The sequence below is a fragment of the Elephantulus edwardii genome, unplaced genomic scaffold, assembly GCF_000299155.1.
Source record: "Elephantulus edwardii isolate Elephantulus edwardi_28Jun2011 unplaced genomic scaffold, EleEdw1.0 scaffold00015, whole genome shotgun sequence".
Taxonomy (NCBI): Eukaryota; Metazoa; Chordata; class Mammalia; order Macroscelidea; family Macroscelididae; genus Elephantulus; species Elephantulus edwardii.
In genome coordinates this window covers 10,858,841-10,915,706 of record NW_006399765.1, presented here as the reverse complement: position 1 = coordinate 10,915,706, position 56,866 = coordinate 10,858,841, and the positions used below count along the sequence as shown (strand labels likewise).

The window sequence follows — 56,866 nt, the reverse complement described above, 5'->3', positions numbered from 1 at the left end:
TGACCTTCCTTATCTTCCGTGATGGTTTTTACATTGATATTTATTTTATCAGAGATTAATATGGCTACTCCTGCTTTTTTCTGGTTGCCATTTTAATATCAAACTGCAGAAATTGCTAGAAATCCTCAATTTCTTTATCTTTGCAGTTGATGTGTAAATTTGAATAGTCATGTTAACAGGTCTTGCTTACATGTATATCAATGTTATTATACTGTCACTATCAGCATTGTCAGTGTTCTTTTTGATGATAAATGGAACAATTCAATTTTCCAATCCTAGCAATCAACAACAGCAAAGAATACGATATGATCTTCTGATTCAGAATGGCCAGTATTCATCTATTTCAACTCACTAATGCCTAGAATATGGATTTTTATGCATTTCATTTCAGTTTTTTACAACATCCAGTTCTCCTACCTTCATACTTTGTACCTTCCACGTTACAGTTATTAATGGATGTTTGCAGCTCTGTCTTAGTGTGTAAGCTCCACTGAAACCTTTGGGTGACCCTTCTGAAATAGAGGTGGCATAGCTTCTGACATCATGGAAACGTGCAACTCACCATACTGCAGATGGCATATAGACAGATATATAGTTATAGAGATAGAGATATATAGTAGTTGTTGTTGTTAGGTGCCGTCGAGTCATAGACAACTCATAGCGACCCTATGAACAAAAGGCCTGAGCACTGTTCATACCTAGAGTTTCCAGAGGCAAGCCATTTTGGAAGTGGATGCTGCTCCTGCTTCCAGGCTTGTTTTAGTTGGGAAGCTCCAGCCAACACTGTCCACCATGGGTACCCATTACCACATTTGGTACATCAGTGTCACAGTGTTCAGCATCACAGCAACCACAAGTTACCTCTGTACAGCAATGCACAGACCAGTGCTATACCACCTAGAAGAATGTTTGACGGGAAAACAGTGTGAACCCGGCCTGAGGGCTGCAGATTAAAATCACCCACTTGGTAGCATAACTTTCTTTCCACTAGGCCAACGTAGCTCGCTCACTGTTGTTGTTATTGTTGTTAGGTAGGTATGTATATGTTGTTGTTGTTGTTATGTGCCGTCGAGTCGCCTGCGACTCATAGCGACCCTATGTACAACAGCCTAAACTCCGCTCTGTCCTATTGCCAGTTGCACCGTCTCTGACACTCCCATCCCAATTATCCCAGTCACTGAATCAATCCACCTCATAGAGGGCCTTCCTCTCCTGCACTGTCCCTCCACCCTCCCAAGCATGATGTCCCTCTCCAAGGACCAGTCTCTCACAACATGTCCAAAGTATGTTAGACAGAGCCTCAGAATCCTTGCCTCCAAGGAACCACCCAGTTTAACCCTTTCCAGGACAAATCTGTTTGTTTTCCTAGCAGTCCATGGTATTCTCAATACTCTTCTCCAGCACCACAGCTCAAAGGCATCAATTCTCCTTCTATCCTCCTTGGTCATTGTTCATCTCTCTGATGCATAACAAGTGATTGGGAAGACCAAAGCCTGTATCAGATGCACCTTAGTCTCCAGAGAGACACCATTGCTCTTCAGTACTTTGGAGAGGTCCCTAACAGCAGACTTTCCCGTGGCAATGCGCCTTTTAATTTCCTGGCTGCTGGTGCCAAGACTGTTGACTATGGAGCCAAGCAAACTAAAGCTGTGTACAATCTCAATCTCTTCACCATCCATCCTGATGCTGCCAATTGGTCCGGTGGTGAGAATCTTTGTCTTCTTGACATTGAGCCTCAATCCATATTGTAGGCTGCAGTCCTTGACACTCTGCAGCAGGCGCTTCAGGTCCTCCTCAGTTTCAGCAAGCAGGGTTGTGTCATCTGCATAACGCAGGTTGTTGATAAATCGTCCACCCATCTTGACCCCACATTTCTCCTCATAGAGCCCAGCCTCCCGAATAATCTGTTCTGCATATAGGTTGAAAAGGTGTGGAGATAGGATGCATCCCTGGCGTATGCCCTTCCCAATTTTGAGCCATGCAGTGTTCCCTTGCTCTGTTCTGACGACTGCCTCCTGGTCCAAGTATAAGTTTCGCATTAGAACAATCAAGTGTTCTGGGATTCCCATTCTTCTCAGAGTCAGCCATAGTTTGTTATGATCTACACAGTCAAATGCCTTTGCATAGTCAACGAAACACATATAGACATTCCTCTGGTATTCCCTGTTTTCAGCCAAGATCCATCTAACATCAGCTACAATATCTTGGGCCTCGGGCCCTCGGGCCAAGAAAAGCCTATCTACACACCAGTTCAACAGGATACATCACCTTTAGTCGGGAAACATTACGACTAAACTTCAGAGACATTGATCCCAACATAAGGAACTACCATCAGCTGATGTGTTTGGAATCACAGAAGCCATGGAACTTCATATATAAGTTATTAGATGGAGGGCTGGTCAAAGGGAGATAGATGTGAAGGGAGTGGGTAGAAGTGGCTGGGTATCCTGGTGGATGATGGAGGAGGGAAATAAGTGGGTAAAGACGCGTGTGAGAAAGGCAGAAGGTATGTATATATATATATAAAAAATATATTTTTTTTTGTGTGTGTGTGTGTATATATATATATTAGTTATTGTTGGTTTGTGCCATCAAGTCAGAACTAACTCATAGCTGACCCTCCTGTGAAGCTCAGAGGCAGTAAATCACACTGGAGGAGATTGCCCATCTCTCTCCCACCGAGAAGCTGGTGGATTTGAACTGCATGCCTTCGGGTTGTAGAGAGAGTTAATCTCAAGAATTATATTCTTTTGTATTTCTTTGAGTACTTATCATACACATTTCAACCTGCATTCTTGACACGGTACAGTCTAGGGCTAATACAAATTCTTTTACCACTTCCTGACAGTGCTAAGATCTTAGAACATATACTTCCTTTGACTGCTGCATTTTCTTTTTACATGAGCTTTAGTGGCCTAATGGTAAGAAACTATACTGCAATCCCAAAGGCATGTTATTCAAATCTACCAGCTGCTCCATGGGAGAAGATTGAGCAGTCTCCTTCCATGTGATTTACTTCCTCTGAAAACCCAAGCTATTGGTTGGTGCCTACTTGACAGCACATAACAACAACATATACTTAAAGGGAACTCTGGTGGTCTAGTAGGTAGGGAGTTGTGCTGCTAACCCAAAGAGAGGTGGTTTGAATACACCAGCTACTCTGAGATAGAAAGATGGATAGTCTCCTCCCATGTGGCTTACAACCTCTAAAAACTTACTGGAGGGCCAGCGAAGACAGAGTTGGTGTTTGGTACAGTTGCCATCTTTTTGTATTGACCTATCCAGTATCCTCCGTATCCTCCTGCAATTTCATATTTGTTGGGGTTTGTTATCTCCCTTTAGTTTTTCTGTTATTGTAGGCCTGACAGCAGTAGATCTCCTTGTTTTTTCATTTATCTAAAAACATCTTTGTTTTATCTTCATTTTTAAAATATATTTTCATGGATATATGATTTATGGTTCTTAGATTTCTTTCTTTATTTAAAGCACTTTAAAGATGTCATTCCATTGTCTTCTGGATCTCATCGTTGTTCCTGAGATATTGGCTATAAATATTATTATTCTGCTACTGTTAAGATTTTTCTTTTTATCTTTGGTTTTCAGGAGTTTGGCGATGAAGAATCTTGTATTTGTCATGCTTACAATTTATTGAGGTTCTTGTATCTTTAAGTTGATGTCTTTCATTTGTTTTTTGACAGTTCCCAGCTATTACCTGTTTGAATACTGCATTTGCCATATTCTTTCTTGACCTTATGGAACTTATTTATTTACATGTTTGTTTTTTCAGAATAGTCTCATATGTTGTCTGTATTTACCATTCTCTTTTTTTTCTTCTCTGTTTGCTTGAGTTTGAGTATTCTGTATTGATCTATCTCCCATATCATTAATCTCAACTGCTAAGTCCAGTTTGCTGTTCCAACCTCTCATTGAATTCTTAATTATACATATTCTATTTCTAAGTTGTAGGCTGGCCATTTAATTTTTTTAAAATAGATTGAAATCTAATTCAGTGGTAAATTTCTTCATCCTTTCATTCACTTTGAATTGTATAATTTACTTGGCTTTTTCTGGTTATCAGCAGGAGTCTTGGCCTACTTCATCCTGCTGCTTCTTTCTTGAAAGCAGAACCTGTGCAGATATTTTTGAATGGCTGCCATGTGCCAGATGCTTTTCTGGGTTCCTGTATAGGATTGACTTTGCCCTCAAAGAAGCCCTGGGGTAAATTAGATAAGACAGGCATGTACACAGATGGGTTTTTGTGGTTGTAGGTTCGGAGACAGACCTTTGTACTGCATATTAAATTTGCCCAGTGCTGTGCCATCCTCTCCTCTCAGTCTCCCTGTTTCTTAACCCTGTTGTTGCCCTAAATATTGTAATAAAGGTGTGAGCAGTGATAGGACAAAGGAGGCACGTGAGAAATGGCAGCACTAGTTTGGAAAGTGCAGGCTTTATAATTGAGGATGGTTACAAGTTAGAGTGCAAAGAGCCAAGTGGTGAGAGATGAGGTGGGAGACCGAGCGCCCTGATGGCAAAGACCTTAGCATTCCGTGGGGAAGATGCCTTTGTATTTTAGGCAGGCTGGGCAGAGCAGAATTGATGGAACCCGAAGAGGGAGGTGGATGAAGGCAGAGGTGCCAGGACTCCTGACATGGGTGAGGACAGATGGACAGTGGCACCGGAGTCACCAAGGACATGAAGCAGAAAGAGGAGATGAGTTCACGTTCAGACATGCTCTTGTTCCATCTCCTCAGCTTGGTTCCTGTTTTTGTCATCCCACCTGAGAGCATAGTTTGAGAGCATCTACCTGACAGGACCCTTCTGTGAAATACGAAAGAGGGCAAGCTCCAGGCCGTTGACTTTATCTCCGCTTACTTAGAGACATTCTGATTTTATCTGTTTCCCCTTAATTTTCTGCCTCTTTTTTTTTTTAAGTTGCCCATGACTAAAAAATTACTCATCACTATTCCTCTTTAATTAATCTTAGATTTCTGTTCTGAGTCATTTGCTGTTTGAGCAATACTTTCTGTGGTCCACACTTTGCAGGTGTATGAGTGCTATACATGTCTATGAATCCTGTATATTATGATGGGAATATAGGATTTGGGCACCACAGTGTTTTATTTGGAGTCAGTAGATGCTATTCCACTGGTTTCTGGCATCCGGTATTGCAACTGAGAAGTCTCAATACAGTTATTTGTTGTTTCTTCACAAAAGTATGATTTTCCTCTTTATTTTTTGAGTTCAAGAGTTTTGCCAGAATGTGGCTAGGTGTATATCCTTCAATCTTTTCAATCCCCCACTAAATCTTTCTGCAGCTCAGGCAGATATTTCATTGTTATTAGTTTGTTTTCCTTTTACCCTGTGATTCTTCTCATCCCAGAACTCCTAGTTCTCTATGTCCTGGTTCTCCCAGCTCTTTCCTCCAGCTTTCATGATTTCCATCTCTTCCTGTTCCTGCTCAAGAGTTTTTAGAGATTGCTACTTGATCTTACAGGTCACTAGTTGGATCACAGAAATCAATCTCTTTTTTTTTTTCTGTCTTATCACTTGAACTTCTTTAGTGTGGAAAGCCATGGTTTTTCATCATTAAAAAAAGATACTAAGAGGCATTGCACTTACTTAGTCCTGTTTTGCATTTGTTTTTCTTGGTCCTTTTTTTGAACGTTCAAATCTTCATCAGTCTCCTCGAGTAGTTCTGTTCCTCTAAGATTCATCTCACAGAGTGCTCTATATCTCTTGCCCCTGGCGGCTGTCCCATTAAGTGCTAATTTCCTTTGCTTCCTGATCCAACTACCTCAGGCAGGGTTGGCTCAGAGCCAGTGCAGTGCACTGGTTGATGCTCCTGGTAAGACTGATTCCTGACCAAACCCGACGAGGAAGCCTTCTGGCCTCCGCACCTGGTGTTTTCCTAAGCCCCACATCCATCTTGTCTCCAGATTCTTGAGGAGGCCACAGTGACCAGCAGTGTCCCTCTCAGGGATCATGTTTGCCAGTGGGATAGACTTCCTCTAGGTTGTGCCAGGAGCCTGCTCCTGACTTGGGGGAACCCAGCCCCAGCTCGCTCTGGATTGAGCAGGTTTTGCCCATACCCGCTGGGCATCACTAACAGCCACTGGGTTCAGGAGAGTTTGATGGATGGAGGGCGGGGAACAGAGCAGGGATACTTTCCATCTTCATCTTGTCAAAAATTCCCAGCATATAAAACCAGAAAGAGTTTTGACGGGTGGAAGGAGGAGGGGGGCAAGGAACCCAACTAGACTGTGATCTCTGAGCAAGCCTTTTATAGTCATCCACATTGATAGTCTCCAGCGTCAGCACCCTTGGGCCACGCTTTTAAGTCTTCTCAGCCTGCTCTTCTTCCCCAAATAGAATATTTGAGACTTTTATTTCTCTCCTCGAGCCTCATGTTCACATTATGTTTTGTTCACGTTCAGCCCATGACTTTGAACTTCTTGTAAAGAAGAGACCGTCTCAGATGTTAAGTTGCTTAGCTTCTTTGTTTGCCTGTAAATCTATCTCCTTCTGTTGCCTGCCTGCCATCTTTCCATCCTGCTTGACTCTCTCGTCCATAATTTCCATGGCCCGTGTGCTCCTGGTTTTCCTGTCTCCCTGGACCCTCCCTTACAGTTTGTTTTGCTTTCAGACTCGCCCAACGCTGATTCATCGCCCATCAGAGTATCTTTCTTTTTTTTTCCCCTTCAATTAATTTTAATGAACGTTTACAGAGACTTAGGGTTTCCATTCATTCATTGTTGCACTTTTCTCCCTGCCCATCCCTTTCCCCAGTACACTCTTCTCTTTGAAAAGTAAAACTCTTCATTGTTATGCAGTCCCTCCCCCCAAGTCCACTCCACTGTGCAGCCTTCACTCTGTACTCCTGTCATAATAATAATACCCAATCATATATCCCTTTTAAACAATTCTCTCTCTCTCATCTGTTTCAATGCAGTATACATCATTCATCCCCTCATTCTCTGTCTTCCCTCAACCCTGATGTCCATCCCATTTTACAACAGTGGCCCTATGCAGTATTTGTCCTTTTGTGACTGAGATATTTCACTCAGCGTAATGTCCTCCAGAGTCACCCATTTTGTGTAATATTTCATGAGTTCTTGTTTTTTAGTGCTGCATAGTATTCCATTGTGTGAATATACCAGAGCTTCTCTATCCATTCGTTTGTTGATAGGCCAGAGTACCTTTCTAATGCATAAAGTCAATCATATCATCTACTGCATAAAACCCTGCATTGACAAGAACAGGCAAAATTAACCTGTAGTTAATGGTAAAGGTTGTCTAACATTGCTAATGTTTTTCACGCCACTTTAGAAATGGCTTAAAAAACAAACTCAGAGCTTTCAAAACAGTTCCAATGTATAGTGGTGCTATATAGTAGGGATCTCTGGTGGGGTAACCCACAGACAAGGAATTATACTGTTAACCCAAAGGGGATGCCTCTCTGGCAGGTTGAATCCAACAGTGGTTCAAATTTTCCAGTGGCTTCAAGGGAGAAAGATGGGGCAGTCTCCTCCGTGCAATTGACAGCCTATAAAAACCCAGTGGATGGTTAGATATGAGCTGATTCTGACTTTATGGTGGTGAGGGGGAAAAAACAGATATAAGACAGAGTAGAACTTGTGCCAGAGTGAGTCCAAGACTGTCCAGAAGTCTCTGTGGAAGCAGACTCACTGTCACACTTGTTTTCTGCAGAGCGTATGGTGGATTTGAACCACTAACTTGAGGTTAGCAGCTTAATATTTTAATCCCTCTGTCCCCAGGACTCCCTGAATACAGCTAACGCAAGGAAACAAACACCAGCCTATTTTGTAGTGATATTAGTCAGAATATTGGTGATGTGTGGACAGCGGGCATAGGAATTGATTGTGAAAGAGCATGAGAGACTCTTGAAGGGTGCTAGAAATATTCATAATTTCACTCTATGCATTGTGCGAACAGAGCAAGGGAACACTGCATGGTTTAAATCAAGAAGGTTGTGCATCACGGCTATAACCTTTCCCCATTTCTGTTCAATCTATGTTCTGGACAAATCATTCGAGAAGCTAGACTCTATGGAGACAAGTATGGTATCAGGATCAGAGGCAGACTCAACTTTTGTATGGAGATGACACAGCCTTGTTTGCTGAAATTCAGGAAGACTTGAAGTGCTGCAGATCAAAGGTTATAGCCTTCAATAGGGATTGCATCTTGCTTTTCCCCTTGCCATCTTTGAGGACCTTGTGCTCACTCCCTTTTCAGGGCTTACCCAGCCCTTCTCGGGGCTTGCCCGGGTTTGGAAGGTGGCAGTAGCCATGACAGTGTTTGAGCCAATGAGAGCAAACATGGGCAAGTTTCACAAGGGCATCGACAGGTACAATCCTGAGAACCTGGCCACCCTGGAGCGCTACGTGGAGACGTCTAAGGAGAATTCTTATGACTTGGAAGCCAACCTCGCTGTCCTGAAGCTGTACCAATTCAACCCAGCTTTCTTTCAGACCATGGTCACTGCCCAGATCCTGCTGAAAGCCCTCACCAACCTGCCTCACACTGACTTCACTCTGTGCAAGTGTCTGATTGACCAAGCCCATCAAGAGGAATAGCCTACCTGACAGATACTCTACCTCGGAGACCTGCTGGAGACCTGCCACTTCCAGGCCTTTTGGTAAGCCTCGGATGAGAACATGGACCTCTGGGAAGACACTACAGGATTTGAAGATTCTGTCCAGAAATTTGTCTGCCACGTCGTCGGCATTACTTACCAACACATTGACCGCTGGCTGCTGAGATTCTTGGGGATCTGACAGCCAGCCAGCTCCAGGTGTGGATGAGCAAGTTTGGCTGGAGCGCCAGTGATTCGGGCCAGATCTTCATCTGTAACCGGAAAGAGAGCATGAAGCCCAAGAGCATTGTGGAGAAGATTGACTTTGACAGTACTTCCAGCACCATGACCTCTTCCCAGTGACCTTGCAGCAGTGTAATAAAGATTTGTTGACTTCTTAAAAAATAAATAAATATGGATTCCATCTTAACATCAAGGAAGAAAAGTCCTTCCTGGCAAGCCAATAAGCAAAAGCAACATTTATGATAAATGAAGAAAGGATTGAGATGGTCTAGGATTTATTGCATCTTGCATAGATCCACAGTCAATATCCTTGGTACCAGCAGTCAATAAATCAAAGGTGTGTTGTATTAGGAAAAATCTGTGAAGGACTTCTCCAAATTTCTAAGAAGCAGTGATGTCCATTTAAAGACTTAAGGTGCACCTTATTCAAGCCATCATCTTTTCATTTACTTGCTATGCATGTGAAAGTTAGATAGTAACTACTGATGACAGAAGAAAAATCTATGCCTTCTAAGCTGTGGTGTTGGAGAAGAGTACTGGGTATTCCCTTGACTGTTAAGAGAACAAACAAGGGTGTCTTGGAGAAAGTACGATCAGGATGCTTCTTAGAGGCGAAGGTGATGAAATTGCCTCTCGCATAGTTTGGCATGTTGTTAGTAGGGGCTAGTCTTTGGAAAGAACGTCGTGCTTGGGTGAGCAAAAGAGAGAAAGATCCTCACAAGATGTATCAACACAGTGACTGTAACAAAAGATTCCAGTATCAGATGATGATGAAGATGACCCAGGATAGAACAGGGTTCAAATTCATTGTTCATAGGTGCACTGTGAGTTTTGTGCTCAGCACCACCTAATCATAACCAGAGTATGTACATAAATACCCACTGAACTGTGCAGCCAGATGAGTGCGTTGTGTCTGTGTGTGCACCTTGGACTGCCAAAACAAACTTGGAAGAACTGCAGCCAAGGGCTCCTTAGAGGCACAGGTGGCGAGATTTTGTCTCACCTTGTTTGGGCATGTTACCAGGAGGGACCACTCAGGAGCGAGACATCAAGCTTGGAAAAGGCGAAGAAGCCTCTCAGCGAGACCGATTGACACAGTAACTGCGGCATTGAGCTTTAAGCTTAGTGGAGATTGTGAAGATGCGCATATCAGGCAAATCTGTCCATGAGCTTGTACCTGAGTTTGCCTTGAATTGGAGTCAACTCATTAACTACTGCCTCATACCTCACTTTATTTATTCTTTTTATTGTTATTTGAGTGAAAGTTTACAAAGCAAATTGGCTTTCCATTCTCTCATTTATACCTAATTTATTTTACAACATTTGTACCCAGAGTATAGTTGTAGTCTTCTCACATCTCCCCTGGGATTGTTGTTTCTTTTAATCCCCTTACTGCCCTGTTCTCTTTATCCTTTGGGAAATGCTGTCATTTTGACCTTTATAGTTGCCTGTTTTGAGGAGGGGGTGATTCTTGGTGCTACTGTTCACCTGAGCTTAGAAGGAGGAGTGGCTTCCACTTCTGTAATAGCTTGCCCCTGGAAACCCTATGAGCCTGGAGAGAGAATGAAAGGCACCCAAGCGTCGAGGACTCTCCTTAATAGGGTCGCTATGAGTTGCCTGCGACTCGACGGTACTTAACAACAACAACTGTTCACCTGTAGCCCTGTTTATTGATTGGCTCGAAGTTGAGCCTTGGGGGGTGAGTTTTGTCCAGGTTTGAGGGACGCCTAAGGGATATGGTCTCAAGGGCCCCACCAGTGGACTAGTGAGCCTGGTCTTTATGTTTTTGCATTTTGTTATACGTTTTTTTACCCTGCTCCATCAGGACTTTCTGCTGTGGTTCCTTTGGCATGGTAGCGGGCACCATCTAGTTCTTCTGGTGTCAAGGTCGTGCAAGTTGAGGTTCACATGGTTCATTAGTCCTTTGGGCTTATTCTATCTGTGTGTCTTTTTTTATTCCTCCCTCTTTGTCCCAGAGAAAGACCAATAGTTGCACCTTATATGATTCCTCCTAGGCTTGTAAGACCCCAGTCACTTCTCGCCAGACTAGGATATAAAACACTGCTTTGTGGACATGTTATTCCAGTTCACCTTTTGGGTTTTGGGATTGCAAACAAATACTTAGCAACTGTGACACAAAGGTTCCTTTAAGTACAGTGAGCATATGTTGTTGTTGTTGTTATGTGCCATCGAATTGCTTGCGACTCATAGTGACCCTAGGTACAGCAGACCCAAACCCTGCTCTATCCTGTGCCAGTCACACTGCCTCTGGCACACCCATCCCGATTACCCCAGTCACTGAATCAATCCATCTCATAGAGGGTCTTCCCCTCCTATGCCATCCCTCCACCCTCCCAAGTATGATGTCCCTCTTCAAGGACCTGTCCCTCCTTACAACATGTCCAAAGTATGTCAGACGAAGCCCCAGAATCCTTGCCTCCAAGGAGCAGGCTGATTTAACCCTTTGCAGGATGAATCTGTTTTCTTGGCAGTCCATGGTACATTCAATACTCTTCTCCAGCACCACAGCTCAAAGGCATCCATTCTCCTTCTATCCTCCTTGGTCATTGTCCAACTCTCTGATGCATAACAAATGATTGCAAAGACCATGGCCTGTATCAGACACACCTTAGTCTCCAGAGTGACACGATTGCTCTTCAGTACTTTGGAGAGGTCCCTAACAGCAGACTTTCTCATCGCAATAAGTCTTTTCATTTCCTGGCTGCTGGTGCCAAGAGTGTTCACTGTGGAGCCAAGCAGACTAAAGTTGTTAACAATCTTAATCTCTTCACCATTCATCCTGATGCTGCCAATTGGTCCAGTGGTGAGAATCTTTGTCTTCTTGATATCGAGCCTCAATCCATACCAAAGGCTGCAGTCCTTGACCTTCTGCAGCAAGCGTTTCAGGTCCTCCTCAGTTTCAGCAAGCAGGATTGTGTCATCTGCATAACGCAGGTTGTTGATTGATCTTCCACCAATCCTGAGGCCACACCTCTTCTCATAGAGCCCGGCCTCTCGGATAATCTGTTCTGCATACAGGTTGAAAAGGTATGGGGCACATCCCTGGCGTACAACCTCCCCAATTTTGAACCGTGCAATGTTTCCTTGCTCTATTCTGACGACTGCCTCTGGTCCAGGTATAGGTTTCGCATTAGCATGATCAAGTGTTCTGGGATTCCCATTCTTCTCAGAGTCACCCACAGTCTGTTATGATCCACACAGTCAAACACCTTTGCGTAATCAATGAAACACAGATAGACATTCTTCTGGTATTCTCTGCTTTCATCTAAGATCCATCTAACATCAGCTGCAATATCCGTAGTACCACAACCCCTTCTAAACCCAGCCAAAAGCTGTCATCAGGTTGATTCCGATTCATGGTGCATCGTGTGTATCAGAATATAAGCTGCAAAAAAAAAAAAAAAATATAAGCTGCGCTCCCCGGGATTTCCAGTGGCTGGTTTTTCAGAAGTGGATCCTGAGGCCTTTCTTCTGAGAAGCCTCTGGGCAGCTCAGACATGTAGCAGCCGAGCATGTTAACCGTTTGTCCCACCCAGCGATCCCTGCAAGCATTGTGGTTAGTAGATGCCAGAAAATCAGTTCCACGTCCTCTTGACTCACACACAGCAAAATGAAGCGCTGCTCAGTCCTGCATCACCCTCACAGTCATTACATTTGAGCCTGTTGTTGAAACCACTGTCAGTCCATCGTATGAAGATCTCCCTCTGTGCCCATCTCCTTTACCAAGTGTCTTTTCCAGAGAGTGAATTCTCCCAATGACGTGTCCTTCGTGCATGGGATTGTGAGCGCACTCCTAGCCTGATCCTTACCAGACTGCATTGTAGATGTTTTTTGTCACCCTCACTACATGTGGGAAACTCTTAAAGCTAGGAACCCACTCTCTTTTCCCTTACACTGCTCACCTAGTGCTTCATGCATTGCCTGGCACTTAAGCCCCAGTAAAAGTCTGTTGCATAAAGGAACATAAGTTCCTCTTTCAGTTTGCCTTGAATTTGACTTTGACTGCAGTTTCCTCCCTTTGGCCTGCAGGATGGTGCCTCGCTGAGAAGACAGCTGTGGCGCGATGGCAGTCTTTGATACTCCTCAGGAAGCCTTTGGCATCTTACGTCCGGTCTGCGTCCAGCTCACAAAGGCCCAGACGGTGGAGAATGTTGAACATCTGCAGGCACAATTACGGGCCGTGAGTGACTCTGCCCTTCAGGAACTTCAGCAGTACATCCTCTTCCCTCTGCGATTCACCCTCAAGACCCCAGGCCCCAGAAGAGAGCGCTTGACGCAGAGTGTGGTGGAGTGCCTCACATTCATCCTCTCATCGACATGTGTGAAGGAGCAGGACCTGCTGCAGGAGCTCTTCTCCGAGCTCTCATCCTGCCTCTATTCACCCAGCTCCCGCAGACCCGCGCCCGTGGCAGAGGAGTTGAAGTTGGCTGTGATCCGGGCTCTCAGTACCCTAATGCACTCAGCTTATGGGGACATCATTCTGACTTTTTACGAGCCCTCCGTCCTACCTCGTTTAGGATTTGCCGTGTCTTTGCTACTAGACCTAGCTGAACAAGAGAAGTCAAAGCAAATAAAGATTGCTGCCTTACAGTGTTTACAAGTTCTCCTCTTCCAGTGTGATTGTCAAGACCATCCGAGGTCCTTGGATGAGAATGAGCAGAAGCAGCTGGGGGATTTGTTTGCGTCCTTTCTGCCTGGAATCTCCACTGCACTGGCCAGGGTTATCACGGGAGACTTCAAACAAGGTCATAGCATTGTCGTATCTTCCCTAAGACTCTTCTGTAAAACCGTGGCCTTCATTATGGCTGATGAACAGCTCAAAAGAGTCTCAGAGGTCCAAGCAAAGCCTGCTGTTGAGAAGAGATTAGCAGAATTGATGATTCACAGGGAGCCAGATTGGGTTAAAAATACTGGGAACAAGTTAACTATCCTTATCAAAAAGATAGTTGAGTGTGTCTCGGTTCACCCCCACTGGAAGGTGAGGCTGGAACTGGTGGAACTTGTGGAGGCCCTTCTGTGCAAGTGTAGTCAGTCCTTGGTTGAGTCTGCTGGGCCTCTCCTGAAGGCCCTGGTGGGTCTGGTGAACGATGAGAGTGCAGAAGTGCAAGCCCAGTGCAATAAAGTTCTGAAACGTTTTGCTGATCAGAAGGTAGTGGTAGGCAACCGAGCCTTTGCTGACATCTTGTCAGACAACCTGCATTCCCTTGCAACGTCTCTCCCCCGCCTTATGAACTCCCAAGATGATGAAGGGAAATTGTCTACTCTCTCCTTGCTACTTGGCTATCTAAAACTCTTGGGCCCCAAAATAAACTTCATCCTCAACTCCGTGGCCCATCTTCAGCGCCTCTCCAAAGCACTTGTCCAAGTTCTCGAGCTGGATGTGGCTGGCATCAAAGTTGTCGAAGAGCGACATTGGAACTCTGACCAACTGTGCGCCTCTCCAAAGACCTCAGCCACACGGCCGTGGAATCACATCCAGAGGAGGTATTTCCGCTTCTTCACCGACGAAAGGCTTTTCCTGCTCTTACGGCAGATCTGTCGCCTTCTCGGTTTTTACGGGAACCTGTATTTACTTGTGGATCACTTTATGGAGCTGTACCGGGAGTCTGTGGCTTACCGAAAGCAGGCCGCCATGGTCCTGAATGAACTGATTATAGGCGCCGCTGGCCTGGAGGGGGAGGGTCTCCATGAAAAGCCAAATGTTCAGACGTGCCCAGAGGAACTGAGAGAGATCGTAACGTCGATAATTGAGGAATACACAAGCCAAGAAAACTGGTATCTGGTTACCTGTATGGAAGCTGCAGAAATGGGAGAGGAGCTAGCTTTGAAGCAGCCAGGCCTCCAAGCCATCACATCTGGTGCCCACACCTGCCAAGTTACATCTTTTCCAGCCTCATCAAAGCCAAGTCCTACCATTTGCTCCATGAACAGCAACATCTGGCAAATATGCATCCAGTTGGAAGGGCTTGGCCACTTTGCATATGCGCTAGGAAACCACTTCCGTTTGCTGTTGATGTCAGCCCTCTATCCCATACTAGAGAAGGCCGGAGACCAGACCCTGCTCATCAGTCAGGCCGCCACGAGTGCCATGATGGACATGGCTCACGCCTGCGGCTATGAGTCCCTACAGCACCTGATCAACCAGAACTCAGACTATTTGGTGAATGGGATCTCGTTAAATCTGCGCCATCTGGCTCAGCACCCTCATACCCCGAAAGTCTTGGAAGTCATGCTGCGGAACTCGGATTCCAGCCTGCTTCCTTTGGTGGCAGATGTGGTTCAAGATGTCCTGGCCACCCTGGACCAATTTTATGATAAGAGAGCGACTTCCTTTGTCAGTGTTCTGCATGCCCTGCTGGCAGCATTAGGTACATAGAGCGTCCTCTTTAATACCATTTTGGGGACAGAGCTAATATCCTCCTTTGCCTAACCTTATTGTTTTTGCTGTTTGTGGTTATGATATGGAGGGCATTATTTAGACCACAGTCTATCGAGTCCCATATATACCATTGGGTATCTCCTTTTTTTTTTTAAACTTAATAATTTCTACCGCTTACTGAAATCCTGCTCTGTGCTTGGAATATAAACCCTGCAGACCAATTATAAACATTATTCTTGTTTTACAGATAATGAAAAAAAATAAGGCTCGATAAGATCCTGTTCACCCAGGGTCACACAGTTAATAAGAGGAAAGTCAGGATTTATGACAGTTTGGTCTCACATCAAAATTATTTTCAATATACCAAACTGCTTACCCTAATGACACTTAGAGCTAACAGTATCTGTTCTAATGAAGAGAACAAGAATAACTTTCAGATCTCGGATTTTCTGGAAATACGCTATCTAGTATATTTCCCTGCAGTTATGTTTTCTATCTTGGCATTTAACACACGTACCACTGGCCGTACGTGACTGTTGTTGTTTACTGTCAAGTAAGAACTGACACACAGCTGACCCCTGAGTGGGTTTTAGGAGGCTGTAAATTTTACAGGAGGAAATTGCCTAGCTTCCTCCCTCAGAGCAGCTGGTGGAATCGAACCTCTGGCCTTTGGGTTGCCGGCACAGCTCCTGCTAGACCACCAGAGCTGTCTAGCCATATGTAACTGTACTTAATTAATGTTAATTGAAATAGCCACATATGATTAATAGCTGTTGAACAGAAATGGTCCTTTTAACCTTTCAAGTGTATGGCAATGGTTTGAGTTTTTCCTCCTCTCTTTGATCTTGTGCCTGTTAGAGGTGCTAGCCACCAGTGAAATAGCAAAAATTTAGACACAAAGAATCTCACAACTGAATGGTTAATCCCAGGTGACTGGGGTAGTATTGCCCCGCAGCTGATGCCATTTCCAGTGTTCATTCATAAGCATTCACATAAAACATTAAGCATTCTTTTGTTCATTCATTCAATAAAAAGTGCCTCCCCTATCTGGCACTGTGCTAGGTAATGAGGATACAGCGGTGAACAAGACAGATAAACTCTCATGGAGCTCTCCCGTTACTGAGAGAGAGATAATAACCCAGTAAACAAATCATTAAATGAGCTCATTTCAGAGTCTGATAAGCATTGCAAAGAAAATATATGACCTAATGGGAGAGAGAAACAGAGACAGTCTACTTGAAGTGGAGTGGTCAGGGCGGGCCTCTATGGGGAAGCAGTGCTGGAGCCAGACTTGAGGCTGAGAAGGGCCTGCCAATCCATACGCACGATCACATTCTATTTATGGCTTTTAAGAACATTCAGGCAATGAGACCAGCAGGTACAAAGACCTGCAGGGAAGAAAGGGCGTGAGGTCTCTGGAAAATAGAGTGGAGGCCAGCAGGCAGCGTGGTGCAAGGTGAAATTGGAAAGGTTGAAGGACAAGTCCTGCAGGGTGTATAGATCACGGGAAGGTGTTACCTTGCAAGCACTAGCAGAAGCCTGTGTTCTGAGCTGTTTCCTGGGAGGAGAGAGCAAGACAGGCCTGCTCCTTGCCCTCAGGAAGACCCTCCTAAAATTGGCTATTTGTATGTTTTAGACTGGCTTCTGCAGTCTGAATATATACACTACATTTGCACCCTCAGAGAACTGTACCAGTTTTAAATATAAAGCTTAAAAAGATATTAAGGCCCTACTCCGTCTACCCTCTCGAGATTGTATCAGTTTGGGCTTTGAAAATGGAATTGCTGGTATCTTGGTCAACATTGTAAACTCCTGTGTAGCACTTCTCCCCCTTCCCCCCATTTGTTACTTGATGTGAGAGAGGGATGTTTCCATTGCAGAAAGAAAAAAGAGAATAGCTAAGATAGACTCAGAAACATCTTAGGAAAAGAAGCAAAATTGAGCCTAGTTTTTTGCAGGGTTTGGAGTGACCTGGAATACACTTGCATTGTGAACTATGACACTATGAAACAGGCAAATAGGACCCAAAGAAGCCTTTCATGCTGGTCATCGTCATATGTTCAATGATGCCAGCCCTCACCAGTGAGACTGGAAGAGTTGTTGCACAGACCTTCCAAAAGATCCTAAGAGATACCAGTAGATGTTTAGGAGTTAAGTTACCACCAACACAGCCTTTCACCATACATTGACTAAGAAATATTAGATACCACAGCAGAGGCAAAGGCCATCAGTGATACTGATTCTTAGGAGCAACTACAGACTGGCTGATTGATTATTCAGAGCAGCATAAGGATGGCTTTGCAAAGAAGTTATCTCTGAACTCACATGCCTTGGAACTTGGGGATGGTGCCACTCCCATGCCGAGCTATGTGTTCTTTTTATAAGGAGCTCTGCAGCATGCTGTGATGCTATTGTGTGACTCCAGCGGTTCAAGCCCACCCGTGGTTCTGCTGGAGAAAGCTGAGCTTTCTCCTTTCATTAAGATTTACAGCCTTGAAACCCCAGTGGGGGGGGGGTCTTTGCTGGTAGGATTTGACTTGACAGCAGTGAGTTTGAAGGGTTGCTTTTTAAAATGACTAAACAGTATTATATGTATGGCTGGATTTAATGTATCTAATCAGTCATTGGTGAGCATTTTGGTGGTTTCATTCTTTAGGCACACATCCCAAACACAGGCCCTGCAGTGAATACTTTTGTAATTTTGAAAATATCTATATCAGTAATAAGTTCCTAAAAGTAGTAATGCTGTTTAAAGGGTTCTGCATTTAAATTTTTGACAGAATATCAAATTGCTCTCCAAAGAGGTCCTGCCAATTTAATCTTCCCTCAGCATTGTAAGAGAGTACCAATTTTGCCACGCCCTCGCTCACACTGTATATTACCAAGCTTTTTGATCTTGTAAATCCAATAGGAGAAAAATAGCAGCTGATTATGGTTTTAATTTGCATTAGGAGTGAGTTTGAGCTTCTCCTAATGTGTTTAAAAGCCATTTGTGAGCAGAGCTTTTTTTAAATGTCTGGAACTAGGCTTGAATCTAGAAATATTCCTTGCAGCCTGTCTGCTTCCAGCAATGTAAATTCTGGGTCCTGGTTTATAACCAGGAGCCCCGGTGGTATAGTGCATAGCACCTTGGGCTGGTAACCAAAAGGTGGGCAGTCCAAACCCACCCGCTTTTTCTCAGCAGGAGGGCAGGTGCTTCCTAGAAAGAACTGCAGCCTCAGAAACCTAACGCAGAGTCACTGTGAGTGAAATGCAACTCAGGACAGCAGGTTTGGTTGTTTGGATTTGAGTTTTTAACTGTTGGGACCATATTGGTCAGTGTACTCTCGGGACCAGATTGACGTCTGCAGATGGGCTTTGAGGAAATGTCCGTAACTGCTCTATGCATACAGGAACCTCCAGGTACCGGATTGAGGGTGTCAGGCCTTTGCCCTCCTCTAGTCCCAATTGCCTTACCCTGGCGTCTCCCATCTGCTGTTCCTCTGGCTCTCTGCAGATGCTCCTTGATAAAAAGGAGATTAGCAGGTGCTAAAGGTTATCAGAGGCTTTTTCCCTGCTGTCTGCAAAAGGAGATTGCTAGACCACAGCAGCGATTCTCAAGCTGCAGTGTTGCTGTTGTTATTGCTTCATTCTTTAAATAGAGCCTTTTTTGAAAGGAAACCTTAGCGGGAAGCCCAGTACACAAAACAGGTGAAATTAGAGCTGCTCTGATTACAGAGGGGTAGAGACCTTGGTGCCCACCCCTTAGTGTGCTATCTCCACGGTGCCCTCCCCTCTTGTGACCCCTGAGGCCTTCCTGCACCTTGGGGCACACAGTTTAAAACCACTGGATGCAGCAGTGTTAGGGTTTATTCTGTGATGATAGAATCATCAGCGTTACCAAAGAAGGGAAAGCATTGGTGAGACAACAGCCAGCCACCAGAAGCATTTTTTGTTGGAAAAGCCCACACAGGACTCCGTCGTCATGATGCCCGTTAGAGCCTTGGTTCTGCCAATGAGTATATTCTGTGGTCTCAATTTTGCCAGTTGTATGTACGTGTTTCCCAATATAGTGTGTTCACTTTGCATGTGTTCTAAGTAGAAATGGTTTTTGATGGTGATCAAAAGCTGCTGGCCTCCTTCAACAGAGTCTGGTGAGAGTCAGACACTAAACAACATATAAAACTGAAAATGTCATTGCAGCCTGTGATACTTTGATATGAAAGGAAAGAAGATGATGCTACCTAAGGGAATATATGTGAGACCCAGATGAGATCATGGACTCGAGGAATAGCTTTTCTTGGCCAGTTATGTTTGTGCTGAGACATAATAAATGAGTTGGAGCGATCCAGGCAAAAGCAGGGGGAGGCTGGTCCGAAGGCAGTGCATTCTCTCAACTATTGCTCAGTCAATTACAGGCTGACCTCCTCCTCTCCCCTTCTCACCACTGCGCTTGATTCATCTCTATAAAAAACAACGGTTCAAATCCACCAGATGCTCTGCCGGGGAAGGAGGGACAATCTCCTCCTGTACCAGTCAGATCTGATTTGACGGTACAAGCACACAAAAATAATAAAATTTAAAAAAAAAAAAAAGTAATGGAGGAAATATTCTAGACCAGAGAACCAAACCAAAAACTTATTGCCATTGGGCTGTTCTGACTCATAATGACCCTCCATTCAGTTTCTCCAGCCGTAAATCTTATCAGGAGTAGGTTGCTTCCCCGTCCTCCCACGGCGCAGCTAGTAGATTTGAACTGCCAGCCTTTTGGTTAACAACCCAGTACGTAACCAGTGTGCCACTGGGACCAAAGTTGTGAGCAGTTTAATACCTGACGCATTTGAGGAACTGGAAGATGGTTCGATGACAGGCAGCTAGCTCAAAGATAAGGTTAGAGAGGCAGGTAGGGACTGGAACATTGAGGGCCCCCACAGGCCACACCAGGGAGTGTATCCTCCTTGTGATATGCGAGTGTGTGGTATTGGTAGCACAGGCAGTAATAGTAACATTTTGTTTCTAGCCCAGTGGTTCCCAGATACAGGACAACTCCATGAGCAGAGTTTAGGGGAGCATCACTTGAGCCAAAGACCAGCATTTCCTGAGAAAGGACCTGAGAAGACCGCCACAGCCGAAGACATTGAACAGTTCGTGCTGGACTACCTCAGAGAAAAGGACGTGGCGGAGGGCAATGTCTCGGATTTTGATGAGGAAGGTAATTTTTACTTCTTTTAACTTTTAACTTGACTGATTGTATTTGGGTTTGTTTTGGTTTTGGGTTTTTTTTGTGGGCTGTTTTTGTTTTCTTTTGCAAATAGGTTATTATGTAAACAATAAACATAATTACAGGATGTTTAGAATTAAACAGGCCATGTAGAGTCCTCCCCCGGCTAACATCATACTCCTTATTTTCTTGTGCAGTCTTTTTTCTATTTTCTTGCTGTAAGGCTGTTTTTATATGCTTGCAGCCACAGTCTAAACATATTGTACCCTTTCTGCATTTAGTTAGAAATAACTCTCCATGTTGCTATAGTGTTTTCATAATTAATGTTTTAATAGCTCCTCCTAAGTATCCATTCCCCTGTGGGAAGTTGAGGCTGCTTCTGGCTTTTCACTTTAATAAACAGTGCTGCTGCAGCGGAGGAGTCTGTGCATGTAACCTTTTCCTTCCTTTCGCATATTTCTTTATAAATTCCCAGAAGTGCGATTTCTGGGTCAAGGATATGAACATTATTTTCTGCTTGCCAAATTGCCTCCCAGAAAGGTTGTATCAATTTGCACCTTCTCATCAGTGCAGAACTAATACCGGTTTCACCACAACCTTGCCGACATTGGCTCTCACCGATTTTCCTTCTTGCTAAATGAAGTAGGTGAGAAATGGTTCTCGTTATTTTCTTTTGTGTTTCTTTGATTACCGGAAAGGTTGCGCGTCCTTCTGTACGTTTCCTCCCTCACAACTTTTGGCTTGCGTCATTTGTCCACTTAAGTGTTGGAGGGAGGAGAGTGTAGTGTTTTTCTTACCAGTTGCTCTGATAAAGGGAAGGGAGTTCAGGCTCGTTGAAGCCCTGGCCTGTTGTTTTATTCACAAGCTCAATCTGGAGCTGCAGGTCACTGAAGGATTAATAAATTATTAGAATCTCCTCTGCAAATATTAAATGCCAAGTCATAATGAGCTTGGTGGTCTCCCAACGATCCTAAATCTAACTGAGTCCCAAATTAGTTTGTTAGACTGGAATCGAGCAGATTTCTTTATTTTGTTGGCATTCCCTACTCTGAGACTCTTGAGTAAACTGAAGCCAATACTTGCAGGATACCAGGAAAGAGGAGCTCAGTGCAACTAACTGCAGCAAATTCCTTCTAAGTCGCAGGGAGGCATCGCAGGCCCCGGATAATGATTTCTGCGGAGTTGAATCATTGCCTTCCCCAAGAACAAGCGTTTGCTGATTAGAAATCTATCAGGTTTTTCCTTCGTCAGCTTTGCTTCGTGAACCAGTCCGATCCCTTTTTTTTGGAACTACACCCCTCACCCACACCTGGAAACCCCGAAGAGGAGGGGTCTGGATCCCTTGCACTCCAGCTTTGCCCTTCTCGTTTGAAATTCAGGCAATGCCAGCAAATCCATTCTTTCTCGATTAGGATCTTCTGGTCCTAGTTGATGTTCACTCGAAGCCGACAGAATGAATCAAACCTTTCTCCCAATAACAGAAACATCCACATCCCTCGGATGCTGTTCTGCAGGAGGTGGAGTCCCTGCGACAAATCCTCCTCTGGGGAGGAAAGCACAGCCCTGTCATTATTGTGATTATCATTCGTCAAGTCCACACCACACACTTGGCATTGTGAAGAATGTTTGGGGAGAGGTTGGCTTGACATGAGTTTTTTGTTTTAAGCACAATAAAAGCACCTTGTATAGCTGGAGGTCCCTTTCCTTAAGAAATCCAGACATTCCACAAATGTATTCCTATTTGTCTTTTCTGCACCTGTTAGAGACAGGTGTGGCCTCTACTGTAAGATAGGGTTTTAACAGCAGAGAAACTGAAATGGGAAAAAGACACAGGACCTATTCAACCAGTGGAAATGAGTACAACTCCAGGTGGTGGCCAGATAAACAGTGGTCAGGGTAGAGAGCTTGGCCTGGGGTCTCAAGTCTTGCCTCTCCTTTTGTTGTTAATTTGCTGAGAATATATGCAGTAAAGCAGATACCAGAGCAACAGTTTCTATATGTACAGTTCCCTGACATTGGCTATGCAGCCACATTCAGCTCCTTTTCTAAGTTGTTCCCTGTTAACAGAAACTCACTGCCCTCTCAGCTTCCAATCTAATCTTTTGGGATGCTCTTGTCAGATGGATGCATATAGATAGATATTAAGAGATAGACATTCTTTACTAGTTAAGCTAAAGAATTGTTTAAGAGTTCTTTAAGAAGACTTCAGGAGATATATATGTATGTACTTGTGTATTATATGTATTGACCATTCCATGGACTGCGAAGAGAACAAACAGGTCTGTCCTGGAGAGGGTGAAACCCACATTGCACCTTAGAGGCAAAGATTGTGAAGCTCTATCTCACATACTTTGGGCATGATGTCAGGAGAGGCCAGTCCTTAGAGAAGGACATCATGCTCGGAAGGGCGGAGAGGCAGTGCAGGACAGGAAGACCCTGGATGAGATGAATTGACCACGGTAACTGGAGTAATGAGGGCAGATGTGTCAGAGACAGTGAGTTTGGTCCAGATAAGGCAGGATACAGAGCTGTTGTTCATAGGGTCATAGTCAACTCAATGACACAGAACAACATGTGTATATTTTTTTAAAGTATTTTATATAAAGATAAAAGGATTTATATTAATTTTACTGTTAAAATGTTAAATGAATGTAATCAAAACTCATTATAGTCTTTATTTTTTTTCATACTCGTTATTGTTTTAATTTAAAGTTTGCTTGTCCCTTATGCAGTTGCATATTCTAGATAATAAAAGTGAGACAATAGTGCTTGCCTCAGCAACACAGGTACTAAAATCAGAACGATACAGGGGAGATTAGCCGGGCCCCTGTGTAAGGACGATGCACATAAGCGTTCCGGTTTTTTTTAAAGTGAGACAATAGTTGCCGATGTTCATCTCATGTAACCCTTTCATAAACCTGTAAGTTTTGGATACTTTATCCCGTTTATCCAGTAGGAAATGTATAAAAGTTACTAATAGGTTCTGGAGGTAGTGCTTGAACCAGTCTTCTTTGACCAGCGCTCTTGCCCTGTGCATTGTACCATCCCGCCCGGGTATTACCTGCCATGCAGGGATAAGTAAGACCTCATCCTGGTCGTCCAGAAGTCTTCCTGAAGAAGACACAATGGAGAAACAGGCTGAGCTTGAACGTGTTCCTTCAGCACTGCCTACCTAGCATGCACAGATGGGTGGATGAACTGGGAAGGATTGTTGGCTTGAGGAGTAGGGAGTTGTTAAGACTTGTTGACTTGACTTGGCCTGTGTGGGGGCTAATGCTGAGCGAGGAGACCAACACATCTGGAATACAAGGAGAAGTGTAGGCATCTGAGTTTTGCAGCTCACGCCTGTTTGAGCCTGGTCACAGATGGCTGGGGATGAGTTGACCAGAACCCAGCCAGATAAGGAGAAGATGATTCGTGCTATGAGCTAGAGTAGTTAGCTGCAGCCAGATGGCTTGCTGACTGGACTTTGTGGATGCAGATGCTCAAAGTTTCCAAGTTGAACAAAAGATCCTTCAGCGAAAGGGACATGCTTGTTCCTTCAGAGTACTGGTTTGATTGTTGTTGTTGTTGATTGCCTTCGAGTCATTTATGACTCATAACGACCCCATGAACAAAAGGCCTGAAGCCCCTCTACAACTATCAACATTTATCGAAATTCATAGGGTTTCCAGAGGCATGCTGTTTAGGAAGCGGATGCTACTGGTTTGGTAGGGGTAGGCAAATCAGAAATTGGCCATCTAAAAGGGGGACCTTAGGGCATGAGGCATGAAGTAACTGGCTTACACACTTTCACAAAAGTAGTTATTAGCAAGATGACTGTAAGGAGGATAAACTCCGCAATAGAAATGAACAAAATATAATGTAAATTAAAGACAGTACAAATCACAATGTACATGCATGAAACACAGTGTATATGAATAATAAAATTATTATTATTATTATTTTTAAATATGGTTTCTTGGCGCTGCTTTTAGTCAGAAGTTTTCCTAGCTCATAGGAAGATGGTCATACCTTCCCTTTAGACAGGGGATAAAGCTAAGGGGAAAGGAGGAGAAGTAAAAAGCAGAGCTGAGGCCAGCCAAGGGGTGTCTCCATACTAAAGCCCTACCCCCTTGTGCTGGGGGTGGGAAGACGGATGTTGGTGGGGGAGGGGTATTTTAGATGTTTATTAATAGAAATTTAGGAAAAAAAATCAGAGGAAAAAATGAAAAGCACTTATTATCTCCCAGCCTGCCACTGTTAATATTGTTTTGCACTTCGCCCATGCAAAAATTTACATAATAGTGCTCACGCTGCGTGTGCAGTTTTGTGCCTGCTTTTCTCTTTTTAACACAGCGTTGTTTCATAAGCATTTTTCCTCGGCCTTAAAGCCCTCAATAAACACAAATTTTAGGAACTTTATAGCATGTCACTTATGGGCACGCCGTGGTTTACATAATTGTTCCCCTTGGGTCGACATGGAGGTTTTCCCTCTTTTATAGCTGTTACTGCTATGATGAATTCTTGAGTTCATACAGCTTGACCCAGGTCTCTGGTGGGCCCCTCAGGATCCTTTCCTAGCCGCTATCCTCTGGGGTGGCCCATCCTGGAGTCTGAGGTTGGGGGGATCAGGCTGCCTTGGAGAACTCACCAACCTCAAAGCCTCTCCTCTCTTCCCAGAGGAGCCGACAGCCCCTTGTGAAATGGACGAGAGTGACACGCGTCCCAGTGTGGAGCCACCGCTGCCCATGCACATCCAGATAGCCAAAGACGTGATGGAGCGCTGCATCCACTTGTTGTCAGATAAAAACCTGAAAATCCGCTTGAAGGTCAGTGTGCAGCCCCTTCTCCACATTAACGGAGCAGCAGGACCAGGGGTTCAGTCCGCTTGGCAGTGACTACATGATGAGCAAGTAGCTTCTCTTATCTCCTGGTCCATATGGGGTGGCCACAAGAGGCACTTATCTGGGGGAGGGCAGTCTGATATATTTCTGTGGCAGCTCAGATGCCAAAAGGGACCCAAATCTCTTGAATTAAAAGCCAGAAAGTTCCAGGGATTCGAGTCCCCAGGGGGAGGAAAGTGACGTCCTTTGGAAAGGCTATCGTTTTCCGAGCTGACTGAATATAGGGTGCAGGCTCTAAAGTCATCTAAAGACAGCTTTGGAGTGGTTATTCTTCTAAGCCGATACCAGCCCTTATCTCTGTTTCCATTTCCATTTTCATTCCAGGAGAAACATCAACATTTTTCTTAATCCTTCATCCTCATTTCCTGGCAGTTTTCCCAAGCAGCAGCCCCATCTGCAGGGACCAAAAATACCTAATAGTGGCTTGAGAAACAGGACTCTGTGGTAGGGAGAATGGTGAGGAGTAGGGCTTCCAGAATCACCTGGAGGAGGATTTTATACCTACAGAACAACACTGTAGCCTAGCCCACTCCTCCAGACCCAAGCAAGAGTTGTTGTGTCCTGTCAAGTCAGAACCACTCATGGCTGATCCTCGAGCGATTTTCAGAGGCAGTAAATTGCAGAGGAGGAGATTGCCCATCTTTCTGCCACAGAATAGCTGATGGATTTGAACCACATTCCTTTAGGACTGCAACTCAACTGTTTTACCACTAGGCCACCAGAGAGCTTCCCAAGCAGAATTTAAAAACGCAGATGCCTCAGTGAATCACCACCAGTGATGAGAGCACATTGCCTCTCTCAGGGGTGTGGGCTCCGATAACCTCAGAAATCTCTGCCTTAAGCAATTTGTCCAGTCTTTGAGAGACACTTCTTTTTTTTATTTATTTATTATTAATTTTCATGAAAGTTTACAGAGACTTAGAGTTTCCATTCATTCATCGTTGCACTTTTCTCAGACACTTCTTAGTGTCTGTTCACAATTTCATTCAGCAAGCACTTCTTGAGTGCCTGTCATACGCAAGGCTTTATGATAGGTCTCCAGTTGGTATTTAGCAAACTCCAGTGTCTCCTCCAAGACCCTCCTCAGTGTCCTCCTTCGTGGAAGTACGACAGCAGCTGGATGCATACCACAGTTACGAAGAGCGTGGACTTTGGAGTCACAGCTACCACCAGGCCAGCTCCAGCTCCTGGTGACTCACATGTGTCTGGTAGAACTGAGCTCCATGGGGTTTTCAGTAGCTGAGTTATCAGCAGTAGATTGCCAGGCTTTTCTTCTTAGGTTGTTCCTGGGTGGACTCAGATGCCTGGCCTTTCATTTGGTGACCAAGCACATTGACCACTCACATTGACCACCTTTCAGGCCTACACACTTTGAGTTTGAATCCTGACTTTACTCCTTGCTAGCCAGGTGACTTTGAATATGTTCAGTCACCTTTTTGAACCTTCAGGTTTTTTTATCCATAAAATGGAAATCTACCTCACAGAGTTGTTGATTACAAGTATAATCTCACTAATGGATATGACATATACAGTCTGTCATTCAATAATGTTAAAGGCCCTGGTGACACAACAGTTAAGTACTCAGCTCTGAACCAAAATTGTGTTGGTTCAAACCCACTCAGCTTTGCAGGGAAAGGACTTGATTATTTGTTTCTGTAAAGATTACAGACTAGAAAATTCTTCAGAGCAGTTCTCCTTTGTCACTTGGAGTCACTAGGAATTGAATTTACCTTGACAGCACGCACCAGCAGCTGGTCTGGAGGGCGTGAGACAGCTGTGGTCCCTGTCTTCACGGAGCTTCTCATCTAAAGAGACCACCTACAAACAGACACACCTGTACACGTTGAGAAAGTGCTTTGAAGATAATAAACCAGTCCTTGGAAAAAGACCAGTCAGTGTTCCTGGAGAAGACCCTTGGAGTGGGGCGGGGGGAGCTCTGGTACCTCAGCGAGAGGATACTGCACTACTGCACTGCCAACCTTTGAAGCTGGGAGTTCAAATCCACCAGATGCTGCTCAGGGAGAAAAATGGTCAGTATCCTCCTGAGCTATTTATAGCCTTTGAAAACCCACAGGAGGCTCAACTGTGAGTCAGTTCTGACTATCAGCAGGGAGCTGTGAGTTGTTGACGCTTGTTACTGTAGAAGGACAACATGCTTGGGAAAGTAGAGGGTCCACGGATGAGGAGAAGCCAGTGACCACAGCAGAGGTGTAGCCGAGATTGGGAGCGTCGTGCAGGACTGGCCAGTGCTCTGTTCTGTGGTGCACAGGACCTAAGAACAACACCTTACAGCACCTAAGAACAACAGCTTAATTTAAAAGAATGACACATCTGGAAGAGGTACAGTCAGAATGCTCCACCAACAACTAACGTCAATTAATTGATTAAAACTGTGTGCTAACTTGTGTATATTATTGTTGTTGCTTGTAAGGAATGGAATTTAGCATAGACTTCAAAATAACCTGTATTAGAATAGGCTTAAGTAGAAATTTTACTGCTAGTTTGAGTAGTTTGTAACTAGCCAACACCCACCGGCAAATAGAGCTAATAGGGACTACATCCAGATGTGTGAACCCCGATGAAATGTGTGCTGTGAACCGATTACTGACGTAATGGCTATGAGTAGTACTATATAAGCACCCGAATTTGTAAGGCATATCATCGGGTGGTGAGCATGCTTTATAACCCCCTACCTTTTACCTTTGTGTGTGAATAAACCGAGCATTCGAAAAGACCGAAAAAAAAATGCTCCTTGGAAGCCAGGGTGCTGCAACTTTGTCTCATGTAACTTTGGACATGTTACTAGAAAGGAGCAGTCCCAGCTTAAATGGTAAAGTGGAGGTTCAGAGACAAAAAGGAAGAACTTCACCGCATTGTTGACACACAGTAGCTGCAGCAGCAGGCTCAAGCCCAGCAATGATTCCGAGGCTCCAGGGCCAGGCAGCGTGTCATTCTGTTCCACTTAAGCTGCTGTGAGTCAGAACCTGTTCGACACTGATTAGCCGCAGCATATTACAGACTAGTAACTCACCCAGGCAACCTGCTCTGAACCAGACTCCACTGAATAAGATAGCTTATTTTCTGACCTAGAGCAGGTCGTCAGGAAAGGCCTCTGTAAGGTGGTGACATTTAATATTTAACATTTAAAAATTAAGAAGATGCCAGGTCTGCCGAGGGCCAGAGACAGGGAGAAAAACATTGCAAACAAAGATAACTCATGAGTCTGTGAATCACTGAAGTGTGGTAACCTGCTCAGTTAGCGACAGGACTCCCTCACCCAGCCAGCCGGGGATAGCAGAGCCGTCCCCACTGCCCTTCTGGCCACTGTACTACGACACCCGGCTCCTGCTGCACTCCTCTGCTTTCTTTTATTCCCTCTGCCCCTTTCGTTTGGTGCTTCTGCCCCATCTCATCACAGGCTGGCACTTAAAAGTCATCCCGGAAGGATGTACAGCCCAGCCTGCCCTTCTGCCATAACATGCACCTTCACCTGCCCTGTGCAGTCCGTCCTGTTTGTGCAGGAGGGAAGCCTGCAGTGGTCACCGCTGTGACACTGAAGTGGTCTGTTGTCAGTGATCTGTGAGATAGGAAAGATAAGGAAACATTCTCTCAGGGAAAGTTAGAAGATAACCTTCAGTTACATCTGCTCTACGTCACATCTTTCCTCGGAGTCAGCTTGTGTCAGCCCCCTGCTTAACCTGTCTGTTTAGAAGCAGCAGAACTTGGTCATACCAACCTCTTCCTTTGCTTCTCCTCCAGTATTCGCATCTCCCTGGTACTGGCATCGACTCAGTGCTACTCCTGAACCCAGACTCTTCTTGACCCTTTGCTTCTCCTCCCACTGTCCAGTCCTGCAGTAATTCAGGCCGCTGCATCTCCCACGCGCATCTCCGATCCGCCCACTGCTGCCTTTCCACCACCATCCTGTGTCCACATTACTTTCATCCTCACATGTGGACGTGTCCCATTGTCACCTTCTCCCTTTTCCACTCAATGGCCAAAATGACCTTGTTATTTTTAAAACATTAATTTTGTCATGTTACTTTGTTTTTCTTGCCTTAAAACACTTTGATGACTCCCACTGTCCTTCATATAACATAAAAGATCCCCAGCACAGTGCCTCGAAGGCCAGCCCCAGGGACCCGTCCCTCCACGTCTCTCCTTGCCTGCCGCTCTGCTTTAGTTTCTCCACACCCCCTAGTCTTCCATTATTCTGTTTCTAGCTTCAGGGATACACTTTCACTCTGTACGATTAAGGACGAGGCTCTGGTAGCCTAGTGATAAGGAGCTGTGCTGCCATCCCAGAGGCACGTGGTTTGGATCCACCAGCTGCTCCGAGGGAGAAGGAGGAGTGATCTCCACCTGTGCCGTTAACTGAAAACCTGGTGGACGGTCAGCTATGGAGCGGCTTCGAGTCAACAGGACACAGTGACGACAGCTCGTGCACAGTTAACTCTTGCTTATCCTTTAGAACTCGCATTGTGTGTTTTCCCACCCCCTCCCTGTCTGCTTTCCATCTCTCCCTTTTTTCCCTTGCACTTTACCCTTCACTTCCCTTCCTAGCGCAAGCTGTTTCCATCTCCTCACCTAAGTAAGACCTTTCCCCAGTTAACGTAAGCCCCAGGATGACAAGGACATGCATGCCTTTTGTGCCTGTGTGTGTCTCCAGGATCAAGCTAGTGCTTGGCATGTACTCAGAGCTCAGTAACTATTCATCCAATTAATTTAAGACTTCCTAACTTCTGTAATGATGACGAGATCCCAGGTATCTGGTGTCAGAGGTTTCTGGATGGTGCCTGTGGTTTGCACTGGATTACTCACCGTTGGCCAGGTAGTAAGGAGGTATGCTACCAACACAAAGCAGGTGGTTCAAATCCACTGACTGCTCCAAGGGAGAATAATAGGCAGTCTCCTCCCTTGTGGTTAACTGCTTCTGAAAACTCACTGTAGGTCCAGCTATGAGCCCGCTGCAATTCAGTAGTATGTAACAGCATTTACCTAAAGTTTGGTGGTTCAAACCTATCTGGAAGCACCATGGAAGACAGGCCTGGCAAACTGACTCCACAAAGATTACAACTAAGAAAACACTAAGGAGCAGATGTGCTGTGATACAGGGGTTGCCGTGAGCCGTCACTGGCACTGGTAGTGGTTGTGGCTTACGTTGGCTTGGGTTGGGTTGAGTTTATCTGGCTCAAAGTCCTCAAGCACCATCTGCGATTCTTTTCTCTCTTTCAGGTCTTGGATGTGCTGGATTTGTGTGTGGTAGTTTTGCAGTCCCACAAGAACCAGCTCCTTCCCTTGGCTCATCGCTCCTGGCCCTCGCTCGTGCACCGACTCACAAATGATGACCCCCTAGCAGTGCTGAGAGCCTTCAAGGTACTGACTGAGGCCCCGGCAGCGGCCTGTTGGACATGTGGCGGGTCCTAAGCACAGAGCCCACCAGCATCTTACAGAGTTAGTTCATTGTTCATCTCTCTGCAATGTTCTGTGCCTTGTAGGAGGTGTGGAAAATACGAGAAGCACAAGAAGAGTCTCTTGACTCTGAGGTACAGCCAACTAGTAGTTGAGAAAGGGCACTGGTATTTATTGAGCAATGTCGCAACAAACTTGCAAAGTTGGTTCTGTTACCTCCCATTTTTTGGCAGAGATGGAAACAGGCTCAGAAAAGTTAAGGCATTTTCTCAAGGTCCCACAGCTAACAAATGACAGAGGCCAGATCTGTTAGTTTAGTCCTTCTTTCTTTGTTGTATAGGAGTTGAGGTGAAGGCCCTAGGTTTTAGCTATCAGTGTCTCTGCTCAGCTAGGTGACTTTTGAGCAAAAACTGTGGCCCACATTTTTAGTTTGGGCTTAGGAATACCTGTCCTTTCTGGTAGCTTAGTGCTAAGGAGTTGGTACTGCCAGCCCAAAGGCTCAGGGTTCAGATCCACTAGCTGCTCCACGGGAGAAAGATGGGCACACAGCAACAACAACTTCTTTCTCAGGGAGAGCTCTGGTGACCTAGTCCTTATTAGCATGTTGTGCTGTGAACCCAAAGGCTTCTTGTCTCCTGTGGCTTGAATCCAGCAGCAGCTCTTTGGAGAAAAGGTGACAATCTGCTCCCATAGAGATTTACAGCCCCAAAACCCAGTGGACGGTCACCAGCAGTGCATGATAATGATCTTTTATATAGTGTTAAAATAAAACATAAAATGAGACCATTTGGCAAAATGCTTTGAAAAGCTAGAGCCGTATACATAGATACAAGTGTGTATTATTGCTGACTCGGTTTGGCTTCTATTAGCACAGGGGTCTTATTGATGATACCCTTCGCTGTTTCTCAGAAGCACTTAGGGCAACCTACAGAGATACATTTCGCATGGCAAGCTCACATAAATTAGAAGTAAGTGAGCGAGAGCAGGCAAAGAGATAAAACGTGCAGGGGCATAAAATGAAGCCAGAGACATGACTGATGCATCTGGCAAAAGGATTTTGATTTTCTGTGTCTTCTGCATATACTGGACCAAAATGCAAGTTTACATTTCAAGCAAATACATAATTGTTAACCTTTTTCCAAAACATAATATACAAAATGATATACAAGTGTTTCTTTGCGCGCACGCGCGCGCGCGTGTGTATGTGTGTTGTGTGCCCGTGCACACATTTAAACAAGGGGCATGCGGGAGGGAGGGAGATGCTGCTAAATCTTATTCAGATGAGCTGTTTTCCTTTATGGAAATTAATAGGTTATCTGAAGTGACAGCAAGAGCAGAAAATGAAAAATATAAAGATGCATGTGCCGTGACTGGGCGGCTGCTCTTTCCACTCCAGACACGTTGATGACACCCGGGGTCTGTGCCACCTCGCGCAGGCCAGCCGAGGGCCCTGAGAGCAGCGCTCGTTCTCTGCCGAGTCGGCACACGCTCTGCGTGCTGGTTACGCCTTGCTTACCAATTTTTACAGAAATTCCTTTTATCCCGTAGACGCAGTCTTGTGCAGCGGGGCAGAGCATTTCAATATGTTCTGCTAGAGAAAGTTTAAAACAAGAGACATGCAAGGAAACTGCCTGTTGTGGAAGATGGGGGAAAAGCAGTGTGCTGAGGAGATCGCGCCGTCGAAAGAAAGCCGACTCAGCGCCGACCCCCAGGCACCCTGCCTGACTCAGCCAGGGACCCTCGGCCCTTTCACTGACCCCCTGCTGCCCGCGCTGGGTAGCATCTGTGTCTCAGCGCATGTGTTTGTTCAGCTAGCTAGAGTTAAAAACACAAGCAGGGATGGTAGGAAGATTTGAGAAATGATCTGTGTGAACTGCTTTAAGCTCTTCTTTTTTTTTCCCCTCCCAAACAGGAAAAAAAAAAGGGAGGAAAATCAAGGTATTAATCATTTTATTCATCCAACCCAAGATTCCTTTGAATTATTCTCCGTGTAATCAGTATTTATGGATAGAAGCAGCCATGCCTTGGGAGCAGAGACCTCCAAATTCATAACTGTCAGAATCACAAACCGTGGGCAAGGAATTAACAGCAGTAATTTTATTTTTTTTTCCTCTCTCCCAAGCAAAGGCCTAGATGAAATTACATTCCCAAGCATTCTTTCACTCTGTCGCCACCTTGGCGATGTTCAGTCACTGGGTCGGGGGCTGTTTTGTGCAGGTTTTGCGGACCCTGGCAAACACGTGTGGCGATTTCCTCCGGAGCCGGTTCTGCAAAGATGTCCTACCGAAGCTGGCAAGCTCCTTAGTCAGCCAGGCGCCCATCAGTGCCAAGGCCGGCCTGGTTTACTCCCACACCCTGGCCTTCAAGTTGCAGCTGGCCGTCTTGCAGGGCCTGGGCCCCCTCTGCGAGAACCTGGACTTAGGTAGGTACTAGCTGGTTGTCTTGAACCCATACAGCCTGCCAGTCCCTCTTGTTCTGCACTCACAGCTCAGCCCTGCCTGCCTCACCTCCCTGCACATGCGCATCCTCCAGTCTTTTTGGCCTCACTGACCCATTTACCCTGATGGACGTTTTGGATCCGAAGGGCACGGTAAAGAGCCCCTGGCCCCTTTGTGTGTCTTTTCTTGCCTCACCAGAGAGCAATCAGTTACTGTTTGTCCCAAGTGAAGTCCAAGGGCCAGTGCTGTTTTGTTTTCCTCTCTGTAGGTGAGGGTGACCTGAATAAAGTGGCTGATGCCTGCTTGATTTACCTCAGCGCCAAACAGCCCGTGAAATTACAAGAGGCTGCCAGGAGGTAAGACTGCTTGATCACCCGCATCTCTTTGCATTTGTTCTAAATTATAGATGATTTGCTAATGGCGAGCAGAGTCGCAGCATCTCTGCTCTTTCCTCTCCTCTCTCTTGCCAGGTTAAGATGATTTCTCTTAACTATGCCAACTCGAGAGGTGGTATTTTTACTCGATGGTTTTGCCATGCACGTGACCTTGTCTCTAGTGCAATGTCAGCAACAATTCCAAAGGGGCAGAAAGCTGAAAGACTGTGCTCAAGTGGGCACAGCGCGTCTGGTTGGCGAGTGATCGCGTCCCCAGCCCTGCTCGTCTGGTGGTTAAGTGAGCCTGGCTCTTCTCTGGAAAGCAGAAGCGTTGGGTTACCGATCTGACGCACCTCAGCTCCAGCCATCTTCTTAGATGCTGCCATACACTGAACCCTTGCGCATTTTGTGCCAGGCTGGGTGTGGGTGCCAGCAGACACATCTGTGCATTTTGATAAACAGAGTCCACAACCGCCATCCAATTCTAATAGGAGTGTCAGTGACCCAAAGGATGTTGGGAACCACAGAGCTCATGGCCTCCAGGGTGTCTTCTGGCTGTGAAATCATGCAATTCTAATTTCCAAGAACTTTGACCATGCTACACCATCTCTCTAGGGAGCTCTGGTGGCCTAGTGGTAAAAGGCACAGCAGTCCCAAAGGGAGATGGTTCAAACCCACCAGCAGCTCCTCAGGAGAGGATGGGCAGTCTCCTGCCAGCCATACGATGCACTGCCTCTGAAAACACACCAGAGGGTCAGCTATGGGTCAGTTCCCACTTGTTGGCACACAGCCACGACACAATACCATCTCTAGTGGAAGTGCTAAGGAGTTTTTCTCCTAAATTGAAACTGAGTCCAGGCACATTCTCTAAACTTGAGAGCCCAAGTGGAGCCCGGTGCCCTCTCCCCAGCTTGGCTTTGAGCTGGGAGCTGCCCGGCCTGGCATGGCACCGCACCCTGCCCAGCCCTGCAGCTCTGCATTCCAGAGCAGAGGGGCAGCGCTGCCCTCTCCCTTCCTCGGCTCACAGGCTCCTCATCATCCGTGGTGGAGATGGGAGTCGTCTCGTTACCTGAGGGGATGAGAAGCTGCTCTGACTGGGAAATGAGGCAAACCGACTCGCTCCCTTAGAAACCTTGCACCTCCCACATGCCCTGGCAGTGATGGGAATATCTTTTTCAATTGATTTATTGTCCTTTGCAATTTTTTCTCTCGATTTCCTCAGCTCGCTTTTTTTCTTTCTGTCCTTCTCCCCGTCACATCTCCTAGGGCCAGAATCAGTCATGGTTTCTGAAGCACAAGGGCGCATCCCAACAAGCTTCTTGTCCCTGGGCATTCTTAACTCCTTAAAGAACCAACTGTGGGTGAAAGCAGGCCCCTGAAATTGCCCCTGAAGCTAACTGTTCTCTACATAGAGCCTGACTCAAAATCCTGCAAACAGATCTTTTTCTGGGGCCTGAGACAACCAAGTTAACAAGATCCAGTCTCATATTCTCCACCCCATTGCACCCTGCCTGCCCCCAGCCCACACCTCCGCTTCAAGCTCAGACCCATCAAACAAGTTAATTTATTATCTTCTCATGTCTAATTCTCTTATTTTGATTCTGAACGCACTTGAAGCCAGGGTTGGGCCTTGCCAGTGGGTTGGTTGGTATTCAGGATGCCTCTGGAGGAGGAAAATGCGGCCAGACCACTGGGCTGCAGCCTTTGTTTGCTCTTCTGCAATCCTTTCAGGTAGAGTTAGATGCATATCCTGGAGCTGGGAGGGTGAGGTCCGCTCAGGCGTGTTGCAAGCCTGATTACGTCACAGCCACATCATTTGCAAACTTGGAATTAGCAGTGCAGCTCCCTTTGGACTGTGCCACCAGTGCTCCTTTGCAAACTTAACTTTGAAGTCAAGCAAAATATACCAGTGCTGTCCTTGATGAAGAGCTGATTCAACATCTTGACGTAAAACGTAATAAATTCACTAAACAGGAGAACCGCGGGCCACTTGTTCTCAATGTGAGCCTCTTTCAGGTGTGACAAGAAGGAAAGGGGTGGAGGCACTGAGACGGCCACACGTCCTGGTTTGAGATGGAGTCCTGCTCCACCATCCCTCCAGTCCATCCTGAATGCTCCATTTTCCTTCATTCCACACTTCCATTCCAGAGGTTAAACCTGCCGTCTGGCTAAGAGCTAAAGTGGTAAAGAGTTGCGCTGCCAGCCCAAAGGCACAAACTTCGAATCCTCCAGCCGGAGCAAGATGAACAGTCTCCTCCCGTGCAGTTTTCTGCCTGTGAAAACCCACTGGAAAATCTCTCCCAAAACTTCCTTCTCCTCTTCATCTCCAAGCCACCCCGTCTCTTCTTACCTGAACACTTGCAGAAGCCTCCTCCTGTCCCGTTTCCATCCCTGCCCCCTTCTAATGTTCTCTCCACTGCAGTCTGTGAGACAAACACAAACGCTTATGCAAGAAGAGGAAGCCACTATGTTCTTGCAAGTGTCCAGGGGGCAGCCTTTGTAGCCAGAGGGTTACCAGAATCAAGCCTTGACTTGAGCACTCAGAGGTGAACCAGCCCACCTTAGGGACAGCGAGTTGCTGATCACTGGGCAGACAACGGGCCTGGTGTGGAATTGGCCTCTCTCTCTTGTCTGCGGGAGGCTGGTGGGAAAGCCTGGAGGCTGAGATGGCCGCCAGCTCAGAGCCCTCCAGCATTCTGAAAGGAGCAGGGAATGGGTTGGTGCTGTCTCTGAGATGCCTGGTTGGACATCCAGGGCAGCTTCAGAAAAGTCCCTTCACATTATGGTTGGGGTTTTTTTTCTTTTTCCCGTTGGCTTTTCCTGACTCTGAAGAATAGCCATGCCTATGTTTGCTTTTTTTTTTAATTTGTCATATTAAATATAGCCTTTGTGGCAGGCTTTTACATCCAGGCTGTAAACTCTAGAAATGGAAATTGATCAGGGGTGGTTGATATAACCAAGGCTGTAAATGCTAAGAACGGAGATGCCATTCCAGTTTAATGCTTTTATCTAGCGAATGTGCCTTGTAAGGAGGGGAGCATAAATCTTGTAAGTGGGGAGAGGGGGGTAGGGGCTGTAACCTTGCTGTGTGCTACCACCAGGTGTCACTATAAACTGGTGATGCAAGAAAAGCACCATCTTCCCCCCAAAGTGTTTCTAGTTAAAAAAAAACAAAAACCACAAGAAAACAACACTTCCACGGATAACAAATGAGAAAATCATATTTGAGGACTGGAAGAGGAGTGAGCTGTAAATAAGGCAGTATTCCCCAAGGGTAATCCTTAGATTACAGAATAACAGGTCGTATCATCCAGGCCCCATCTCAGCCCATCAGAGAGGCAAACTTCTCTGATTTCAATTCCCAGGCGGGCCTGGAAGCTTCCGCGATCACTCCCGGCATGCACTGGGCCTCCACGGCTCTGTGCCTCTCTGACCACAGAGCTGTTCCTCCCAAACATGAAAGGAATCTCAGATAAGCGCACACTCCCCAAATGTCTGTTTTCCCTTCAAGCCAGTACACACACTCAGCCTCGTTAAACTCGTCTTAGTAAAACCACACTCTTAAGGGCTGATCTCTTAGCAGCCTCTGAGGCACACTGCCTTTTGCAGTGAGGTTTTAAATGTCAAGGAAGCCTTTCTACCCTGGGGCTGAAAGGAGACTAAACTAGGCAGTACCTACTTTAAAAAGATGAAGTCCTTGCCCAGCACGGTGGGCTCACCGCAGAGGAGCAGCGCTCCCAGGCTGCTTAATCCCCACCCCAGTCCTGCCCCGCCCGCCAGCCCGAGAGCCCAGGTGGACCTGCAGGGCACAGCAGGTAGTGGCCAGCTGGTGTACCTTCTGGTTGTGCAGGTCCTGATGCTGTTGCTGCTGGAGTGCTTGTTGTGTGTGCGGAGGGGGTGTGGTGCCCTCTCAGATTCCTTTGCCTTCACATGAGGGCAAAAGATAAGAGCCTTGAAGTTGGAGAGACCATGGTTCTGAACTTATGAGCCAGGTGACCCTGAGCGGATAGCTCAGTCTCCTTGAGTGTCATTTCTTCGTGCTGTAGAGCAGTGGTAACTCCTTGACAGTGCTGCTGGGCAGGTGACTGGTATTATGTGCAGGGGGTCCACTTGGTGGTCAAGCATTCTTCGGAGCAGTTGAGCACCTGCAGTGTGCCAGGCCCTGCCATAGGCACAGAGAATAGAGGGGAACAAGACCAAGGAGGTCTTGACCTTGATAGTGCTGATGTTCCAGATATTTATCATATGTCCCTGTGCCTGGAAGGTGAATATTTATCTCTCGTGGTGGTGTACTGTTGAGTCAACACTGACTCGTATCTGACCAAACCAGCAGGTTTTAGAGGCAGTTTAATTGCAGGAGGAAAAGGCCCATCTTTCTCCTGTGGAGCAGCTGGTGAATTCGAACCACATACCTTTCGGATGGCAGTGCAGCTTCTTGACCACTAGGCCATTAGAGCTCCCTGTTATTACCTTCCAAATAGATATTATGTGTGTGATACAAATGTACAATTGTAGCTGTTGTTGCCAATGTATTTATTTGTATACAAATGTGTGTGCAGGTATTTTAAAACCACTCTGCCATTGGTCACCTCCGACTCAGTACCACACCTGTCGTGCAGAGTAGATGCCCCAGAGGGTTTCCAGCTAAATCTGTGCTGAAGCAGCTGCCTCCTCTTTCTGCCTCAGAGCAGCTGGCGAGTGCAAACTGCCAACGTTTTGGTTAGCAGTCACGTGCTTTAACGACCGTGCCACCAGGAGTGCCCCTTTAAAAAAAAATCTGTGATTATCCCTGTATATAAAACATGTCTGTTTCTTGTCATCGGCATCCTGACTACTGACATTCACACCTGAATGTTCACGCACACACACAGATCTTCACAGCTCTTGTCCCACCTCATCCCATCCCCATCCATTTGTGTGAACAGCCAGGACCAGCTTTGAAGCCTCATTTGCTGACTGACTTCCCCGCTTGCTCTCTAACAGTAGGACACTAGCCCATCAAAGAACCAGCCGGTGCCTTCTAACTCCAAGGCAGCACGGACTGGCACTGGCTGCTCCATTTCATCCCCGTCAGAGCCCCAACTCCTCTCTTTAGCCCACACATGGGCCTATTATGTTTGAACAGATCAGGAGCCACAGAGGTGATCCCTTAGTTCGACTGAACTTGAAATTAGTAGCTTATTCCCTTCAGTGGTGTGTGGGCTGGTCGCTCGAGCCGGGGCTGCAAAGCTCTTTACCCTTTCGCTCTGCACCCAGCATGGAAATGAGAGTGCTCCTAATATTTCTCCTTTTGACATTTGATTAATAGTTGACAAATCCAGGCCCAAGTAGTTAGCTTTCCTGTTATCCATCTTTTGACAGGCATTGCTGCTTTTCTTTTCAAGGCCCATTGTTCTAAAAATACACTCAAATCTGAAGCTGTTCACTGTGCATATACAGGCATGATTTCCTGGTGTCAAAGATAAGAGACATCTGCCATGCAGATTACAAACAAAGTGGGTTGCTGGGTTTCAGATCTGAAGGCAGAGACCTCTGTGCTGCTTAGATGGATGCTACCAATCCTTGCCCTGCCTCCTCGGTCTTGTCATGTGACTGATAATCTGCCAGGGTCAACCGTTCTACCGCCCCGTGGAAAAACGGGGTGTGAGTGTGGGTGTGTGTGTGCACGGGTCGTAGATGCTGGCTCAGAAGAAGCTCCTGATGGCAGATCGAACCTGGCAGCTTGCCTGTCCGCACAAAGTGGGTTTCAGTTATCAAAAGCCTTGACGTGCCCCAGGATAGCAATTTCATTACTTGTGCAGAGTCTGTGGTCCAGCTTGAGCACATAGGGGGTTAGATGAATTTGATGACCTCAGTACTGCCGAGCGAAGTAGCCAGGGGAACGACCTCTGTCACCTTACCACATATGTATGTATTTAGAATTGGGTTTTTGGGTTGTTGGGTTTTTTTCCAAGGAGGAACAAGCTATACTATATAAATATGTGGGGTTTTTTTTCTTGTTTGGTTTCTTTTTTTTTTTTAAGACGGGCAGCTTTGGCTTCTGTTAGGCTGTGGTGGGTTCACTTCCTCTCTAGCGCAGGATGGGATATCAAAATCTGATTTGTATTTGGTGATTTTTTTCATTTTTCCTGGGAATCTTGGGGAAGGATCTGAGTTTCTTCAGCATCCTGGATTTGTCTTGGGTCTATGTTTAGAAGATTTATGTTCGATGTCTGTTGTGATGTGTTGCTCACAGGTTTATTGTGAGTCGTAGTCAACTCGATGACACCTAACAACATTATGAGCCAAGTACTGTGTTGAGAGTTAAGGGATTTCAAAGATGAATACCAGTTCTTCTGACGTTGCTGCTAAACAACAGTGTAACTTTGGGCAAATTCGTTAACCTCTGAACAACTCCATTTTCTCATCTAGAAGATTAGAATAAGTATATCTATCATGACATAGCTAGCAAAATGATTGCAAGGATTCAATGAAGTTACAACTGTCAGGGGTTTTTTTGGTATGTAAAAACTTAATACATTTTCAAGAGTTAGTATTAGCAATTTTTTTATACTGGTTTATTTACAAAGTTCATATACATTGTTTTTCACACCAGATCTTTCCCATTTCCTTCACTCCAACCTCCCTCTACCCATCAAATTGCATAACCCTATGATTAACCCCACCCTCCCCCCCATCCACACTCCATGTCCCTCCTCTTGGATACTAATACTCATTCTACAATAACGGTCTTATACAGTATTTGTCCTTATGGGACTGAGTTAGTTCACTTAGCATCATGCTCTCCAGTCCCTCCCAAGTGAGGTAGTAATTTACAAAATCATTGCTCCTGTGTGCTGCGTAGTATTCCATGTGTGAATGTACCATAATTTCTCAATCCATTCCATTGTGATTGGACATCTGAGCTGTTCCCATGTTCTTGTGACAGTGAATAATGCTGCTATGAACATTGGTGTAGAAGTCCCCGTTTGTGCCTCAGTTCTTACTTTCTCGGGGTATGTTCCAAGCAGTGGAATAGCTGGGTCATATGGAATTTCTGTGTTCAGCCTTTTGAGGAACTGCCAAACTATCAATTCTTTAGCAAAAAAAACCACTAGCACAAAGTAAAAGGTTGGTGTTGTGTGCAGTGGAACTGAGTCTGATGTGTAGCCAGGAGCCCAGCTGCCCTGGTGTGCTTTCTTAGACTCTTTGTGGCCTTTACTGGAGCAGATCACCAGGACTCTTCACACTACTTAGTGGGTTTTAACTGCTGACCTTTGGTTAGTGGCTGAAAGCTTCACCATTGTGCCACCAGGGCTCCTTTTTATTATCTAAAAAATAAGAAAGCAAGCCAATCAGTAGTACTTGTTAGCATTCTATAAACTTCCCCCTTATTCCAAAAACAACTTGGGTATCTTATAAAAGTGTATTCAGCAAGGGAGGAAGGCATTAAGTGAAGCAATTAAAAAAAAGGGAGAAGTGATACAAGCGGGGTTAATATGAATACATGGACTGCAGGCTTAGAAACTGTACCTTTGCTAGAGATGACCCTTAAGGTGACTCTCGGTTTCCTGGCAGGTGGAGCAAAGACAGAAATGTGGTCTGTTGTGCAACTTCCGGTATTCTGTAGAGTGATTTAAAAGGAGCAAAAGAAAGCAGTACAGTTTTCCTTGGCATTGAACCCTAAGAACGATTCTCCATGGGTCATATTAAAGGGCCCCTGGGTCCCGCTGCAACGAATGTCTCAATGTCCTTGTAGTAAATACAAAAGTACACTTCCTAAGGCTGGTTACACCTACAGCATCCATCAGTGGAGGCTGTTGGCGCAGTGCCAAGCACAAACTCCAGGAAGACCTTTCTGGAAGAGCCCAAGGATAGTGGATTGGAGGAGAAGGAGGCTGCTCTGAACATGTCTTTATCTTCAGAGATCTGTATCTTCCAGGGAGGGCCAGGGAGCACTGCCAGTGGCCGGAGAGTGTGGCCAGCCAGACCCCTTGCCATTTTGGTGCCTCTGCCCACAGGGCCATTTTGAAGTCTGCCCAGCAACGCCACCATGGGATTTAGGACTGCAGGGGGTCCCTAGGCGGGAGGGCTGGCCAGATGGAAGGGACTGCTTTTAAATCCTGCCCTGGTGGGATTTAAATCCTCCTGGGTTCCGGTTTATTTTTGAATTGTCTGTAACAGATTGGGCCTCTCAGTGCCATATCTTTTTAAATATGCACAAAGCAATGGAGTCATTCTATTGCATTTATGACACTCTGTCTTGTGGTACTTTAGGGGTACAATTAGCATCAGATGCTTCTGCTGGTGGTTATGGTTTTCAATCCTGTGCTCGTTGCATTTAAATATTTTTAATATCAGTCTCTGTGTGAGTATGCGCGTCCGGGCTAGATCGATAGATGAATGGTCTTCCAACAGGTAAATATAGTTAAGTCTAACGCGTATGTATCACTGCAGAGGTAATTGGTAGTATTTATTTGGTGAGCAAATCGTTGCTTCGAGTCATAATCCTCCATTTCCAACATTTAGAAACAAAAAACCGACCTCCGTGCAAGGGAAGATAGCGAAATTGAATAGCAAGAAAGGACAAGCTTGAAATACTGGTTAACCAATGAACCGAGACCCATTAGTGTAAATTACCGAGTATAGAAACATAGCCCCACTGCTTGCTGGCTAGGCTACATCAGCACCCGGAGCATCCATTTGTTTAAAGGGAACCACAGGGGCTCATGTGTAGCATTGGCTTATGCAGAGTCCCAGCAGCCGGGATGGCAGGAGAAATGATGAGCGAGGAGGCTGGTCCCCCGCGGCTGGAACCCAGGGAGGCTCCAGTAACTGTGGGTGTGCCTGCCTTCCAGCAAGTGCCTTTACTTTCCAGTCACATTTGGTCACACCCTCATAGAGTCGCCCATGTCCTGTTCCTAAGGAGACGTCCTGGAATAATTCTTCCAGAAGCCACTGAAGAAATAAATGAACAAGCAGACCGCAGGTTCTTTACCACCGGCATTTACCCAGACTGCTCTCGAGCTAGAGGCTTTTGTAAGTCCAGAAAGAGACAAGGAGCAGCCGACCCCTCAAGCAAGTAATTGACAGCGGAAGGATAGCGTGTCACCCCAGAGAGCTGGAGGGCTTGCATTTAGCTTACAGTTTATTTAGCTTGGCTGGGCCTTGATTGGCCCGCGGTTTTCTAGAGCTGCCTCTGGGCGGCTGTTGTCTAGACTGAACACTGCGGAGGACGCACTCTGTAATATTTGCTGCTGCGGCAGGAAGGTTTGTGTTTGTTTTTACCACATGACTGTGAGGAGTGGGGGCCAGTGGAGCATCTACTGGCCAGCGGCAGCTAGAGCTAAAAGGGACCTTAGAGCGCATCTGACCCAGCCCCCTTTTTACAGAGAATCAACCCGCCTGCCAGCCACCCCACACCCTTCTCAGCTCCTCCCCACGTGTAACTTCTACCATGGGACTTGACACAAAGCATCTGAAAAGTCCACCCTCCCCACCACACAGGGGGCCCTGCGGCCAGAGCTCAGCCCCACCCATCCTTCCAGCCTAACCCAGATGCTTGAATCAGGCAGATACAAGTGTTCGTAAATGTTTGGGGGACCATGGAAAGACCCCAAACCCAACCAGTCAGATCCCAGGAGCAGGTTTCTCCACCTCACCACCCCTCCAGCCTTCCTCCCACCCCAACTTGGTCCCGCTGAGCTCCCCAATATTGATCCTAAAGGGATGAACCGCTTCTGTTGGTTTGGCGTCTGGAGTTTATTAGGTACTTACTGATACCCGTCAATTGTAGATAGGGCTGAAGTGCAGGGAAATGGCCGCCTGCATGAAGTGAAATTCAATAAAACCGCATTTTAAGTGAAAAATCAGTATAAACACCAGGCTTCTTCGCCATGGAAACAGAGGTTGCTTAGAAACGGCCTAACGGCAAGTTCAAAATTTTTTAAAGTCAAGTTATCATTTAAGCTACACGGCCCTACAGGTTATTGAGAGATAATCACTGGCCTCAGGACACTGGGAGGCATGAGCCCCAGCTGAGTGCCTCCCAATACTCCGGGGACCAGATAATCTCTTGATAACTTTGCTCCCCAGAGCCACCGATTTGGGCCTGGGGGAAGGAGAGCGACATTTTTGTTGAGGAGTTAAATGGTATATATTTATACCTACACACACACACACTTTTTTTTTCCAAAGTGTTTTCTCTCTGAGCTGGGAGAAAAAAGATGGACCTGCCAGTTGATGTTTTCTCCAGTGGCCCTGCTGTGTCTCAGGATGTAGTGGGGACATTTCCCAGGCCTTTGCCCTAACCATTTGGAACCATTGCCCTCTGGCCTTCGACCATGCACAGAGGCCTTCCCAGGACTTCGCCTTCCTGCATGAGGCTCATCTCTCTCCAGGACTCCTCCTCAGCAGCTCAGGCAGGGCAGGATTGGCACCAGGCCTACGTGCAGCAGAGCCAGGCTCTGAGGAGACGCGCTCCCCTGGACCTCAGCCTCAGCCCCCACACGCTTACCCCGAATGCTGCTCCAAGTCAGAATCTGTCGGTGTGTGGAGTTGAGCAGGTCGCGCACAGCTCACCGAGCCAGAGTACAGCCCCGCCTGCCAGCTGTCTGTTTGCGGGGCACAGCTTTGTTCCCCACCCCAGGCATGTGGAGGGCAGAGAACATTGTGTGCATTTCTCCTTGAAAATAGTGGAGAGAACTGGCACCCCATTGGCTGAGAATCAGGACCCCCAGTCGGTATGGAGGAAATACTAGGTGAAACCAAGACTTGTGTTTTGCCCATTCCAGGGTATCTGAGAATGTTCCAGGGGTGGCACTGCCGCTGGGGCTGGTAGTGGTAACTATTCCTTAAACACACACATGCCCACAAAATAGCCCTGCTTTTATGATATACTTCAAAGTGTTTGCCTTCACCTTATCTTAGAGCCTCAGGAGGAACCTGTAAGGAAGGTGTGACCATTCCTCTGGAGAAGGAAGAAACGTGCTCAGGGAGGTACAGTCCTGTTCTCTGAGCCATGAGGCAGCAGAAGGGCTTTCTGCCAGCCTCTTACTCCTCTGGGGAGCCTACCCCTTTACAAGCCAGAAATGACACCCAAAATAATTCTTCCAAGAGTTTAGCTCTCACTTAATAAAAGAAGACAAACTCTACACACATCCCCCCCCCCCAACCCCGTGCCCTTTGCTTCTCCCTAGAGGTGTTGGACACAGAGTGCCTCCCTTCAGCTTTCTCTCCTGCCAACGAATACAACGTCTGCAGTTAGCACGTTAAAGAGGGCACCAGGAATGAGCACTGCAGGGTGTTCATGCCATTTGAGTGAGAGCGGAGTTGGGCTGGGGTCCCAGTCTGCTGAGTGGTGCCCAGATGAAAATACTCCTTGAAGCCAGGAATAGGCTGTGCTGGAGCCTGACAAACTCTTCCTGTTCTTGAAGAGGGTGGAAAAAAAGAAACCATTTGCATTCTAACAGTCTTTGGCACCGGGGAAAACTGTCAACTGTGTCACGTGTAAATAGGAATCTGCTTCCCATTTTTGGTGTGTTTCTTCATAATTTCCCTTGCCACTCTAATTATCAAAGATATTTTTGTTTTTAAACAAAAATTGTCTCCCACGCAGGCCCCATCTCCTTTCTGCGGTGAAGTGGAAACGATGAATTAGAATATTCTAATCACTTCTCCAGCAGCCACTGCTGAGGTTATAAACACTAGATTATCCTAAGCAAAGAAAACTGAAATTGTTTAGGCACGAAGCAGGCCAGAAAAGAAAATTTCGAAGTGCCCCCACCTGCTTCTCCTGCCCCTTTAGCATATGTTTATTAAACACCAGCAAGAAAGCAAAACTGGTTTCACAGAGGTAAGACGCACACCCTCGAGAGCACCGGCTTTTCCGATTAACGAAATTGCAAACCAGAATTTTGGTCCATTTAGCAGGCATTTAAGTTCCTCCTTGATGTCCAGCAGCGTGCAAGAGGCTCCCAGGAACAGCTGTCAGGAATGAAATGTGATCCAATTGAATATAGACTGCGTATCCTATTAGGTAGAGGTGGGGTCACCAGGGCGTTAGCCCCTGCTTACTCATCAAGCAAGCAAAGCCCTTGGTGGGGGACATCACCATTTCACACTGAGGGAACTGACCCAGGAATGGTGACTAGCTTCCCGCAGCCACGTGGAAGGGATGCTTGTCCATCCTGTTCAGATATTCCTTGGTGGCGACTTGGGATCCTTTGGATGGAAATATTCCAGAGTGGAACATCGTCTTAGTTCATCAGTGTGGACCAGAAGTCACTAAGCCCTCTTGAAAACTGAAAACCTAATCTGCTTAACAATCACTGACTTGCTGCCCGCCGTGCCAGGTGCCTGGGATACAGCAGTGAACAAAGCCTCACTACTCCTGGACGCAGGGAGCTTGTGTTGTAGGGGAGGGGTAGTCAGGACACAAGTAATTGCTTTCTGTTGAGAATGGTGTCCTCAGTGGAAAAAAAAACTGAAGGGCAGGCTACCTGGACACAAGAAGTGGTTAAAGCATTTAGCTGCTCACCAAAAGATCGTGGGCTTAAACCCATCATCCCCTCTGGGGGAGAGACCTGACAGTCTGCAGCAGTGAAAATGTACAGCCTTGGTACCCTTGCCCTGCTCTACAGGGTCACTAGGTGTTAGATCTACTCAGTGGCAGTACATTGACCAAGGGTCAGAGACGCCCTGGTGGCTCTTTGGCTAAAGCAATCCACTGTTAACCAAAAGGTCGATGGTTTAAATCTCTCAGCTTCTCTAAGGGAGAAAAATATGGCAATCTGCTTCCACAAAAACAGCTTTAAAAATTTGGGGAGGATGGCTTATAGTGTCCTCTGAGTCATAATCCTAGCAGTGGCTTTACCCAGGCACAAAGATCTAGGAAGAGGTCACCTGAAGAGGTGACACATGAGCTGAGAGGTCGCTACTCCGTGAGGGGAGGGACATTACCTGTCTCAGGTTGACAAGCAGGACAGTGAATGGCTGCCGTGGACTTGTCAGTCAGCCAGGCATGTAGATTTCATGCTTGGACTGTCCTAGGCATGTGGACCATTCAGAAACAGGCTATGAAGAGAAAAGAAACAAGGGTTAACCCCAAAGTTCAAGTTGTCGTAAAGAACCTCACCCTGAGTGGAGGCATGGTCCAGTTGCCTGGCCCTTCTGCTCTGTCTCTGCCAGAGGTCCCAGGGCAGCATATGCTGCTGGATGTCGTCCCCATCTCTAAAGTAGGCCTCACCGCAGAGCGGTGGCATGCTTCTAGACATCAAGGCTGGCTCTTGGTCACCAGAAAAGGTGAAACGAGTCCTGCAGCAAGCTTGAGGGATCAGAGCCAAGGAGCTTGAGGCTCAGTAGCGGGGATACTTGCCTGTGGTTCCCAGGCAGGGCTGGGAGTCTGGCCAGAGTGGGGGCCAGGCCTTCGAGTTGAACGGAGCCTATCCAGGAGGGGTGGGCCCTGTCATTTTTCTTCTCTTTGAAAACTGCTTTACACCCAGAAATCAACCTGTTTCTTTGCCAAGAGCTTGTTTGATGTCAATATTGTTCTGCTCAGACTAATTACTTTTCTTCCCTATGTCAACGGATATGAAACTGTTTACCTCTATTTCTGTTAGGCTTTAGAACCCTCGTAATGGCCTCGTCTTGGGATCTTCTGTGAGCTTGTTCTGCTTTCCAGAAACATTCTGATATGATTATCTGTTTCTTCTCGACATCCTAGTAAATCTCCTTTTGGATAAAACACCCGCTCCCCTCCCTTTTCTCCTCTCGCTCACTTCTCTCTCTTTTCCTTTTTCTCTACAGTGTTTTCCTCCATTTGATGAAGGTAGACCCAGACTCTACCTGGTTCCTCCTGAATGAACTGTACTGTCCCCAGCAGTTGGCGCCCCCACACTCCAGCCTCTACCCTGTGCGGCTGCGGGGGCCAACGGGACAGCCAAACCCCTACACAGCCAACGTGCTGCGTCTGCTCAGTGAGCTGCAGTGATGCCCGCCTCACCATCTGGGCAGGGCCTGGAGGAGGCCGCCTGTCCTCCCACCGCCCCCTCCGATGTCACCCTGACCCCACCCAGGCTGAAGACATTGGCAGCAGCCGCAGAGAAGACAGCAGAGGTGGATTAGACAGTCAATCGATGTATAAATTGATCGATCACACAACTGCTTAGAAATTGGACTGAAGGAAAGTAGCTGGCTGTTATTTATATTTCATACCTTGTGTTTTCAAATGACATTGTCTGGCAGGTCTGAGGGTTTAACTCCTTAGCTTATTGTCTCTAGGCCCTGGCGCACCTCAAGGCCACCTCCCAGGCTGTTACAACCCAGCACACACACTCACATCCCACCCAGCTTCAGGACACCCACCCAGGGTGAGCCCCCCTGTACTGCACAGCATGCGTGCTCTGAGTCCTGCCACCCACATCCCAGCCTCAGCTCGAAGAATGAGCAGACCATTGCCTGCCATTGCAACACAGCCAAGTCTACACACACACGCCCCTTCCCACAAAAGGAAGTACAGCTAAGTTTGTTGTACTAAACAGTTTTTTGGAAGAAAATGAATTAAAGGCCTTTCTTAAAAGGAAGTAGCATCAAGAGCTCACTTTGAAGGCTGTTGTTTAAATTGGGTGATTTTTTTCCCCCCATGAATGTGTGTGCTTCAGTAGATGATACAGAACCATGTTGTAAAATCTAGTACAAACAGAAAACATTGGAAAGTACGTTTCCCCCTTCCCCAGCCATCTGGTTCCCCTCCCCAGAGGCAGCCACTTGCAGCATTTTTTTTTATCTTTTAATTTGAGAGATTAATATTTAAACTTTTTATTAAAAGAAAAAAATCTTAGTACGCACCCACAGTCCATCAACATGCCTAAAACAATTAGCAGTGACCTTTTAATATTGTAAAATACTGTTGGGGTAAGATTCCCAGTGTGTTCAAGTCAGGATCCAAATAAGGCATGGTCCTTAAGAAATCTCTTCTCATTTATGGCTCCTCCTCTGCCTCTTTTTCCTTTATTGTTGGAGAAATGAGGCCATTTAACCTCCAGCGCTTCCCACAGGCTGGGTTTGCTGATTGCATCCCTGTGGGGTTCCTTTCTCAGACGCCTCTTGTCCCCTGTATTTCCTGTAAATGGGGAGGCAGAGAGGGAGATGTGGCCAGATTGTTTTATGACTGTTTTTTGGGGTGGTTGTTTTGGGTTTTTTTTAATGAGAGTTTGGGGTTTTGATGGTTTATTTGCTTGCAATAGGTGGTGGTGTTGACTTCCCTGAGAGGCACCGTCACCTTGGATCTCTCGGGGCCGTTAGGGGCCTTTGTTGATCATCGCCTGGATCTGTTCAGTCATTAGGGATTGCCAAATTGACCTAGTCTAATCCTTCCTTTCTGATTTGCTTTGGCCACAGCACTTCTACAAACAAAATCTTCATCAACTATGTGTTAACCTTGAAGTAATGTTGGTATAGACGAGCCAGATTTGGTGCTGGGTATTTTTCTAGCTGAAGGATATAAAACACATAGATTATGTAAATTTAGATACACAGCCTTACACATACACACACACACAAGTGCCCCCTGATCCCAGGAATGACAAATGCTTCCTCACTAAATGCACAGTGAGGCGTTGTGTCGGGGCCTGTCCTGGTAACATCAGGAATCCCCAGGCTCTAAAAACCACAGAAGGTGGTTGCTATAGGGACATGGGCACAAGAGAGGCCCCATTTTTTTTTCCTTTTAGAATCTCCCTTGCAAGGGCAGTGAGATGTCCCACTCAGGTCCAGGTGACACAGACCTGCATCTGGTCTGGTTCTGCCAGTTAGTCATCAAGGAGCTCTGCGTTCTTTGGACCTCAGTTTTACAGTTCATCCTGTAAAATGCAGGGATTGAACCACATGGAGAGTTCTAAATCTTTGGGAGTTCTGGAGACCCATGAGCAGAATGAGTAAGAATCATGAAATCTGGGAGTACGTTGCCCTCAGAGGGCGCTGCATCTCCCAAAACAGCACCAGCATCATCTCCTGATTGGCTGGGCCTTTCCAGCCGAACTCATGAAATTCCTGTGTACAATTTCAGAGGAAAATATTCTATTTTCAGAGGTCTTATTCCATGACCCTGCAGGGATCCCAAGTTTAGAACCCCTGGAATCAATCTCTACTTGCCCCATGAACAGCTGCCTACTTTTCCATGAGAGAAAATAGCATTACTGACCTTTTTGATAAAAATGCTGTAGAAGATTCCTGCTCAGAAGGTCAAAAGAGGGGAAATGTAGGACAGAACTTGAAATTCTTATGAAATTCAGACTTTTCTGGAGTCTTTGAGTCTAGATGTCTCCCTCCTCCCAAAGCTGTTGCCATGAGAAATGTTTAAAACTTAAACTGTCCTCTGTCTGAAGTCATCTTTAAAGCAAACAGTTGAGCTTAATTAGAAATAAATCTCTGTCTTGAACATTGTGTCATTTTAAAGACTTGTTTGGCTGCAATCACGCTGACAGCTATTAACTCAGAAGGTTAGATGAGGAGGGTAGGGGCCAGGGAGTTTGTGTTCATGACGGTGAAGCGGTCTGGGGAAGAATATCAAGAAAGGTGGTTCAACTTGAAGACTCTAGCCAGTGTCACTGATGTACGCTGAAAATTGTTGAGTTGGTATGTTTTGCTGTGTTTTATCTTTATACCGGCACACTCAGTCCCTGGAAGAGATAACCTCTTCACTTTCTTCTAGCTTTGAAATTCTGAAACTATTCTACAGTCCTTTGGGAAAAAGGTGAGGCATTGCCCTCTATTTGGGGAGATTATAAAAAGATTCATAGTGTTGCTCCTAATTCCACTGGGGGACACAAAGTAATGGGCTAATTTAATGTCTAAGTCCTAACAAATAAGAAAATAGGTCAGAGAGGTGGTGTGACTTGTTAAGTATTAGATCACTGCATATTTTGTGATGGAGGTAACCACCCTTCCCAGGGCATCTGAGCGATGCAGGCAGTGGTGAGATACCAGAGATGGGAAGCTACACTGAGCCCCCTCCTGTCCTGAACCAAGATCAAGCCTTTCCTCAAAGAGTTAAGGCAGCCTGAGTTGCCTTCTGATTTCCCCAAGGCAGATTGTTGTGCTTGATTTAAAAAAAGGAAAAAAACCCACACTTAGCAAAACCCAATTAGAGGACCTGTCCAGCTATTATTGAGGCAGCTTTCATTTTGAGCCTGTCCAGCTGACTCGGTTCTCTGTTAACTCAGTTAACAGAGGCTTCGCAAAGTGATGGTTTCCTCCTTTTAAGCGCACCCGCGTAGAACTGGGTTAGCTGGACTTAGGAGTAGGCAAGAAAGGGTTGATAGGCAGGTTCTGAAAGGCCTTGAATTGGGTTGAGATGTTTGTGCTTTGATCTGCAGGTAATCCGCTGGAGGCTTCCGTGTAGACATAGGTTGGAGGCTCGTCTGTAGAGGTCTGAGGAGAGGCTGGTTGTGGTCCTCGGGAAGCATCATACTCTGAGAACTACATCAGAGCTGCGCTTGATTCCTGATGCTTTTCTCTGGTTCCTGTGTGACCTTGGGCAGGTCACGTCACTTCTGAGCTTCATTTGTCATCTCTGAAATGGAGTTGCTATCGTTCCAGATGTCTGTGTTGAGAGGAACACATGCAGCCGTGCTTCTAAGGCATCCGGTGTGGTCTTGGGGGCTCTAACATCACGCACATCTTCCCACCTTGCCCTTGCTTGTAGCTTTGCTAGGGATGCTGCACATAGTTCCAGTTATAGTTGAGTTAGTATATGGTTAGATTCTGGACAGAACTCAAAGGAACTTAAGCAGAAAGACAATCAGGGCTTCTAGGGAGAGATGAGATCCTGTAGGACAAATAGATTTTGAGCAGAGAGGATAAATGGATATTGCAGACAGAGAAATTAACATTCCCAAAGGCACAGTGCCGTACCTGCCAATACCTATTCATCCTCACACCTTCAGTTTCAAGGACAGGAGACCGACTCGAGCCAGCTTATGCTTCCAGAAATGTATTGCTCCACTTTGTAAATTATTACCTAACTTGGGAGGGATGGGAGAGCATTATGCTCAGTGAACTAACTCAGTCCCACAAGGACAAATACTGTATAAAACTGTTATTGTAGAATGAGTATAAGGATCCTGGAGGGGTGGGAGAGGCTGGAAGCAGAGGGATGTGGATGGGCAGGGGAAAGAGGGAATTAATCATTAGGTTATACAATTTGATGGGTTGAGGGGGTGAGGGAAATTGAAAAATCTTGTTCAAATTTGTGTTTTTATAAATAAACTAGTGGGGTGGGGGGAATAAGCATATTGCTCCACATAGCTAAGAGGCCTGACTGACTCCAGATCCCACAGCCTGTCTCCGTATTTTAATTACAATGTTGGTTCCTTTCTCTAAAGTGTCAGGGGTGGCCACCTGGAGGCCCAGGCCTTCCCTTCCTGGTGTAATAAACATAGAAGGATGGGCACCTCCCGGACAAGAATGAGCACCTTCTGCTCAGCGCCAGCTGACGTCCCAATGCACTGCCTCCAGCTGAGCGGGTCTTTTGGTATTCCCAAGCCAGTCTTAACAAGCTCTGGTGACACATCGCACCACGTGCTGAGCCGCTGACCTGAAGGTCAACCCTCTGAACCCACCAGCGGCTCTGTGAGAGAAAGATGGGCAGTCTCCGGCCATAAAGATTCACAGCCTCAGAGACCTGGTGGAGGGCGCTTGTGAGTCAGAACAGACTCGGTGACAGCCACTCACTGTGCATCTGCCCCAGGGGCCAGCACATTTTGTACTGGATCAGATGGTAAGAAATGTAGATACTGAAGGCCATAGTTTCTACAGCATCATCTTTGATATTTTCTTCAGTTCTGACTCCACATTACATAATAACAGTACAATCTATAATTATCACAGCCAGAACCCACCCTCGGGGGGTGGGGTGGGGAGGTGTCAAATCAGCTCATGCAAACTGTAAAGAGAAAAGTTGGAGTGGAGGTGAAGCGACTTTCCCCCAAAAGGAACAATCTATCTGATCAGCAGGAGAGGAGGTGCAGAGAGAAGGGTACAAGAATGACAGGTATCCAGCTCCCCTTACTTGTGGCTTGTGACTAGTGTGACTTGACAAGAATGGGAAGGTGTGCTTTAGGCTGTAAGCGCCCTAACCACCCCATGGAGGGGCTGCCAGTCTGGTGATTCCCACCTTCGGGGACGGAGAAGAGGCCCTGAAAGGTTCTCCAACTGTTGGGTAATGCATTGAAAGCAGTTTTTTTAGGAATATTCATCTAATGGTAGCAGACGGGAGAGATTGGAAGGGGAAAGACGCTGGTGATGGAATTGTGTTCCGGAAAGTCCCAGGACGAGAAAATGTGCCTCTTCCATCAACCCCAAACTGTTTGACAGGCGGTGGTTCATGGCCAACTTGAGGCCCATAAATATGTGCTTTAAAGTTTAAAAGTAAGGAGTGAGATGAATGGAACCTGTGATGAGGCCTCCGGCGCCTCGCAGAGTCCTAGAAATGATTTTCCAGCCGAGAGGCACAATACAGGGCCCCCACTCCCTTTGTGTGACTTCACCATCGTCCTCATCCTCGAGCTTGATGGCTGCCTTCCCTACGGAGCAGGAGAGAGAGGCCAACTTTCGGAAGATAATTCTGAGTGCTGGTGGACTCTGTCAAAGGGTTGATTGCTTTATAAATGGCTTTTTTCCCCCTCTCTCCTCGCGTCTCTCTCCTGCCCCCTCCACCACCACTGAAGTTAGGAGGCAGCGGCTTTTCAAATTACGCTTGAAAAGCAGCCTGATTTCCCAAGGGAATCATCTCCTAGATTAGGAACTGTTCTACCTTTTCCTGACTCTTAGCCTGAGCACAAAGGCTGTTGGCAAAGGTTGAGTTGGGAACCGGGCTACCTCCCTTCGAAGCTTCCAGCACAAGCATTTCTGCAAAGGCCTCACCCGCAGGCCTCTGCCCGCCTGCTTTTCCCGAAGGAGAGGGTTGAAGAGCCCCACGCACTCCGCCTCCCTCTCTGGGTTTCCGCCTTCTATGATTTGCCATTCTTCCTTCGCACACCAGCTCCTGGGTCTCACCCTGCTCTCTCAGTCAGTACCCTCACGTCCTCAGCTTCCTCCCACACAGGCGGGCTGAGGCCGTTTCCAAGGGAGAAGGCAGGGTGGGGCCCAGGCAGGGAGAAGTCGAGGAGCGGAGCCAGCCGGAAGTTTCTTTATGAAGCAGAACATGGTGCATCTCCCCAGGCAGAGGGGTGTGACAGAAGCAGATGTCAGTGCACCCCACTTCCCCTTCATCTTGTCTACACAGGCTTCCTCACTTCCTGGACCTCACTCTGTGCTTCCACATATCCCATCCTGATCAGACCTCTGTTCTGGGGAGAGGAACAGAGAGGCCAGAAATAGGGTGGGCCTGTGTCACAGCTCGCTGGTAACCATGATCACTCCCTTCTCCATGCGCCGCACTGTCTCCCTCTGCTCCATGAAGGCTTTAAAGTAGTCTGTCTGCAAGGGTCATTCCGCCTCCTAAACATCTGTGGGTTGGTAGCACCATGTGGGTAGGCACGAGGAGAGGGCCATGTGAACAGAAAGTCCAGGGCTGCCAAACTCAGATGTGCACAGGTTTGGACCAGCATCCTAATTATGGGACTTGACTGTTCATACATACACACAGAAACTCTATTGACTCTTCTATACATCAGAGGCATGAATGTTACAACTATTTCCTTAAAAAACTCTATCAAACCTAATGTAATTTTTCAAGAGACATAAAGCATTCTTTTTAAATGGATGTTGTTGTTCTGTGCCGTCGAGTGGCTTGCGACTCATAGCGACCCTATGTACAACAGCCCTAAACTCTGTTCTGTCCTGTGCCAATCGCACTGTCTCTGACACTCCCATCCCGATTATCCCAGTCACTGAATCAATCCACCTCATAGAGGGCCTTCCCGTCCTGTGCTGTCCCTCCACCCTCCCAAGCATGATGTCCTTCAAGGACTGGTCTCTCCTCACAACATGTCCAAAGTATGTTAGACGGAGCCTCAGAATCCTTGCCTCCAAAGAGCCACCCGGTTTGACCCTTTCCAGGACAAATCTGTTTGTTTTCCTAGCAGTCCATGGTATTCTCAATATTCTTCTCCAGCACCACAGCTCAAAGGCATCAATTCTCCTTCTATCCTTGGTCATTGTCCAACTCTCTGATGCATAACAAGTGATTGTGAAGACCATGGCCTGTCTCAGACGCACCTTAGTCTCCAGAGAGACACCATTGCTCTTCAGTACTTTGGAGAGGTCCCTAACAGCAGACTTTCCCATGGCAATGCACCTTTTAATTTCCTGGCTGCTGGTGCCAAGACTGTTGACTATGGAGCCAAGCAAACTAAAGCTGTGTACAATCTCAATCTCTTCACCATCCATCCTGATGCTGCCAGTTGGTCCAGTGGTGAGAATCTTTGTTTTCTTGACATTGAGCCTCAATCCATATTGTAGGCTGCAGTGCTTTGACCCTCTGCAGCAGGTGCTTCAGGTCCTTTTCAGTTTCAGCAAGCAGGGTTGTGTCATCTGCATAAATAGTAACATCTACATGTCTATGTACAACAGAAATGTAGATGTTACTATTTACAAAACAACAACACAAAAACCCCACAACTCTATCAAACCAAATTCATGGCCATCTAGTCAATTCCAACTCATAGCACCCTGTGCTGCAATCCCAAAAACAGGCAGTTCAAATCCACCAGCTGCTCTGCAGTAGAAAGATGGGCAGTCTCCTCCCATGTGATTCACTGCCTCTGAAAACAGTCCAGAGAGTCAGCTGTGGGTCAGTTCCAACTCAATAGTACACAACACACACATATCTGGCCCCAAGGCCTTAACTCAGTTTGGAGTGAGACTTCCCATTCTCCCCCTCAGAATAGCCAGTGAATTCAGAGAAGGGACCTTTTGGTTATCACCCTGACACATTATGTACCACGGCACCAGGGCGCCTTAATCCCTAAAGGAAGTGTAGAATTGAAAAGAAAGCAAGATAGGGAGAGGGTGCCGCTGTTGAGGACTAGGAAATTTTGGAAATGGGTAAATGGTGACGGTGAACAACATGACAAACATAATTGATGCCTCTGCGTTAACAGCTGTGAAGAATGTTAAAACTCCAGGTGATTTGTTGCTGCATGTGTATTTACCACAATTGACCAGAAAGAAGCGTAAAGAGAGAAAGGCAAAAAAGGAGTGGGGAAGTGAGGGGCCGATTAACAGACCATGGAGCAGCAGCGCAACAAACGCTACAGAGCATTTAAAAAGAAGAGTCCCGATCTTAAAATGCGCACACCCTTTGACTCAGCAATCCTGCCTTTAGGAATTCACTTCAGTGTGTGCAAACCTGGTGAAGAAGGTGTTCACTGGAGCATTACTTATGTTAATCACAGTTTGTAAACAACCTAAAAGTCCAGTGAGAAAGAAGAATTAAACAAGCCTCCACAGGCACGTCGTGTACAGTGAGTGTTGCTTTAAGAAATAAAAGAGCAAGGTGTTTCTTTGTTTATCTGCAGAATACATTCTTGGAGAGGGAATAGCAGGCAGAACAATCCTAGTGATTTAGGGAGGTGGCACCTGCTTACCTGTCTGTAGAATTCATCTTAAAGGGCACCCGAGAGGCACTCTAGGAGGGTAGTGGGACCAGAGGTGAGAGGCCTTTTCCCAGTACACTCTATACTGCATTCTGTACTCTTTATGTTTTTATACTGTACATACTGATCATGCACTAAGAACTTTCAAAAAATCGTGGTGAAATATGTGTAACAAAACTTTTGCCATCACACCCATTTTTATGTACAATTCATTTTTGTGTATAATTCATTGATTTGATATTTATTATGTTTGTGTTGTATAATCTTTACAACTATCCCTTTCCAAATGTTTTCACAAATATTGAATATCCCATGGCCTGCCAAAAATATCAAACAAACCTATCTTGAAAGAAGTGCAGCCAAGGTGCTCCTTACAGGCAAAGATAGTGACATGGGACTTAATCTAATCTACTTCAGGCATGTTAGCAGGAGGACCAGTACCTGGGAAAGAACAGTATTCTTGGCAGTCAGTGAGCGAGAGGAAGACCCTCAAAGAGATGGGTGGACACAGTGATTGCAACAATGGGCTTAACTAAGCACAGAAGAGATCATAAAATGGTGCAGAATTGAACAAGTCGTAGCCTGTTCTCCGTAGGGTTACTATGTCAATTCAATGGCATCTAATAACAACAGGAACTCAGTACTGTTTAAGCAATGATTCTCCATTCCTCTCCCTTTCCACCCCTGCTAACTGCTAATAATTGTGTATATGCATTTCTTTTTAAGCTTTCTGAAAAATTGTG

At 46.2% G+C, this 56,866-nt stretch overlaps 1 protein-coding gene and 1 pseudogene across 1 annotated transcript; both read left to right on the top strand.

The window, feature by feature from the left end:
• Positions 1 to 8,306: 8,306 nt before the first annotated feature.
• Positions 8,307 to 8,956, top strand: LOC102857587 (annotated as a pseudogene).
• A 3,964-nt stretch (positions 8,957 to 12,920) lies between these two features.
• TTI1 (TELO2 interacting protein 1) lies at positions 12,921 to 47,515 on the top strand. The gene is made up of 7 exons (XM_006881517.1): positions 12,921 to 15,225; positions 20,236 to 20,427; positions 25,099 to 25,247; positions 30,558 to 30,698; positions 32,952 to 33,156; positions 33,441 to 33,528; positions 47,332 to 47,515. The coding sequence occupies exons 1-7, from the start codon at positions 12,921 to 12,923 to the stop codon at positions 47,513 to 47,515; spliced, it is 3,264 nt and encodes a 1,087-aa protein (XP_006881579.1).
• Positions 47,516 to 56,866: the final 9,351 nt, after the last annotated feature.

Coding starts and splice junctions, on each gene's coding strand:
- TTI1 (XM_006881517.1), top strand. CDS start 12,921: ATGGCAGTCTTTGATACTCCTCAGGAAGCCTTTGGCATCTTACGTCCG. Junction 15,226..20,235: donor TGCCCTGCTGGCAGCATTAG/GTACATAGAGCG, acceptor TTTTGTTTCTAG/CCCAGTGGTTCCCAGATACA. Junction 30,699..32,951: donor CAGTGCTGAGAGCCTTCAAG/GTACTGACTGAG, acceptor TGTTTTGTGCAG/GTTTTGCGGACCCTGGCAAA.